Source organism: Onychostoma macrolepis, chromosome 06, assembly GCF_012432095.1.
Source record: "Onychostoma macrolepis isolate SWU-2019 chromosome 06, ASM1243209v1, whole genome shotgun sequence".
NCBI lineage: Eukaryota > Metazoa > Chordata > Actinopteri > Cypriniformes > Cyprinidae > Onychostoma > Onychostoma macrolepis.
In genome coordinates this window covers 30,551,134-30,622,275 of record NC_081160.1, presented here as the reverse complement: position 1 = coordinate 30,622,275, position 71,142 = coordinate 30,551,134, and the positions used below count along the sequence as shown (strand labels likewise).

The 71,142-nt window shown below is 35.8% G+C and overlaps 7 protein-coding genes across 9 annotated transcripts; 5 read left to right on the top strand and 2 right to left on the bottom strand.

Annotated features, from left to right (window-relative positions):
* The first annotated feature begins 674 nt into the window (after window positions 1-674).
* Window positions 675-3,089, top strand: LOC131542810 (adenosine receptor A3). Its single transcript, XM_058779822.1, has 2 exons — window positions 675-1,013; window positions 1,856-3,089. Exons 1-2 carry the CDS (start codon window positions 682-684, stop codon window positions 2,535-2,537), a joined length of 1,014 nt encoding a protein of 337 aa, XP_058635805.1. The 5' UTR covers window positions 675-681; the 3' UTR covers window positions 2,538-3,089.
* A 5,816-nt stretch (window positions 3,090-8,905) lies between these two features.
* LOC131542811 (adenosine receptor A1) lies at window positions 8,906-13,261 on the top strand. The gene is made up of 2 exons (XM_058779823.1): window positions 8,906-9,903; window positions 11,665-13,261. The coding sequence occupies exons 1-2, from the start codon at window positions 9,518-9,520 to the stop codon at window positions 12,290-12,292; spliced, it is 1,014 nt and encodes a 337-aa protein (XP_058635806.1). The 5' UTR covers window positions 8,906-9,517; the 3' UTR covers window positions 12,293-13,261.
* Window positions 13,262-18,362: 5,101 nt separating this feature from the next.
* Window positions 18,363-20,655, top strand: sys1 (SYS1 golgi trafficking protein). The gene is made up of 4 exons (XM_058779827.1): window positions 18,363-18,579; window positions 19,045-19,292; window positions 19,386-19,453; window positions 19,546-20,655. Exons 2-4 carry the CDS (start codon window positions 19,131-19,133, stop codon window positions 19,784-19,786), a joined length of 471 nt encoding a protein of 156 aa, XP_058635810.1. The 5' UTR covers window positions 18,363-18,579; window positions 19,045-19,130; the 3' UTR covers window positions 19,787-20,655.
* A 901-nt stretch (window positions 20,656-21,556) lies between these two features.
* Window positions 21,557-24,526, top strand: snrpc (small nuclear ribonucleoprotein polypeptide C). The gene is made up of 6 exons (XM_058779826.1): window positions 21,557-21,668; window positions 22,218-22,260; window positions 22,364-22,472; window positions 22,921-23,010; window positions 23,836-23,940; window positions 24,039-24,526. Exons 1-6 carry the CDS (start codon window positions 21,661-21,663, stop codon window positions 24,161-24,163), a joined length of 480 nt encoding a protein of 159 aa, XP_058635809.1. The 5' UTR covers window positions 21,557-21,660; the 3' UTR covers window positions 24,164-24,526.
* A 3,580-nt stretch (window positions 24,527-28,106) lies between these two features.
* On the bottom strand, window positions 28,107-46,320 carry LOC131542809 (ankyrin repeat and SAM domain-containing protein 1A-like). Of its 2 annotated transcripts, XM_058779820.1 has the most exons (12): window positions 44,515-46,320; window positions 43,466-43,564; window positions 42,972-43,118; window positions 42,774-42,881; window positions 40,285-40,455; window positions 38,579-38,710; window positions 36,519-36,590; window positions 36,308-36,391; window positions 35,870-36,007; window positions 34,019-34,198; window positions 30,581-30,679; window positions 28,107-29,098 (listed from the first exon to the last, which is right to left on the bottom strand). In XM_058779820.1, exons 1-12 carry the CDS (start codon window positions 44,719-44,721, stop codon window positions 28,949-28,951), a joined length of 1,587 nt encoding a protein of 528 aa, XP_058635803.1. In that variant the 5' UTR covers window positions 44,722-46,320; the 3' UTR covers window positions 28,107-28,948. The 2 variants fall into 2 exon arrangements, with proteins under 2 accessions (XP_058635803.1, XP_058635804.1); XM_058779821.1 differs by lacking the exon at window positions 30,581-30,679 and having other exon boundaries at window positions 28,107-29,068.
* Window positions 46,321-56,300: 9,980 nt separating this feature from the next.
* Window positions 56,301-60,289, bottom strand: LOC131542817 (ankyrin repeat and SAM domain-containing protein 1A-like). Of its 2 annotated transcripts, XM_058779829.1 has the most exons (4): window positions 60,092-60,289; window positions 59,422-59,633; window positions 57,653-58,002; window positions 56,301-56,468 (listed from the first exon to the last, which is right to left on the bottom strand). In XM_058779829.1, the coding sequence occupies exons 3-4, from the start codon at window positions 57,917-57,919 to the stop codon at window positions 56,406-56,408; spliced, it is 330 nt and encodes a 109-aa protein (XP_058635812.1). In that variant the 5' UTR covers window positions 57,920-58,002; window positions 59,422-59,633; window positions 60,092-60,289; the 3' UTR covers window positions 56,301-56,405. The 2 variants fall into 2 exon arrangements, with proteins under 2 accessions (XP_058635812.1, XP_058635811.1); XM_058779828.1 differs by lacking the exon at window positions 56,301-56,468 and having other exon boundaries at window positions 57,529-58,002.
* Window positions 60,290-60,427: 138 nt separating this feature from the next.
* Window positions 60,428-70,839, top strand: ilrun (inflammation and lipid regulator with UBA-like and NBR1-like domains). Its single transcript, XM_058779825.1, has 5 exons — window positions 60,428-60,724; window positions 62,067-62,221; window positions 63,367-63,564; window positions 64,780-65,084; window positions 69,647-70,839. The coding sequence occupies exons 1-5, from the start codon at window positions 60,561-60,563 to the stop codon at window positions 69,680-69,682; spliced, it is 858 nt and encodes a 285-aa protein (XP_058635808.1). The 5' UTR covers window positions 60,428-60,560; the 3' UTR covers window positions 69,683-70,839.
* The last annotated feature ends 303 nt before the right edge of the window (window positions 70,840-71,142 follow it).

Sequence of the window (71,142 nt, the reverse complement as noted above, 5' to 3'; positions counted from 1 at the left end):
TCTTATATATGGTCCCCAAGGCTGCATTTATTTGATCAAAAATATAGTAAAAAGAGTAATAACGTGAAATATTACAATTTAAAAAATAACTATATAAAAAATATAAACATTAACAATTCTAAAATATGTTTATGTCTGAAATAGAAATGAGCATTTCTTATTATCAGTGTTGAAAAGAGTTGTGCTACTTTATATTTTTGTGGAAACTGTGATTATATATATATATATATATATATATATATATATATATTCAGGATTCTTAGATGAATAGAAAGTTCAAAAGAGCAACAGTTATTTGAAATAAATCTTTCATAACATAAATGTCTTTACTGTCACTTTTGATTAATTGAATGTGTTCTTGCTGAAAAAAAGTTAAAATCTTTCTTCTGAATAAGTATACTAATACTAATTTAGTATATTTTCTTAATTTAAGTGATTAAAAAATATTTTGAATACTTATTTTTAAACTTCGAAAACATTCTCTTTATTTTTTTTTTAATTTAGAAAAAAAAACACACACACACACACACTATATTTATGCCACTCCAAAGTAATGATCTTGCAAAAAAAATTTTTCTTATGCGTGAGCATGTTTGGTTCTGCATGTATCAAGACAACTTCCTATTTAAACCACCACTACTTGAAGCAAGTTCCTGTAGAGTTCCTGTCCCTATTCTCGACATGGCTGATGGTGAGAAGGTGATCTATACTTCCCTGGAGGTGCTCATCGCTGTAGGATGCTGCCTGGGGAACATGCTGGTGATCTGGGCGGTGTGGTCATGCCGTGCCTTGAGTCAGACCACATTCTGTTTTATTGTGTCCCTGGCCGTGGCTGATCTTCTGGTGGGAGCAGTGGCCATGCCTCTTGCAGTGCTGGTTGATGGACGCTTGGAGACTAGTTTTTACTGCTGCCTCTTCATCAGCTGTGTGGTCATTGTGTTGACCCAGGCCTCTGTTCACTCCCTGCTGGCCATCGCTGTGGACCGATACCTGCGTGTTTATAACCCTCTCAGGTCTGAACATTTAATAGTCAAGCTTTTTTTGCAATGCATATTTACTTGCGTGGTTGCGAAGTTGATCAAGCTTGCTGATAAGGAAGAAAGCAAATGTTTGCAGATCTCAGAGATGATCATGATGCTGAGTAATATGCAACTTGAAACAAATAACTTCTTTAGGTCAACATGAAATCTAAATGACATTTAAAATCTTATTGTACATTAAAAATGTATTTATTTCACAGAAATGTTTTCATAATCTTCAATCAAACTATAATAACTTGCATTGCCTCTGAAAATGACACTTTACTTTTTAATATGATCTTTAAGTATTGAAATGCCCACTTTTCATGACACAATTCATTCCAAGTTAAATAATTTAAGAAATTATTCATTTTTTTCAAAGAAATTAATACTTTTATTCACGAAAGGATGCATTCAATTGATCAAAAGTGACAGTAAAAGATTTCTATTTCAAATAAATTGAGTTTCCTTCAACTTTCCATTCATCAAAGAATCCTGGAAACAAAAATGTATCAGTTTCTACAAAAATATGAAGCAGCACAACTGATTTCAGCTGAAAATTCAGCTTTGATCACAGCGATCCATTTTACAATATATTACAATAGACAACAGTTATTTAAAATTGCAATAATATTTCACAATATTACTGTTTTTACTGTATTTTTGATCAAATGAATGCAGCCTTGGCCAGCAGAAGAGACTTTTAAAGACATTAGAAAACACCTTACCAAACCCCAAACTTTTAAAATGTAATGTACAGATATAGAATAATAGTTTTATTATTAATATTATACAAATAATATTTATATTATATTAATACAATTTTTAATTTTCAGGTACAGAGGAGCAGTCAAAAAGAAGCACTTATGGGCTGCGGTCACTGTATGTTGGCTGTCTGCTTTTATACTAGGTCTCATCCCCATGTTCGGATGGCACAACAAAAACACCACAACCACTGAAAACTCCACTATTGTGTGTCGTTTCATCACGGTCATAGACATGTCCTACATGGTCAACTTCAACTTCCTCACTTGCATCCTTACACCCACCATCATCATGATGATCCTGTACTTGTTACTCTTCAATATGATATCCAAACAGCTGAGAAAAGGAGTTGGGCGCCCCGGGGAGTCCAGGTCGTTTTACCATAAGGAGCGGAGACTGGCCAATTCTCTGGCTTTGGTTCTGGTTCTGTTTGTCGTTTGTTGGCTCCCGCTGCACATAATGAACACACTGAACTACTACAAAAGTGCAGAAGTGCCCGTTGTTGCCTTTTACATCGGCATTCTCCTCTCTCACGCTAACTCCGCCGTTAACCCCATAGTGTACGCATTCAAGGTCCCTAAGATTAAGATGGCATATAAAAGCATCCTGATAAAGCTGACAAGCTCGGAGCAGAAGGGAGATCAGAACAGCCAGACTTTGGATAACAACGCCAGCAGCAACTCGAACAGCACCGCCAGGTGCAGCATGAAAATAAAACCACAGGTCTTTCTGATCGCAAATCAGGACGGTTAGCATTAGTCTGCCATCATGTACAATAAGTAGGGGAGGCCAGACTAGAAGTCAAAAGTTAAAAAAATTATCCAGCCGTGGATTTGTATATGCCTAGTTCCTAATTTAGAATATTTGTCTGACTTTTAACATCCAAAATACACTGTAATTCTAGTGTTGTCATTTTTGTACTAAACAAAAGAATGCAAAACTGCAGCGAGATACCTATAAACAAAGACCAACTGTAGAATGAAGAAAAAATTCATTTATGATATGGTGTATATGTGTACAATTTCTTACTAAAAATATCTGTAGGATATATATATATATATTTTCATATAAATATTGAGCAGCACAACTGTTTTCAACATTGATAATAATAAGAATAAGAATTCTTGAGCAGCAAATCAGCAAATTAGAATGATTTCTAAAGGATCATGTGACACTGAAGACTGGAGTAATGATGCTGAAAAATTATACATTTAAAAATATATTTAAATAGACAACATACTTCACAATATTACTGCTTTACTGTATTTTGTATCAAATAAATTCAGCCTGGGTAAGCAAAAGAGACTTCTTTCAAAAACATGCGTCTATGTTTGCGCGAATCATTCGTAATCCAGCCTCACAGAAGAAGTGAGTATAAGGGTTTTTTATGAATCTTTGCAAATAGCATTTCCTAATAATGTGCTAGTTAGCCAGTTTCGTATGGAATTACCTTTGTGCCAATTAAAATGAATGTAATTTTTCAAGAAACTTATGAAAAAACAAAAACGAAGTCAAAGATTTTGCATGCAATTTATATTTGTTTTCAGTTTCAAAGACATTTTATTCAGTTTCAATTTATATTTTCACAAGTTTCTTGAAAAATTACATTTATTTTAATTGGCGTAAAGGTAATCCCATAGTTTCGCGGCTAAAGTGAACAGTACTGCTCGTCACCCCCAGAGCCGTAGACAGAGTTGCGACAACAGAAGTTCACGTGATTCACGTCGACCTCGAATAGTTCCAGGAAGTTCATTGCGGGTAATTGGAATACATTGAGTTAGTGACTATAGTGAGACAGAACTGCGATTTTTGGTTATTAGTAGACTATAAAGTAATTTATATAGATTATTTATATAAATAATGTATACATTTATGCGTAGTATATATATATGTAGTTTTATCAGTGTTGTTTTTAAAAGATAAAAAACGCTAATATTTGAGGATTAATGTGGTCAGCTATCCTTGCCTGCCTTGTTAACATATTTTAGGTTGATGTTACCATGGTAAAAGTACATGTTTGCTATATAAACGACATTGTGGTCTTTTACCAAGGTAACTTCAGCCTCTCTATATAAATATAATTATGTGTGTGTGTGTGTAAAACTTGTATGTTAGTCAAGCGCAATCACACCTTAATGTTCATTGTAGTTTTACTCATTATAAATGTTAAGTTTGTTGTCTTAGAAAATTCATTACAAATAAGTGAAGATATTTTAAGATTAAGTGACTATTAAGACATTTAAGTATAAAATACAGTAATACAGTACAGGTTTACTGTGATTACTTCTATAATATAGTAGTGGTATATAATACATTTTTGGAAATTTACCCTAGCATGATTCTGAAATGAAAACTGCTCGCCAATTTTAAACTTTTTTTTTAATTCTCACTCAGGTCCATCAGCATCCTTTGCAATAAATCCAAGTCTATTAAATAACTCCCCACCAGCAGAAATCACGTATAAAAGTCTTAATTACACAACGACGAATGAAACTGCCTGAAGAGAATGAATAACAATCTACTAATCTAATAAATCTACTAATTAAGTGAGGAATAATCTAATAATAATCTGTTTTAATGCACAAGGTAATTTGATTTGCTGTGCTGATAATATACAATTTTGTTCTATAAATGTCTTACCTTTTAAAAGTTCATCACAGCGGTCTCTTCTGCTGCATCTCTATGGCGCTGATAGTATGAGCACTAACTTCCGGGAACTATTGAGCGGCTCCATGATCCGCAATTTCTGTAAAAATAAAATGGTCCATTGGAGTCAAAGGAGTTGTCGCAGCTCTCTCTCTCTACGGCTCTGGTCACCTCACAGAAGAGAAGGGCGGGGTCAGCAGAGCTCATTAGCATTTAAAGCAACATGGACTAAAAAATGGCTTGCTGAAAACAGAGCTGATTTTGACAGGGTAAAAAGGGTGTTTTTTACACTACCATTGAGAAATTTTAACCAAAGTATGTTATAGACTTTTAATTAAGACCCTAAATAATCATATCAACTTGTGAAAAATGGGTTTCCGATGACCCCTTTAAAATCCATCAAAACTCTGCTCTCTAGATATTGACCTCGGTCACTCAAAACAACATTGTTTGCAAGCATTTAAAAATATTTCATGCCATTGTGATGAAAGAGAAAGAGGAATTGGTAGTCATTCTGAGCATTTTTTTTTTTTTTTGAGCTATAATGTGCAGCATGTCACACCTTCTACATCCTTCCTTTATAACTTCATAAATTTCAGAGTTAAAGGAACAGCCACACAACAATGGAAATTCAGCTGTCATTTACTCACCCTCGTGTTATGCACATGTAGATAATATATATGAAATGTAATAAATAAATTATATATATATATCCTTTTTTTAAAGAAATATCCTGACCAAGAGTAGAATCACAATGATCTTAAATATTTCTTTCACGTCGTAACACTTTTTAAAATCCTTTAACTTTCTGTTTGCTCCAGGTTTAAATGAGATTATCAATATGTTTCCAGACGGTTGGATTCTGCTGTATATTAGACTGGATGTTCCTTCTATAGTCTCTTTAATTGATGTACTGGCATCGGGCCATGCGGAAGTGAACAATGCTGATCCTGAGGGAACGCTTGTGGCACTCCTCTGGGAGGAGTAATGGATTTCTGTAAGATAAGTCTCAGTTTTCACAGGCCATTTTGTTCCTGCTCTATGCAATGTAATATCGGCCTCGGTCCAAACAGCGCGAGCGGAATGAGAAGGATTTATGACGTTCATCTTCCACATTATTACTTTTCCTAACATCGCTTGAGTTCATTTTGCTGAGTGAAGTTGAAAAATATGTAATACACCTTTTGGCGCAGCGTTGAAAAGCAATATCCAAATCAATTCTCATCAGCGGCACGAAAACCTGGGGTCATGAAACCACACATCTATACGCCATATTTAATTTGATGCAAATGACAACACAGCTGCGAGGGAGAGATGTACGGCCACTCAATATGCCGTGCTCAGGCATACCTGCAAGTGGATTGTTCAGACAATGTTCAACAGATGAACCAAAACAAATCGAAAGCTCTACTGAAGGAACTACAGGTTTGACCACTAATTTCTCCACCTGTCACCACACAGAAAGAGGTTGTGGTTTATTTACAATAGCACAACTGACTACATTGCAAATTTGACATGCATTCACTTAAAAGTTTTCTGCCAAAATAACTGAGTCTAATATCTAGTCTCTGTGATATTCCAGTGTCTCTAGACATGGCTTGGGTGTAAATCTGTTGGATTTTTTTCAGTGTAAATCATTGTATGAGATCCAAATCATTTGCATCACACCCTTTATACGAGTACAATAGTTTGTATGTAATTGCAGACATTATTAGAGCACATTCCCATTTAATCTTCAAACCGTCATCATCACTGAACCTGAAGACAGACGTAAACATATCCATTACTGCTCTATGCATCATGCTTACCGCTCAACTCAAAAGTCCCATGGGGTGGCCTGAAGCCTTTGTGCTTGATACGTCGATCTCTCTTCAATTATATGACAGCATACGTCGCCATGACAACTCAGGCCTTTATGGTTCTCTTGTCACTCATCTCTAGAAAACTGCACAGACTGTTACGCACGATGAAATGTCTCTACCAGAAGTTTTGCATGAGTGTTGCATAATGCATTAAGCAATAGCTTCCTGTTTTACATACTGTAAATTGTCCTTTGCATGCAAATAAATGTCAAGATTAGATCGAGATGCAATGCAATTATAACCAGCTTTGTAGTAGTTGCTTAAAAATAAAAGCACAACCTCACTTCAACACAAACGGTGCATGATGAGTCACTAATCTCTAGTATGAGCAATAGCAATGCAAACATCACTAATAATACTAGATCTAAAGTATTGCATTTCCCTGGAAAGGCGTTTAGGTGTTTTCAACATCTTAATGGAATGAACTAATCAAAGAGATTGCCTTATTAAGACAATCTCTTTCAATCTCTTTCAGAAAAGAACAAGAACAGCATTTACTTCAAACATCACTGTGCTAGACAGTCTAAAAATGGTTGAATATCCAAACAGAACATTTTAGGAGATTTTGGCAAGGTGGAGCAGCATTTAATTTCATTATGACACAGCTGTCTGAATTACTTTGTTATGACTGACCAATCAGAATCTTCCAATTTAGGGTTATTCCTGAGTCGATGAAAAGCTGATAATTAATATATATATATATATATATATATATATTAAAAATAATAAAACACTTTCAAAAAAAAATTTTTTTTTACCTGTTTGTAATCTGACAATTAATTTGATATCAGAGAGCCGTGAAGTTACAAATGTGTTAAATTATTGAAATAAAATGAAATATGAACTACGAAGTATGAAGTAATAAAATGGCTGTAAGTTGGTGAATCCCTTTTTAAAATAAAGCGCTTCAGGGTGATTCACCAGAATTAATGTATTTACCATGTTTTGTAACTTTAAATTAATGAGCAGATAAGGATTTGAACTGAAGTATAACATAAATTCTCATAGGAAAGAAAAATCCCAAATGAGATGTCTTTAATGTTTCAGTGTCACGGTGCACACAGCGAGGAGGAACGAGGAGCACGGAGACGAGGATAAACTCAAATAAACAGTCTTTAATCAAATCCCACAGGGCAAGACAAGGCAGGTCAAAGACACACAGAAGGAACAAAATGAGTAGACCAGACCAAAACTAACTGAACAGACAGGAACTTAAATACAAGGGATAATTAATCACACACAGCTGACCGGAATCATAATCAAACTAAACAAGGACAGAAAAATGACCAAATGAGGAAACAGGAACTAAGACAGGGGTAAAACAAAACCAACACAGACCATAAATGTGACACTCAGGTGTATCTTCTATCTAGACAATAACAATATTAAATGGAGAGAAAATGAACACTTTAACTTAAGTGTCCTGTTTCTTAGATATGTTTCCCCCTGAGAAGACAAGACCCCAGTAAATCCCACATGTGTCTCCTCTAGAGTTTCAGAAGAATGCCATAATGCCATTACTTCAATATGAACTCAAACATTTCTCAACAAATTCTCCCACAAATTATCTGATCTGGATCTACATCCATTATATTTTTATTCTCCAAAGAATAGTTTGTAGAAACATCTACGACGTTTAGTTGATATCGCAATGAAGCATAAGTGAGAATTCCTCAACCTCAATTTCGCATGAGAGGACTAAAATAGACATGATAACCGCATAATGCTGAGGAGCCCAGGGAACGAGATGAAATGATTATGGATGGCAAGTGCTTCCCTCAATACTGAGACAAATCCATTACCACACTACAATGAACATTACTGAAAAATTAATTTGATGAAGATGATGTCCGATTTCCTGGGTGGAAACATTTGAATATCAAATTATGTGTCAGGAAATGAGGCAGGAAACAGGATTCTGGGACATGCATGTGCGTGATTCTGAATTTAATCAAGTTTTGGCTCCCGTTCAGTTCAAGAATGTGAATTTGAATCAAATAAGCCACGATCCACAGGATGTTGAACAGGAATTTGAACTGGAATGACAGGAAAAGGAATTTACTGAACTGAAATGAGAAACTATTTAAAAAATGGGCAAAACCAGATCACTTTCTACGTGTCTGTTTAAGGTTTCAATCTTGTAAAACTACTTCATTTGACATATCAATTGATTTTATGAATGTTTGGGGGCATTCCTTTTTTGAAAGGAATTAATACTTTTATTTAGCAAAGATCTGTTAAAAAGTAACAATACATCAACAATACAGTAATAATAACAAAACATTTATAATATAATTTCTATTTCAAATAAATGCTTTTCAAATTTTTATTGAAAAAAGTATGCATGTTTTCAACATAAACATTTTTTCTTAAGCAGGAAATCAGCATATTAGAATGATATCTGAAGGATCATGTGACACAAGACTGGAGTAAATATGCTGAAAATTCACTTTGTGTCACAGGAATAAATTAAATTTTAAAATATATTCAAATAGAAAAAAGCTATTATAAATTAGAATAATATTTCACAAAATTACAGTGATCTGAATCAAATAAATGTAGCCTGCGTGAAATAATTTTTCAAAACGTATATAAAATATAATCAAATTTATATGTTTGTATGTGGCATTAAATAAATACAGAAATAATTAGTAATCAAAATCAATATCAGTTAAAATGTGTGTATAAAAACACACTCACAGCAGCGTTTTCTTCCATTTAAAATCAACTGCTTTAAATTTAAATTCAAATTAGCATTCCGTATCCTGTTTCCCACCGATTCAAATTCAAAAATGGAACTGGAATTTAAAAGTAACACTCAGTCAAATTCTAAGTGGCAATGGTATTTGAGGTTTGCGAAGCGTGCGAACAGAGAGAAAGTGAGAGAGATACAGTGAGCGAGACGAGCAGTGGGCAAAGAAATAGTGCTGCAGAGAATGAACCACCCCTCCCTTCAGCAGAGTCTACGTAACAGGAGAAGCAGGAGCAGGAGTCCACGAAGATGAAGAGAACAAGACGGCCACTCAAATTAACAACAGATCACATGGAACTGCGTTTGAAGAAACTCTAAGTGCTTTTCTTGGCTTTTACTGACAAGTCAGGGCAGTTCAGCTACAACCTGTGCCATAAATACTAAAAAAAACTGCTTAAAATATTGAGTAATAAAATGACATCACATACCAGCATTTGAGGACATCATGAGACTCTTATAGAAGACCCAGTGCCATGGTGGAAGAGGAACCACTGCTACAGATGGTGAAGATGTCAACAGTAACTGAAAGTTTGGAGAAGGTGGACTTGATGTACATTTCCATAGAGAGCACTATCGCTCTGGTGTCGGTGCTTGGAAACGTGCTGGTGGTTCTCGTGGTTTACATGAACCAGGCTCTCAGAGACCCGACTTTCTGCTTTATCGTCTCTCTGGCACTGGCTGATATCGCGGTTGGTGTTCTTGTCATTCCGCTGGCGGTGGTCATCAGCTTGGGGCTCAACACGCTGTTTTACACATGCCTCTTCATCTCCTGCCTCCTCATCACCATCACCCAAAGCTCCATACTGTCCCTGCTGGCCATCGCCATTGACCGCTTCCTACGCGTCAAAATCCCCACCAGGTGAGTCTGAAACACTAAATAAAGATGAAATATTTTCCTTGTTTACTTGCATGTCCTTGCATTACCTGACATCAGAGAACAGTGAACATGCAAATGTGATATTAAATTATTGAAATATAAAAATTAAAATGTCAGGGTGTAAGTTTGGGGGTCCTTCTTTTAAATAAACCACATTAGGGTGATGCACCAGAATTAACACCAATGTTTTTACACTGAAAAAGAATTGGCGTAGAAGCAATTTCCACTTCTACATTTTTTAATTAATTACAAAGATTCTGCAAGTAACACATTGAAATAAACATGACATTTTGAAGTAGAAAGATTGTAATAGTGTTGTCTTGTAAAACGTGCTACAATCATCTTATTTTATTTACTCTGAAAAATCATTTTTATAGCTTATGCCTATCAGTTCAAAATGGCATATTCTACATATAAATCCTCGTAGGAAAGAAAAATAACTCATGACAAATTTTATGTTAGTTTTACTGACTTAGGACATCATGACATGTCCACCAAAAAACAACTCATTTTAGTTGCAATGAAATAACTGTTAAAATGTAATGTTTGTTCACCAAATCATCAAATTTCAAGTTTCATTTGTCATGTAGCTATTACACTTTAACTTTAATGCATGCTTTGTTTTATCATATTTCTTGGCTAGACAGCAGGACAGCAATATATCTTTTGCTTTCTTTAATGCAAATCAATGGGCTAGTGTAACGCAAGGCTTTTAACTAAATTAAACCTCCGCTGTCTGTCAAAGGGAATGATGTTCACTGGTCTGATAGTATTTTGGCAACATCCCTAACCACTCATTTGCTTGATGTTTGAAGGCATGTGACTTAAACTGCTTATGTAATACATTTGTGGCAAATGGTGAATTGAATATATTAAAATATATTAAAATACATTATTTATATCTTATAAATAAAGAGGTTTAGAAAATGTATTTGTACTGCATAAGGCACATGCAACTCATTGCCATTTTAAGTACAGAAATAAAACAACTAAAATAAAATAAATAATTTTATATAAATTTAGACTTACATTTTTGTCTGGACTGGAGGATAATAAAATGTTGGAAAAATATTCCACAGTATAGCCATATCTGGAAAGAGAATATCATACAGATCAGTGAGCCATACACTTTTGCAACCACCTAGCAACGCAGTAAAACCATTCAAAACCCCTTAGCAACTACATAGTAGCCACCAACAAAGGGGACTAAGGGGAATCAAAGACTTTGACAGGGACAGAGATGCAATGTGCAATATGGCGGAAAAAGTCCCATCTTCTAAATAAAAGTGGCAACTGCCAATTGGTAAAGTCTGTTAGGAGTTCCGGTTGTAATAGAAACAATCAGTGTTTTAAGGAATACACCATGCCATTCAGACAATGGAAAAAAAATTTAGTTGCTTAGGACTATAGCACTTAGTTCACCCAAAAATGACAATACTGCATATACTCGCCCTCAAGTTGTTCCAAACCTCTATGAGTTTCTTCCTTCTGTTGAACACAAAAGAAGCTCTTTTGAAGAATGTAGGTAACCAGTAGCCATTGAGTTCCATGGTATTTTTTCCATACTATGGAAGTCAGTGGCTACCGTCATCTGTTTGGGTGAACTAAGACTATTCGAAATGTGCTAATGCATGATATTTCTAACATTAGAAGTGTGCATTATATAGAACAATACCTGCATTATCGTTTGTAATTATGATTGGATTTAAAAAGTATGTCATTGATTTTGCATTGTTTTGACAGGTACAACATCATTGTTACGCAAAGGCGGGCATGGGTAGCCGTGGGTTTGTGCTGGCTCATCTCATTTCTGACTGGTTTAGTGCCAATGGCCGGCTGGCACCTCAGCCCACCCGAAAACATCAGCACGACGCCCATCAAATGCCAGTTCACTGAAGTCATGCGCATGGATTACATGGTCTACTTCAATTTCTTTGTTTGGGTGGTGGTGCCCCTGATCATCATGACCGGACTGTACGCCGAGATCTTCCGCGTGATCTCCCGCCAGCTCAACCGTCGAGCTGAGGCCACCTGTGACTCCAGCAAATACTACCGCAAAGAGCTGAAACTTGCGAAGTCGTTAGCGCTAGTTCTGTTTCTGTTTGCACTCTGCTGGCTACCACTGCATATTATGAACTGTATTGTGTTTTATTGCTCGACATGCAACGTGCCCAAGAGTGCTTTTTACGTGGGTATCTTTATGTCACACGTCAACTCTGCACTCAACCCGCTGGTGTACGCTTTCCGCATCCAGCGCTTCCGTGATACACTGATTCATATCATCCAGCGATTTGTGCTCTGCAAAACCCCATCAGCCATCCCAGGCCAGCACAGTCCTGGACCGATCACAGAGAAAACCCAAGTTCAGTAGCAACTGAGACTAAGAGGAATCAAAGTCTTTAAATATACAAAGATGCAGATGCAACGCGCAATATGGCAGAATAAGCCCCGCCCTCTAAATAAAAGAGCCAATCGGCAATTAGTAAAGTCATTGCATCGTTGCAGCAGCAGTTAGGAGCTCCAGATGTAATAGAAACAGTCAGTGTTTTGAGAGGCGCACTTAGGACTGCATAAGCGCATTGGCTGGTTTAGCATGAAATAAAAGCTTTTTAACAACACTATTTGAACATAAGAAACCACATTTATGGGACCGCTCATGTCAGATTTAGTTGATTTCCCCATTCAAGTTCTCTTTTCAGACTTGGTCTTGGATGACTGAAATTGCTGTTAAGGAGGTGTTACAAATATGGACCAGACTTTCACACACTGTCTAGGATCGTTGCAACTGACTGGCTGAGGGAAGTATACAAATCAGGAAACAGCACAAATATACCCAAAAATAGTGCAGAACATTCATGCAACACATTTCTCCATTTTCCATTCTGAAATGCTCTACATTGTGGAGGATGCAGCGAACTATGGCAATCTGGCATTACTGCAGTTCATGCACCTGAATCAGCTCTTTAAAATGCAGAAAGAGCACTTGTCTACACTGTGTGTCTGGAAATATGCCCGGTTATAATGCTCTTCTCCATCATTTGATGAATTACTGCTGCCACAATGTCTCGAAAATATGCACAAACATCGCTTTTCCAGCGTAATTGCGTCAAGAAAATAGCAAGTTTTGTGAACATTCAATAATAGGCCTTATTTGCATAGCAAGGAGATGTGTTTGCACTGGACAGAATGACAATGACTAGAATTAAATATCCAAAGCGCAACGCTATACCACACCTGCTTAAGTTGGAATACGGTCAATATGACATTGTTTTTTTTTTTTTGTGCTGAAATACTGAATGTAAAAGCAGTGTAACTGTATAGTGAATTTACCACTGTGAGATCAACTATGGATAGATACTATAGATACTAAAAACTCTGCAGCTTCAAAGATCTCTCTTTTGAATGTAATAAAAATATTTTGTAGCCTGATGTGGCTAAGAATGAGTACTGGATGATTTGTTACACTTTTGAAATGCATACCAAGCAACTAGTGAACAGAGTAAAATGGGACAATTTAACAGAACCAATTTCCCACCAATAAGCAGAACAAACCAATATTCATTACAGTCCTAATGCTTCAGGTTTCAATTTTCCACCAAGGAACAACACAACCAATATTTATTACAGTAAGTTTTTCAGCTCATGGCTTGGATTTGGTTGTACATAAACCTCATGAGATTCATGTTATGCATTTCTACGCCATAAGAAAACATTGGATATGCTGGAAAACACTGGATATTAAAGGTGCTGTATGCAATTTTGACTGTACCAAAGCATAAAACACTATAATACATTTGCAGATATTTAGGAAACATGCAAAGTTCACATACTTGTTTCTCCAAAAGAACAATGCTACAGCCAGTTATTCTACTTTGAAAATGTGCGTTTTGTGTCAGAATGTCTGTTTTTGTTTTGGTCTGTGTGACTACGCCCACTGCCAGTTTAACCAATAGTATTTAAAGACACAGGGTTGCCAGACAGTGGAAAACACAGCGCATTGGAGCCATGGAAGCGAACGAAACAAACTAGGTCAGAGATTGCAGATTCTACCTGACCTAAAAAGCCTCAAAATCCATCTAAAAATCTCTATGACCGGAGGATTATTAAAATGCGTAAATCAACCCATAAGCTTACATCGCAAGCCTCATCGCCTTTTCTTGTTAATTGTGCTCGTTCCTCTTGCGTGTCCTCAATCTGGCAACCCACGTCAGCATCGAGTCTGAGGAGGAGGAAGCAGGAGAAACAACATTTTGAATATGGACTGCAGTACCCATTTAAACCACTAGCAACCACAAATATTGTATCCTGCACCTTTAAAGCTGCAGTCCGTACGTTTTGCCTCTTTGTCGCCATCTCTGTTTGAATACCTGGAATTGCAGTTACTTGCAGAATTATCTTGCTTGCGTGGGATGTGCTCTGGCACGGCTCCAGTGCGGATGAATCTAATGTTTTGAGGTGAATGTGTGGCAGTCAGTCACGTACCGATGTGGATGTTTACTGTACTTCGCAATAACAGATTCTAGCCTATGTCTTGGAATATATGACCCAAATAAGAATTTTCACCATATATTGCCATCTCAATAAATAAGTAAGAAGTCTGCCACGTTTGTTCTGACCAACCTAGGAAAAAAGCATTACAATAAATCGCGCTACCAATGGTGATTAAATCTAATGATCGTTCAGCTCATATCACATCAAACCATGCAAATTATTATTATTGTTATACTTTATTCTCAAATTATTAATGTTAACAACATCAGTATTGCGTGACTATGAGTATAGTGTGTATTAACATGTAGATTTCAATTTCTGTACAGTCTAATTGTCATACCATTCGAATTTCATGTTAAGAAATTCTTCTAACCCAGAAACCTAATTATGCTCCCTTCGAACTGGTTTTCTTTAAAATACAAATCTTGTGTAATCCCAGGCTATCTGTAATCAGAATATAATTTAATTTCCTTCACATGTGTTTCATAAACACATAATCCTTTCTGGATTACAATCCGCCATCAAAATTATACATTTAATTATTTTAGCTGCTGTGAGAAAAGGCTAAACAATCTGCCACCTGCAGGATCCTCACGTGCGATAGCCTAGTAGCCGGGAAAACTTCTTTATGTTTACAGACGTGACGTAATGACGCAGCGTCATGCTCGAATTTCCCACAAAAACCTACCCGTACCACTCAAATGAAAAAAACATTATTATAAGCTAGCCGTTGTGAATCATGCTAAAGTAAGGCGATAGTTTTGAACACTGGCTGGTTATGTACTTTATCAAATATTGATTTCGGATCCTTTTTAACCAAAAAAAGTTACGGACTGCAGCTTTAATTAATAAAAATGTATAAATTCAAATACCTTTTTAAAAAGGCAGACAGTGAAGTCTTCAGGAAACCTGTTTGAAAACAATCATGACTGCAGAAATTACACACAAACAAACCAGTAAGCATCTACCTAGCAACCACCTCATAACTGCATAGAAAAACCCTAGACAACCCACAGCTGGATGTTTTACTATATTATCATTATTGTCAAAGGTGATTCTCTTGATTTCATGAGTGAGAATGATTATTTACAATATTTTAATTACTTTTTTACATCAACATAATTTAAAGGTAGTACAACATTTTTTTTCACAGTACATTAATGAGCATTTTGGGGGTAAAATGTGCTAAAACTGTCATTAAAATTACAGGCAAAAAGCTTAATAGTCCTAAACATAGGCTTACTATTCTTTGTTCAGCACACAATATTTTCTTTACCAGTAGATGTGTTAGATAGTTTGTGTATTACGATAAAAAATACCAGTAGATTTAGCTAACAAATTAAGGTAACTGTAAATTCAAATAACGCACAGCCTGACTGAACTATAAGGTTAGATACTGTATATTTATAATAGTAAAGAAACAATAAGAATATGCATTCAATATGACTTGGAATAAGAATGACTGTTCCAGTTAACCAATAACAATGTCCTAATTTTCCAATAAACTGGATGCAAACTAGGAAAGCATCAAGAAGAAAAATAATTTACATTTGTACAATGCTTTCAGTGCAGAAGGGTCAAAGGTTTTGGTTCTCAGGCTCAACATGTCTTGTTTGTCATTCAGGTGACAAACCAACTGACTAACCACGGCGAGACTGCCAATTCCAGAGATGAGCAAAACAAGAGGAAGCTCTAGTCAAATGTGAGATATGTTACAGGCACACTGACCAAATTACCATGAATACATGACAGACAGTAACTGTCAACCTTCACTATGCCAGTTAATACGCAGGTTTAAAAAAAATCTATAAAAACTAAACCACAGTGTCACTGGCAGAAAACAGCAGGCCGAATATATCTTTATTATGAAATCTTGAAGTGGTTAATTATGTTAGCTTGACAAATATCAAACTATAAACAGCCTAGCAACCACTCTCAACCCCTGAGAAACCATGAAGCTCACATTGGCAAATGTTTAGTAGCAGCCTAGTAGCAACCAACTAAAACACCTAAGCAACAACCTAGCAACCACTCATAACACCTTAGCAACCATGAAGCAACTGTTTTACATCTTGTACATTTCAGCTTTATATTAACTAACTTTAAACTTCCTGACAAGGCTTTTCAAGCCAAAAGTAAAACTTTTATTTTCTCATTTTAAATACTACACTGCAATAATGAAAGAAGGCCTTAGATTACGTTCCACAGATGATAAACGATAAAATACAGGTGCATCTCAATAAATTAGAGTGTCGTGGAAAAGTTCATTTATTTCAGTAATTCAACTCAAATTGTGAAACTCGTGTATTAAATAAATTCAATGCACACAGACTGAAGTAGTCTTTGGTTCTTTTAATTGTGATGATTTTGGCTCACATTTAACAAAAACCCACCAATTCACTATCTCAACAAATTAGAATATGGTGACATGCCAATCAGCTAATCAACTCAAAACACCTGCAAAGGTTTCCTGAGCCTTCAAAATGGTCTCTCAGTTTGGTTCACTAGGCTACACAATCATGGGGAAGACTGCTGATCTGACAGTTGCCCAGAAGACAATCATTGACACCCTTCACAAGGAGGGTAAGCCACAAACATTCATTGCCAAAGAAGCTGGCTGTTCACAGAGTGCTGTATCCAAGCATGTTAACAGAAAGTTGAGTGGAAGGAAAAAGTGTGGAAGAAAAAGATGCACAACCAACCGAGAGAACCGCAGCCTTATGAGGATTGTCAAGCAAAATCGATTCAAGAATTTGGGTGAACTTCACAAGGAATGGACTGAGGCTGGGGTCAAGGCATCAAGAGCCACCACACACAGACATGTCGAGGAATTTGGCTACAGTTGTCGTATTCCTCTTGTTAAGCCACTCCTGAACCACAGACAATGTCAGAGGCGTCTTACCTGGGCTAAGGAGAAGAAGAACTGGACTGTTGCCCAGTGGTCCAAAGTCCTCTTTTCAGATGAGAGCAAGTTTTGTATTTCATTTGGAAACCAAGGTCCTAGAGTCTGGAGGAAGGGTGGAGAAGCTCATAGCCCAAGTTGCTTGAAGTCCAGTGTTAAGTTTTCACAGTCTGTGATGATTTGGGGTGCAATGTCATCTGCTGGTGTTGGTCCATTGTGTTTTTTGAAAACCAAAGTCACTGCACCCGTTTACCAAGAAATTTTGGAGCACTTCATGCTTCCTTCTGCTGACCAGCTTTTTGAAGATGCTGATTTCATTTTCCAGCAGGATTTGGCACCTGCCCACACTGCCAAAAGCACCAAAAGTTGGTTAAATGACCATGGTGTTGGTGTGTTTGACTGGCCAGCAAACTCACCAGACCTGAACCCCATAGAGAATCTATGAGGTATTGTCAAGAGGAAAATGAGAAACAAGAGACCAAAAAATGCAGATGAGCTGAAAGCCACTGTCAAAGAAACCTGGGCTTCCATACCACCTCAACAGTGCCACAAACTGATCACCTCCATGCCACGCCGAATTGAGGCAGTAATTAAAGCAAAAGGAGCCCCTACCAAGTATTGAGTACACATACAGTAAATGAAAATACTTTCCAGAAGGCCAACAATTCACTAAAAGTTTTCTTTTTTTTATTGGTCTTATGAAGTATTCTAAATTGTTGAGATAGTGAATTGGTGGGTTTCTGTTAAATGTGAGCCAAAATCATCACAATTAAAAGAACCAAAGACTTAAACTACTTCAGTCTGTGTGCATTGAATTTATTTAATACACGAGTTTCACAATTTGAGTTGAATTACTGAAATAAATGAACTTTTCCACGACATTCTAATTTATTGAGATGCACCTGTACGTAAATCTGGTACATGAAATAAGGAGAAATCGAATAATAATATCAATTCGTGGCATATATTACGCTTAGAGGTGCTACTAACATACTTAAAATAATAATAAATTGACCAGCTATTTCAATGGAATGGTGCGAGCGGTATTATCTGTTTTGAGGTGATCGGTGAAGTTTGAAGTGTCGAATCTGCGGCGCTTGGGACACACTGGTGATGACGCCACGCTCTCAACAGCGGCTCCAAGTTTCGCATCTGGTTGAAGATAATATTATTAGCCTTAAGATAAAGCGTTACCTATCCGTAATCTCGATCTGTAAGCGGCCTCACCGACCTCAGAATCACACTACAGATGTGTCTTATTCGGGGTTCGTGTTTTCACAGCATTATAATTCTCACAGACGGATGTCAACAAAGTCGCTGGTTAGCTAGCGAATGCTAACAAACAGACTGTTCGCAGCGATATTTTACATTTATATGTTTGTTTACTTGTATAAAATGAGATCACATTGACATTGTTTTAAATTTGTTTGTGTAATTGTAAGATACTTAAGAGAGCCATTACTATTCTTGACTTTAGAATGTGTGAATGCTAACTAGAGCGTATGTTGTCTAATAAAACTGAACAGCGGTAGTTATTTAGTCCGTGTTGTGTTGGTATACTTAGCATATCTACGTTTTCGTGGTTATTAACAAATAATGGATATCTACCATGGTATTCTTAGAAGTACCATGGTACTTTGAGAGATATACCATGGTATTTACATGGCACTCCTGCTGGTGGACTGACAAACCAATTAAACCCTGCACTGTTATTATCTTGTCATTGCCAGGTTGAGACTCAAATTTTGGGGCTGCTGTTAATCTTCCCATCAAGCCGGTTTGGGGACGTGTGTTTGTCCTCCTCATCTCCTGCGAGATGGGCAGTCATTTCCGCAGCTACGTCTGGGATCCAGTCCTCATCATCTCCCAGATTATTCTCATGCAGTGCATCTACTACAGCTTCTTGGGTCTGTGGTTGGCTGGTGTTGATGGTTTGGTCCATACCAGTAGATCACTCGACCAGATGTTCAGTTACGAGGTAACTGTCCAAATACGGTTAATCAAAATGAAGATGAATAAAATTGATGTTGTCAACCCAGAACTACAAATAACTAGTTTACTTTCTGTCAAGGTTCTTGGCTTTTCAACAACACAAGGTCGCTTGTCTATGATGGCTTTCATTCTGAATTCTCTCACATGGTAAGTTTATGTTAATGCCGTTCTATTCCAAACTTTTATCTCACTTTTATCTGCCATCTGAAGTCATTCTTGTCTCCGTGTCTCTTTCTCAGTGCTCTTGGCCTGTGGTTTTTCATCCGACGGGGAAAGCAGTGTCTGGACTTCACCGTGACGGTGCATTTCTTTCACATGATCGGCTGCTGGATCTATAACGCCCATCTCCCAGCCGCCCTGTCATGGTGGTTGGTTAACGTGGCCTGCATGGCCCTCATGGCGGTCATCGGCGAGTACTTGTGCATGCGGACAGAGCTCAGAGCCATCCCTGTCAACACGGCACCCAAATCCAACCTATGAGGACTGTTTAGAGACAGATGTGCCACAGCTGGTGTGTACGAGGTTGCGCATTGGCAGGACTGGCGTGTTGACAGATGCTGCTGTGGTTTTCTGAGCAGAAGTGACTTGGATGTTTTGGTCACATCACTGTATTTAATCCAGATGACGTTGAGATGGTCCACGTGAGTTTCATGCAGCATCGCATGATGACCCTGCGACTTCCATCAGTCAGCATTATGATGGCATTTGCATCATTTCAAAATTACTATTGTAATTATTCTTATTTAGGACCAACACTTTATCATTCATGGATGGCTACTGAAAATATGAAAGTGATGGTCTGTTTTAAAAGCACAGAAAGCATCATGTGTAAATCTTAATCTAAATAAAATGCTATGTATTGGATAATGGTTCCTATTGCTTTGGAAAGAAATAAGATATTGTTAAGCGGTTTTCATGTTTTATCAAGTCATCCTTTTACAAATACCAATGGCAGAATTTCATTGACCTTAGATGTAGTTTATTAAACGCGTTTCAGTCAACATGAAATCAAAACTGACCCTATTTGCTTTCTTGATTCATGTTCTTGTTGAGCATGGTATTCCAAAAGTCTAAGGGTTTTATTGTCATTGAATATCCTATTTCTCTCAGATGTCTCACATTAGGGAAGTAAAATGGGTTGCTAATAATGTGTCATGTTTACTCTCATTTATTTTGCATTCAGTTTTGACCCAAATGCCCGTCAGATTTCGACCAGTATCTCTTCCAAGATTTATTTGCTATGAGTATTTCAGTGATATATGAACCTTAAACTTCTTGAGAAGGTATGAGGTAAATCAAATCAACTGCATTTTTCACTTATTCCGCAATAAATAAGAAGCTGCAACATCTGTATAAATGTTTGATCTCAGTTTTTAAAAACAGAAGTGTGAGTTTTGGCTTCTTAAAAAGTGTATTCTTTCTGTTAACCTTGCTACATCCTGTTTCTCAAACACTTTCAGACCACATAATACTGACTACTTAAAATATATAGTCATGCTTCCTTCTCAATATATAAGATAGTAAAACTGCAAAAGGTGTTTGACATTGTGCTGTGTTGCAGGCCCTTTTTCAAGGGTTTTGCTTTTGGTGGGACTTTGTAGCTTTGAATGACAGAACAACATGAAACAATAAAGCTGAGCTGCTTAAAGCTGCACAGTTAAACATCTCTTTGCAGCTGCATGGTTTCTCACACGTTGTGGCATAAAGCATTGCTTGAAGATGCAATTTTCCCAAATGATTTGCCAGAATAAAACTTTATTCTGCAAAGTGACTTGTTTGAATTGTTTTTTAAATAAGTATTAGCTATTCTCAAAAGGTAGACAATAAATTTCACAAAGACTGTCAAAAAATGTCTGCGTCATATTTCCCTGAAAAAAAGTTTTTTTGGTACTGAAATTTAAGGCTTTTAGGACCAAAGTGAATTAATGTAATTTTCATTATTGTTGATGAGTGATTCTTTGTTATAAACAAATATGAATACAGTAAGCAAATACTATCATGGTGTATAAATATTTTAGAATTTTCTTTTTTTTTTTTCTCCTTACATTAATGAGAATTAGTTAAGGTCAGTGCTCTTTATTGTCATTGTACAGGTATGAGAATATTTCATACTTCAGGAGGTATTCAATTTAAATATGTTATAGGAAATGTCACCATAAATGAAAACACAAATGTATTTTGATTTTGCGGTCAAATGTGACCACATGCATACAGTGGTAAACGGAGACAGGTTCCCTCCCAAACACGGGGTGGCGCCAGTGCGCGTGCGCTCGCTCCAAACCCAAACAAAGACGTAAAAGGATTCCCATATACTACTTCCGGTGGTTTTCGCCCCGCGCTGTTCCGCTGTGAAGATGCCGAAGTGAGTCTCTCTTTATGTTTATTTTATACAATTATACCATATATACAAAACAGATCAGCATGTTTTAGTCGCGAAAGGTTCATTAATATATCTGTTATACCTTTAGGCATTTTAGAAAACCACATTGCAAATACAACCGCGTTTCTCAGACAAGAGCTAGTAGCTCTTCAAGCTAATCCAGCATTTGAATGGGTTACAATTTTTTTTAGTTATTATATTTATATGCAGCTTACTGCTTTAAATGCCTTGTTTTTTTTTGCTGTAGGAATCAGTTTTTAACAGTAAAAATTGTGTGAGAACAACACGAACAAAAGAGTATTATGTACGTTAAATACAGTTGAACATGAATTCAATGCTATGGTCATACTATGCTATTTATTATATGCTCCTTATTACTTCAAGAAGACTATAGTACAAAATCATGGTATTTTGTTAGGTTTTTTTGTAAGTGACAGTACTTCACTATGGTATTATCATCAGTACCTTCATTGTTATATAGCACCTCTACAGCTTTTTTAATCAAGGGTGGGTTGTTTTTGTCTCTTTCAGGTTTTATTGTGATTATTGTGACACGTACCTGACACACGATTCGGTAAGATTACCACGTTTTCTAGAATCTTATAGTAATCTGACCTGTTTAACATGACATTATTATCTGTGGAAATGTTCATTATTTGTATGTTTAATCTCTGTAGCCATCAGTCAGAAAGACACACTGCAGCGGACGAAAACATAAAGAAAATGTGAAAGATTATTATCAGAAATGGATGGAGGAGCAGGCTCAGAATCTCATCGACAAAACAAGTGAGTGAACAACATGCTCTTCCATGTTAAGACCTTATGTCTGATCTATATGAATATCTGTTTCTGCCACAAAAAGGTAATTGATTAAAAAAAAAAATTGACATTTTCTTCACAATTCTGACTTTTCCCCTTGCAATTCAGAATTGCAGGATATACTAAGAGTTCTGATTTTCTCGCAATTCTGAGAACAAGTCAAAATTGAGAGATGTGAACTTCACAAGTTTGAATTCTGAGTATTTCTTGCAGTTCTGACCTTTATATTAGAATTGCATGGGGGGGAAAGTCAGAATTATGAAGAAAGTCACAATTACCATTTTATTTTGTGGCAGAAACGAGCTTCCATTGATGTATGCATAAAATACATATTGGATACAAACTGTTTTGACTCATTTCCTGATCTTTTAAAAGATGAGTGTTCCAGTCTAAAAGTCATTTTTGTCTGTTTCAGCGGCTGCTTTCCAGCAGGGTAAAATTCCACCCACCCCGTTCCCAGGAGCCCCTCCACCTGGCGGATCTCTGCTACCGCATCCAAATATCAGTACGTTTCAAAGTTCTGAAATGTTCACTTCCTTTCATGGCATCTACAAAGCATATAAACAATTTCTGAGTGAACTTGATGCTTATTTATGGCCAGACTACAGGCAAAAGCATTGTTTTTTCATGCAGTGGTCTTTTGAGATTGAGCTATTTTGCTTCCATAACATGTCGTCATTGAGACTAGTGGAAAGAAAACTTCCAAAATGCACATTTAAGTCTGTAGACTTTCTCAAAATGCGTTTATATCTCCACTTCAGCAGCACTTGCATAAACTTTACAGATTTATTTGTATCTATATTTAGTTTTTTAACCGAGGGGTTTGTTCATGTATCGTTCATCTGATTTATATAACATTTATTCCTGAAAACAACAGACAGTATTTGCTGATTTTTGTGGTAATAAAATATATCATTAATCTGAACAAAATGAAACAAGAATTTTGAACTTCATGTGGTGTTCAGATTTCTGGTCTTGAAATGAATGAAAATTCATAAATAATTATGTAATGCTTTATTTGCATATTTCGACATTACAATTTTCAAAAGTTTCTAAATGTACTGACAGTTTAGGAAGTGTGGTGAAATCAATTCCTTTTTTTGACCTGTTCTCCTGCAGTGTCATGCCTTAAAATAATAAGTCAACTCATTTAAATTCTGAAATTTTGTAAATGCCACATAAAATTGTATTTAAGTATTGCTATTATATCGGTCACCCTGCGCTCTGTCAGTCACTGAGAAACCAATAAATTGAGATTTTGTTTTAATGATTTGATTAAATTATATTATTAACATATAATTTACAAGGAATAACATGTTTTTTCTTGCAGGTGGACCTCCGAGACCGGGCATGTTACCAGCTCCACCCATGGGTGGTCCTCCTATGATCCCCATGATGGGTCCCCCTCCTCATGGCATGATGCCTGGAGGACCAGGTAAGGCTGTTTATCTGTAAATATAACTAAGTTAATGTGAGGGATTTTTATTAATGGCAATCTGAATTGACCATAACATTCATCTGGCTCTCTTGCAGGTCCTGGTATGCGGCCACCAATGGGTGGACCTATGCAAATGATGCCCGGGCCACACATGATGCGACCTCCCGCTCGGCCAATGATGCCAGCCGTTAGACCTGGTATGGTGCGACCTGATCGATAAAGCTATGGTGCCACGTTTACTATCCCGATATCCACAGAAGACTCGGCCAAATATCTACACTGGTTTTACAGTCGATCTAAGAGTTTTATTGCCCATTTGCGTTTTATGATGACTAACGTCTGCAGTTCAGAAAACGTTGGTTCGCTGTGACTCGGATCAACACAAATTCTTGTAAAATCTAATGAACCTTCCATTGGCTTTCATTTCATATTTATGACAGACCCAGAGGGTGTTGCGCAACGGGTTTGTGTATGATGTGCATTTATTACGTTGACGGATGTTTTGGTTATTTACTCTTAGGATGATTTTCAGCTTTTTGTTTTTCATGTATTTTGAGAAAATAAAGTTAAAAACTTAAAAATCTGTTATGTTTTGATTTGGTCTGCTTGTGTAACATTTTAAATAGAAACACAGTAAAATGCATCTTGATTACTCAGAGTAATCTAATCAAAGCAATAACAAAGCCAGCTGCGGGTGTAATTCATAGAGTATGCTAAAATAGAATCAAATCAAATGCAATTCAAACACAAGACAAAAACATAGAGCAAAAAGTCTATTGAATTTATTAGTTCAATGGCATTGAAATAGTATAATGATTGTTCCTTAAGTAAATGGAATGAACATACAGAATAGTATGAACATTCAGGACAAAAAGTACATTTATTAGACATCTTTTAATCGTAGTTACTTTACCTTCTACATAGGCCAACAGTGGTATTTTATCTTGTGTTGTCAAGTGCAAGCATTCTGCCCTGATCCTGGTATGTTTCTGACATCCTCATACTCTTCCCAACCAGGAAAAAAAGAGGATGCTCACATAATTGGTGTTAAATCGTTTGTCAGTATTTTCTCAAATTATGTGAAGTTCAAAAGAAATTCAAGTGAATTCAAAGAGGAAGAGAGGGACAAGTGTTGCCTGAGGGGTTTGCATTTTTCTCCTTTTTTCTCATTTTCTGTAAATCACTCTGTTCCACTGCAGCATATGTGCCCATTTTCTTTTCCATTAAATCAAAGAACCTGCTAACTATAAAAAATAAAACACTCATTGTGATGCTAGACAGCTACGCTTTGTGATAGGTGGCCATAAAGTGACATTTAATTCAGCTCTTTGTTTTAAGATGGCAAATCAATAGCCTAAATATGCTACATCTTTGCTATTTCACAGTAAGATCATTGCATCAACCACTGATTTGATTTCAATTTAGCTGGATTCTTCACATACAGGTAAAAATATTTTTGCTGATTTACATGAAAGTACTTCATCTCAACCGTAACATTTCCATCTCAGGTCCACATCTGAACCCATTTTGTTTTAAATGCCACAAATCTTCAACAAGCAGTTCTACAATGTACACAGAGTCCAAAAAGATCAAAACTCTTGTTCTGCATTATTTTTTTTTAGGTATAATCTGCTATTGTCGCTCACAAAGTCCTTCTCCATATGAAAATAAACCACAGTTTAAGAGGAAACATTGAACACTAAAATGCACAATGTTCACACAGTGCTCAGGAAAGAGAAGTCCAGTTTTCCAGAGATTACTCAAAGTTTTGCTTGCTTTTTAAAGATAGAAATGAGTAAATCTCATGAAAAACTTCAGAAATGTTCACCTTTCACCCCAAAACAAAATAAGAAGCAAATAAAACCTATTTTTAGGACCATGCATTGACATATTTGTCATGACAATTAAGGATATTACTCATCAAAACTGTTATTACCATATCGGGAAAATGATAACAGAGTACAACTGTAAGTATACATCTTAGTTGTACTGCATTTAATTTTAATACAATAATTATTGTGCAAAAATGTGTCTAGATAGTAATAGTCCTGAAAAAAAGGCTTAATTGGCTTTATGCAAATTTTTTTTCTTTTGATTTTGGGGTGAAACATGACATTGCTTTGTGAGATTCAGTCAAATTGAATATCATGCTGATTCATATTTTAATATTTGATGTGTTATGTCCGTATCCACATCACCAGCAAATCAGTTTATCGGCTGAGTAATGTCCATATTCAAGTTTATTTTTGCAGTAGGAGCAACTTTGGACAGTCCGTTTGGTACGGCAGTTAAGTGCTAATTTTGTATTTCTCTTTCTCTCTCGCATACTCACTCAATTTCTTCCTCATTTGGACTCACACATAAAGTTTCACCTGAGTCCCCTTCAATTCACACCTTGGTGTCCGGAAACTTGAAAGGTGGAGTCAGCTACACAAGGAAAAATATAGTGGAATTCAGAAATGGGAATGCTCTAAAATCCCAATCAAGTTGTCAGAGCCCAGACAGGACTGCTAATTAAATCTGAAATATTAAAAATGTGACAGCATTTCAAAAAAGTGTCAAAAGTACACAAAGCTCAAATTACAGGATGTGACTGCATGAGTGAAATGGATCTTGAGTTAGCCTCTTTGGCAATTTTGTATTAGGAAATGAGACAAAACAATGGCAAACGATGGTTGTTAATGAGTGAGGATGATTGTAATGTCTGGAAGTTGAGGATGTGCAACACAGTCACAAAGGAATTACCACAACTTTAACAGATTACTCCATAAACCGGACATGAGAGACAAACAGTGCAGTTCAAAAGTGAGTAACAGCCAGTTTCAAACTAAAGCGAACAGTCTTTTCCACACAACTAAAAACAGCCACGTTCACACTGCAATGTTTTGGAAACACAACAGCATATAAATAAGTAATTAATCACCTGAATTATCATTCTGTATGTGTACGAGTTTTTCGTAAACCCAAGATGGCTGACAGTTACCGACCGTTGCGAAAGTTTCACGCGACAGCGGTTATAAACCACAAACATTTTCAGGTTTGATACGAGAAACTATCGAAATTTGCGAACAAATCAAGACACATACCTCAATTTCTTTGATTTTCCAGCTCCTTGCCAAACTGTCAGTGTCCGTGAGAATGACGTCACTGCGTTAACAACGGTTCCTGTGCATGTGCACGCTACCAAATTTACTAAAAAGCGGCTATCGCTACTTAAAGGGACAGCTCACCCCAAAAATGAATTGTGTCATAATTTTCTATGAGTTTCTGTTGATCATAATACATATTTTGAAGAACGTTGGAAACCAAACCATTGGTAACCAACAGTTGACGGTAGCCATTGACTTGCATAGTATTTTTTCATACTATGGAAGTCGCTGGCTTCTAGCAACTTGTCTGGTTCCCAACATTCTTCATAATATCTTCTTATATGTCCGACAAAAGAAAGAAACTCACACTGGTTTGGAACAACTTAAGGGTGAGAAAATGATGAAAGAATTTTCATTTTCACTGTACTTTTAAATGTTCCGTGCATTAATTTGATTTCAAAATGCGTTTATTACTTCTTTAAATAAAAAGGAACTGTGAGTGGGGATATATATTTAACCGCAGTGTGAACATGGCACATGAAACAAGTCAAAACATAAACCGTTAAGAATGTAAAATAGCAGATTTCTTGCATCTAATACACTAAAATAACTTCTTTTTTTTTGCGTGAATAATCAAAGTGGTGCAAACTTACAATGGTTTTCCAAACTTTCAGTACATGTCACAATATGCATAAGGCTGTTTGGAGCTTTTTTTTTTTTCTCTAGCCTTAGTGTTTTTTTCTTTTCTTGGCTTCATTATCTCCTCTCTAAAGATAATTGTCACCGTGGGAATTATTTTGCAATTCAAAATAGTAACATTTACTATTATTATGTCTACGAAAATATTCTGTCTCATTTTTCTGCAAATGACTTTGTAGTGGAAATCTCAGAGGGAACTAATTTTACAGAACAAATCATCAATCACAAAATGAACATAGAGGTTATACACACACTTATTATGTGATGTTAACAATGTAAAGTTACAAATATAGAACTTTACGAAACAAAATGGATTCCCTTATTAGATAAAAAGTCAATTAAATTCCAACAAGAAAACAGAATAGGAATGTTGTCTTGGTTATTCCACTTTCTTGGGGCTGTATTCTACTCTTCCCAGTAAAACTGTATTGCATTTCAAATCCCAACCTCTAAACGCTCTAAACAGGCATAGTCTTTCTTCCGAGGGCCTCAGAGCTGCAGATGCCTGGTAAGACAAAAGGAAGCACTGGATGTGAATCGAGATTACAGACCCAACTCTTTTGAAAAACTGAAGAACTGCTGGGGGGGAAACGTGGGTCCAACTACGGGGGGGGAAAGTGATCTAGTGCTACAGGGTTCAAGGAGCGCCGATGGGAAACTGCGTTATGTTGCATTCATGACCGTGAATGTACGTAAACTTGAAAAACAGTACTAGTATTGCTGTTGCAGTCAGAGAGTTCGTGGATCTACTAATTTCTAATAAAGTTCCGCCAATGTGTCCGTCCGGATGAGGGGATGTAGAAATGCTACAAGTGTCCGAGTGCTACTCGGCGCATCAAGTTTGGAGGTTTTGTGATAGAGAACCCTCTGATACGAGGGACCGAACCGTAAACATTCAGCATAATGTATAAAATAGGGAAGCTTTCAAGAGGCGATTTCGGACCATGACGGAAGAGTTTGAGGAGGCTGGTTATACGGCAAATCCAAGGATTCCAGAAAGCGCTCATCGGTCAAGACGACAAAAAAAGGAAGGTGGAGGCGTACGGCACTCCGAGAGGGCAATGCAGGCAAGGGCCGGGGTCGGGACTGGAGTGGGAAGTAGTCTTGCCCTGAGGAAGGCTACAAATCACAGTGAGAAGGCACGGGGCACTCGAGTTTATGGGGCGTGGGGTTGAAATGGGGCAGCAGGCGGGATTGGACAAGGGCCGTGCCCTGCTTCAAAATATGGTGGTCTCATACTTGGTGCTACTCGAAGGCCTGGAGGATTCCCGCGGTTCGAAGAGCCAACTGGTGCTGCCCAGGGACTGCAGGTCCGTTTCCGGCTCCAGAGGGTCGATCTGCCGGAGAAGTAGGAGCGAGGAGTGAGACTGCAGGAGAGAATGGCAGCCAACGGAAACCCACATTTCACAAAAGTGAGGAGATGGCCGTTGAGGATGAACACCATGTAGGAGAAATCACCGTAGATATGGACAACAACACTGATATCTGGACCTGATGCTGGTTTGAGTGTTTATACGCAAGCAGATGCTCATTCTAGCTGCTACTTAACAGACAAATGTTCTTGCAAATGGATTCTTAAATTCAATTTGCACACAATCTTCATCTTAAAATCGTTTAGTCGCCTGATACTGTCATTTCAAGTTGTTTTCAAAAAAGTGACGATTTTGAGTTTGATAATAAAAAGTGTAAATGTAAGATAGCAATCTCCAATGTTGCTGACGCAACATTTTAAGTATTGCTTAAAACGCAATACTCTGTTTTTGAAAAGTCCTCTCAATGACATTGTTAGGCGACGCAAACTTTACTTTCTAATAATTTTAAAGACATTGCTCCAGGCATGGTAAACCCAATTGAAAAATTGTGTAGCGATCTGTGAAGTACATCTATAACTGAATAAATCTTGTGAAAACATATCTGGGTCACATTTCACCCCAAAATCCCTTCAGAAATTACATTTTGCATACATTAACATGAGCCTATGTTTAGAACCATTAGAGTTTTGCACTGTGACATTATTTCCAAGACAATTATGCACAAAATTTTAATTACCATAATAATGCATATGGATGTTTTATTTTTTACTGTGTTATTGTAAGGATTAAGCAATATTAAATTCACTACAATGAAGTATAAATACTAAAATAAGTTTAAAAATTAAAAACAAATACAAAATTTTATTTAAATAATATAACAATTTAAATAATATATTGCCTACCTGTATTTATCATTATGTGTGTGTGTGTGTGTGTGTGTGTGTGTGTGTGTGATTGTATGTGCATACACACATATATTTGATTTATTTGTGTGTAAACACACACATTGTAATAGGCCAAATATATTGCCCTTTATTCAGTTCTTAATAAATGCAAAACAACTGAATACAATCATTTAATAATTATTTTGTTTATGCAAAATATAATATCTTATTTCCTTTTGATTCTCGAGTGAAATATCACCTGGACAGGTATGTTCTTGACAGGTTTCCTGAGATTCTCTTAAACAAACCTTACTCTGTTGACATATTGAGAACATCCTCAGGCTAAAACAAGAATTTGCCAATGACACAACATATCCTCATCCTTGAATTCTGTACATGATTGCAACCTTTAAATCCTCTTGAATTTAAACGATTTTACTTATACCACATTTTAAAGTTGTGACCTGTTGCTAGTGTCAACCAAAAATGTACATGGGGGGGGAAAAAATAGGTGGATAACAGTGAAAACTGGAAACATAACAGGAAAATTAGTAAAGTGAATAAGTGGCAGGGAAGAGAAAGCCAGAGACGTAGCAGGAAGAAGAGTGCTGGAGAATGTGAGGAAGAGAGAGAAAGAAAGAGAGAGCAGAACCTGAACTCCAGGGCTGATAGAGGGCAGCGGGAGGTAGGAGGGGCGGTGGGCAGAGCACGTGTGACAGTAACAGCAGCGGCATTCAAGCACAGGTGCACCCTGGGAAGGAGGACCGGGCAGAAGCACAGAGACACAGATTACAGGCTTACGGCAACAAAATAAAGTAATATAAGACATGAAAAATATAACGGAATTGGAGGTGACACCTCTCGACACAATTAAACCTGTTCCATGTGGATCATTTCTATAACGCAGTACATTTTACCACCCCATCATATACAGGTGCATCTCAAAAAATTAGAATATCGTGAAAAAGTTATTTTTTTGTAACTTATTTCAAAAAGTTTAACTTTCATTTATTCTAAATTCATTACATGTAAAGTAAAACATTTCAAAAGTTTTTTTGTTGTAATTTTGATGATTAGAGCTCACAGCTCATGAAAGTCAAAAATCCAGTATTTCAAAGTATTTGAATATTTCCTAAGATCAATCAAAAAAAAAAAAAAAAAGGATTTGCAAAACAGAAAAGTCCAAGTTCTTTAAAGTATGTTCATTTATGCACTCAATACTTGGTCGGGGCTCCTTTAGCACAAACTGCAGCATCAGTGAGGAGTGGCATGGAAGCGATCAGCCTGTGGCTCTGCTGAGGCACTATTGAGCCTTCAGCTCGTCTGTATTGTTGGATCGACTGTTTCTCATCTTTCTCTTGAAAATATCCCATAGATTTCATATGGGGTTCAGGTCAGGCATGCTGGCTGGCCAATCAAACACAGTAATATCACGGTCAGCAAAGCACTTGGAAGTGGTTTTGGCACTGTGGGCAAGTGCTAAAGTCCTGCCGGTAAAGGAAATCAGCATCTCCATAAAGCTTGTCAGCAGATGGAAGCATAAAGTGCTCCAAAATCTCCTGGTAGACGGCTGTATTGACTTTGGACTTGGATTCTGTGCATCTCCACTCTTCCTCCAGGCTCCAGACCTTGATTTCCAAATGAAATGCAAATTTTACTTTTATCTGAAAAGAGGACTTTGGACCATTGAGCAACAGTCCAGTTCTTTTTCTCCACAGCCCAGGTAAGATGCTTCTGACGTTGTCTTGGTAGCCCTTTTCCTGAAGATGTCTGAGTGTGGTGACTCTTGATGCACTGACTCCAGCTTCAGTTCTCTCCTTGTGAAGCTCTCCCAAGTGTTTGAATTAGCTTTGCTTGATGGTGTTCTCAAGCTTCTGGTCATCCCTGTTGATTGCACACCTTTTCCTACCATTAAATATGCTTTGATACAGCACTGTGAACAGCCACCTCTTTCAGGAATGACCTTCTGTGACTTACCCTCTTTGAGGAGGGTGTCAATGATTGTCTTCTGGATCATTGCCAAGTCAGCAGACTTCCCCATTGTTGTGGTTTTAAAGAACAAGAGATACCCAGAATATTTACTGTAGGGATGGTCATTTAATGAAACTCAAATGTAAATATTCTAATATTTTGAGATACTGGATTTTTGACTTTCATGAGCTGTAAGCTCTAATCATCAAAATTAAAACATTTTACACAAATATTTTACTTTACATGTAATCAATCTAGAATACATCAAAGTTTCACCTTTTGAAATAAGTTACAAAAAAAAAAGATAACTTTTTCACAAAAGTTATGCACCTGCATGTCTAAATAAAATACTACAAAATTTTAAAGATGGAAATCACATGATCTTTTATCACAGTTCAACAAGGTGAATTTTAAATGGTTTCACTACCTTGGTTTAAGCTGATGTTTTTCATCCTGCACTTATAACATTAAAAAAAAAAAAACATTCTTCATTTCTTTTCCCTTTTCTAATCAATGTGTTTTCTTGGGAATAAAATTTGTTTTTGGTGATTTTTTTTATATTTGTCTCACTCTAAAACATTCAATCTAGTTTGAAGGTATCGTGCTAATCCAGATATCATACTAATTTCTCAATTACAGAAATTAGTGTGATATCAACATTTCAAAATGTTTAAACAATATCAGAACTTTTTAATCTCACAATTAACTTAACTAGCCCTTGATCAACAACGCATAACTTTAGCTCTTAATTTACTTCATTTTTATTGTCTTGCAATTCTGCAAATAATCTAATCATATTTAAGAAAGCCTGTGCTTGACCAAACATATCTTTGAACATCTGCTATATCCTTTTATACAAGCCTTAAAGTTCAGAAGGTACTGCAGAATAGAAATGACCCAAGGATGCAGCTTGTTGAAACAAATTAACACAAAAATTCATCTACTCAGAATCAATTCCACATTAAACCGGGCACAAATAAGAAGGCGTGTGCTGTGATTATATTGTGTCACTAATGACTCAAAATACCCAAATGTAATATAGACATTTGTTAGAGTAGATGTCATATTTAAACTGACATAAATGCAAATGAAGCTGCAAAGGAAGCAGTGTAACTGAGAGCATAAACTCCAGAAAATAATGCTTATGAAAATAATCTGCGACCAAGGACTTTAAGACATTTAGGAAAAACCCTAAGAAACTGTGAATCAGTTGTACCTCTATACTTCACAGCCATTAAATATGACATTTACTCTGACTAAAGTCTATCGATTCTGTCTGTTTTTTTTTTCAATATCCATTTTTTAAATATTTTAGTTTAGGTTAGGTTTTATGGACATCATCTCTGACAAGCTGTCGATTAACACACATAATCATTTTGACTCATCTCACAGTTTGTATAAGCAAGCAAAAATCATGTTTATAGTGATGCACTCAAAATGGAGGAAGATATATTGCAATAAAACTTTAAAATATAGAAAATACACAAGGTTTCTAAAGTAAAAAAAAAAAAACTTTAACATTAGTTACAAGAGACTTACAAGCCTTTAATATTCCAGTAACTTTCATACAATATGCAGAAGGATACCAAGATGGGAGTTTTACATAAATCAAACTACTAATCGCGATTAATCGCATCCAAAATAAAAGTTTTTGTTTACATAATATATGTTTGTGTACTGTGTATATTTATTAAATATATATAAATACACACACTTGCACATATATATTTAAGAAAAAAAATATGTTTATATATATAATATAAATATATAATATAAATTATATGAATATAAATATATACACGCAAATACATGTAAATATTTTCAAAATATATACTGTATGTGTGTGTATTTGTATATACACAGTACACACACATATATTATATGAACAAAAACTTTTATTTTGCATGCGATTAATCTTGATAAAACAGTAAAATAAAACAGTTTTGTACAGAATCAGAAGAATTTTGATTTAAAAAAATATACAAGCTGCAAATTTCTGCTGTTAAAGCCTATAGACATCCATTGTAAGTGCAATACTGTAAATACTGTTTTCTGAGGCAATCGATCAAATATATGTGAACACAATATATTCATGATGCTATGATGAAGTCATACTCACGGTGGAGCGCCGCATGCTGTTGCGGGACTGCGAGGTGGGCCTGTTGGTCTTGGGTTCTATGTTTTCGGAGGCTGGACCAGCATATGAACTGTGACGACGGGACTTCTGTGCCTGGAGAGCCATCTGATATGCCACCTCAAACGCCTGTCCCAGCGTCAGGATGATCTCATAGGTCTGTGTCTGTACGGGGAACAGCCATTAGTTGAGTCATAAAATAATTACACAATGCGTGTTTTCACTCTTAGTAAGGCTATAAAAAGTGGCAGAGAAAACTATATTGGACCTTACAGTCAAACCGCAACCTGTAAGTGTTACTCATTTTCACATGTGAAGAGGACAACCAATCACAACAGAGCTCATTTACATAAAGCAGTACATTGTTTCATTTTAAGGGTAAGAGAGACTGAGAAAAAATGTAAATAAAATTGTTATATTTATCAAAATTAAAATCTCATGTAGATTCAATTCAGTGTCAGAAAAAATTTAATTAATGAAAAAATACATTTTAAATGACATATTAAATATCCTGTGTAGATTAAATTCAGAAAAACATTTAGTTCAATATTAAATAAAATATTAAATTAAATTAATCTATCTATATCTAAAATAACAAAATGCATATAAGACAACAAAAATACATTTAATTAAATAATCAATGAAAATTAAATTACATTTTGGTGAAAAACACCTTGACACAAGCCCTTAGCCTATAACAGGGAACTTAAATGTAGTTGAAAAAAAAAAATCTTCTCAATCACATGCAAACAGAACACTACTTAGCCCAAGGGCCGCAGCCATTCAAGTAAGTGTTGATATTACGTGGGTAAATATATTTGATGTATGGTATTAAAGTTTCAATAGCAAATACCAAAATGTGTTTACACAGTAGCTAGCTAGCCAGTAAATCAGATATGCTACATGTAAGCTAGTTAGCACTATTTCATTAACAATTTATAAGGGCTAGGTATGCTAGCTAGCTCAAGCTGTGATGCTCTAGCCAGATTTCTGTTATCATACAGAAGCACAGTACTGGTCAAAAGTTTGGACATATTTGGACAAGTTTTTGAAAGAAGTCTCTTATGCTAATCAAACCTGTGTTAATTTGACCCAAAATACAAAACAGTAATGTTGTGAAATATTATTACAATTTAAAAGAATAGTTTTCTATTTTAATATATAATATTTATTTAATATATGTATTTCTATGACGCTTCAGCATCATTACCCCAGTCTTCAGTATCACATGATCCTTCAGAAATCATTCTAATAGGCTGATTTATTATCAATTTTGGAAACGGTTGTGCTGCTTAATATTTTTTTTTATAACCTGTAAAAAAAATTCAGGATTCTTTGATGAATAAAACATTAAAAAAAGAACAGCATTTATTTAAAACAGCGATATTTTTTAACAACTTTTTAAACTACCGTTCAAAAAGTTGGGGTCAGTAGTTTTTTCTTTCTTTTTTTAAAAAGAAATTAATACTTTTATTCAGCAAGGATGTGTTAAACTGATGAAAAGTGATTGTATAGACTTATATAGTTAGAAAAGATTTCTGTTTTGAATAAATGCTGTTCTTTTTAAGTTTTTATTCATCAATGAACACATGCTTTTATGTTGCTCAAGTTCAAGTTCTACTTACAATTAAATCAAAGTCAGAAATGTCATTTTTAAAATTTCATGTCAACTTATGACCAAATAAATTGTTTATATTTATGTTTGTATATGATACAGTTTATTTAAATTTTCAATGAATTCCCATAAATTTCCAAAATTCCCCAGATGAAGTTCCCATGGAAAGTTTCCGGAAATGTTCCAGCACATTTGCAACCCTAGATAAAAATAACACCCACCACTTCTACTGTAGTGAAGACGTGGCAGAAGTGATAACCAGACTTCAGATCTTTTGTGATGTATGCAAATGTGCAAAGGTCATCCGGATCCTGGGCTGCACAAGAGATATTCTGGATCTCATGCTCTGCAACCATCGCCTGCAAAAGTATAAAAATACTGAGCGAGTCCATCACAATTCTCAAACATCCGCAAAAAACATGAGCACTTCACTAATTCATAACCATACAGGGCTATGTAACCATATATAACCATAATCTATCATTCATGTCTGTGCCACAAATAGTGCAGGATGGGTCACATGTCGTACAAATCTCTAACTCTGATAGTGATGCTTAGGAAACACCATTAATAATAAGAATCAGTTTAACTCTCCTGGTTTACACTAAGGTGAAGCGCTATTAACTTTAGTTACAGTATGAATTGGTAGCTGCTCATACCTTGGTGGCTGCGTCAACAAACTTGACTCCTCTGTAGGTGATATTCAGTATTATGACAGGACCTTTCCGGTGATCCTTTGATTTCTGGTAAACATTAAAAGGCAAGAATTTATTTAAAAAATGATTAATGGACTCACAAAACTGTCTTAAATATTTGTTACATTTTGTGCACATTGTATAATAGCATATTGACTAATATATGTTTTTGTACCCTTATTCTAGCGCAGGCCTCCTGTGTAGATTCAATTCCTCGTAGGTCTCGGATGATCACAGACCCTAAATACTGGAAAAGGAAGAATGGAAAAATATATTTTGTCAGAAATGTACATTTATTCACCTAGTAGATGTTTTTTTAGCATGTTACATGTGAGGAATAGTAAAATAAAAATAGAAACAATATAAAATTCAAACTAAATAAATTGCAATTTTATGAAATATTACTACCATTTATATTTATTATTATAAATATTGTAAAATGTAATTCATGCAAAGTTGAATTTTCAGCATCATTACTCCAGTCTTCTAATATGCTGATTTGCTGCTCAAGAAACATTTCAGATTATTATCAATGTTGAAAACAGTTGTCCTGGGGTGTCAGAAACTAACCCAATATTGGCAAGAGATTAAAAGGAATTTAGAAGCTGTTTTTGAAGTAGAGATTGTATTTAATTATGAATCTCTATATCTGGGTAAGATAAACTTAGATGGGTGGAACAATAAGGATAAGAAATTGTTGTTAATTTTCCTGGCGGCTAGTAAAAAAGGCATCACTAAAAAATGGCTAAAGCCAGAGTCACCCACAATACACATTATTTATGTGATGCAAAAACTATCTTTTTCATTAAGAACTCAAGATAGAATTTTTTCTAATTTGGAATAAATGGATAGATTATATTAAACCGGTACGTTGAATTGTAACAGATCTTTTAAGGTATCTTTTGGTACGAGTTGTAAGCAATATCTCCCCATGTTCTTTTGTATATAGTTGTTGTTATGAGGAAGAAAATATAATGTCTATGTAACTTTTGAGAAATTAGTTTTCAAGATTGAGGGCATACATACTCTGTATATGCATACTCTCCATAGTAACATTAATATGAATGTGTTTCCATTTATTTTTTTCTTTCTGAGAAATTATGTATGTCCTGATCTCTATGCATTTTCCTCTGAAAAAAATATATATATATATATATAAAAAAAAAAAAAAAACAGTTGTCCTGCTTTATATTTTTGTGGAAAACAAAATGAATAGAAAGTTCAAAAGAACAGCATTTAATTGAAACAGAAATATTTTGTAATATTATTAATCTATAAATCTATCATTATTAATATATCTATCGCTATTATGCTGCATAATACTTCCTCTCTCAGTTTCATCCCAGGATTCACATTTTAAAAATAACAATGACGTTCAAAAGAGCACTTTAATTTTTAATGTGGTGCTCATTAATGGATCTTTTATTATTTAAATCTAGACTCTGTCTTACTCTGGTTTTGCTCTTGATGACCTGAGTCACAATCCTTTTGAAAATCCTTTCGGGGTTTGAGCCGTACTGGTTAGTGCACACACTCTGACACATAGAAGTGTGGTGCTTGCGCAGGCACTGTGAGTCTGAAGCCAGCTCGAGTCATTTCCTGATCCACTATCATTTCCTGACCTCTCTCTATATCCTTTGGCAAATTCAATTTTGCTGAAACAGACCATCCAAGATGTAGATAAGTTTGTTTCTTAATGGAAACAGATTTAGAGAAATGTAGAATTACATCACTGACTCACCAACGGAGCCTCTGCAGTGAATGTTTCTTACAAACAAGACATTAAATGATAGACTGGAGTGGTGTGGATTACTTGTGATGTTTTTATCAGCTGTTTGGACTCTCATTCTGACGGCACCCATTCACTGCAGAGGATCCATTGCTGAGCAAGTGATGGAATGCTAAATTCTCAAAATCTGTTCCCATGAAGAAACAAACCTGTCTACACCTTGGATGGCCAGAGTGTGTGTGAATTTTCAGCAAATTATCATTTATGGGGGAACTATTCCTTTTAAAATGCTTTTTTTTTGTTAAATCAGATTTGAACTTTTTTGATAAAAACACAAACATGAAAATAATATTTTACTCTGATAGTTTTAGGGTGTATGAGAGCAACTGAAGACAGTTCCCTTTGTTAAAAGCTTGGAATCCATTCCTATTAGAAAAAGTGGCATACGTCTAGGTAAATCTATTGTGAAGTGTATAAACTGACAAATCCTCATAGAAAAGACTTACTCTGGCCTCATAAACGCAGGACTCGGTGATAAGTTTCTCAGGGTGATGGTGCCAGGTGGAGACTGTGGTATATGTGGCAGAGTGGCTGGAAGGGCGAATACTTAGACGTGAATGTCGATCTGCATGACGGTCCTAATGGAAAACAACAAGTGCAGTCACATCAAATAACAAAAATTTTAAAAAGATTCACCGTATATGTGACCCTGGACCACAAAACCAGTCTTAAGTCGCTGGGGTATATTTGTAGCAATAGCCAAAAATATACTGTATGGGTCAAAATTATAGATTTTTCTTTTATGCCAAAAATCATTAGTATATTAAGTAAAGATCATGTTCCATGAAGATATTTTGTAAATTTCCTACTGTAAATATATCAAAACGTCGTTTTTGATTAGTAATATGCATTGCTAAGAATTCATTTGGACAACTTTAAAGGCGATTTTCTCAATATTTTGATTTTTTTGCACCCTCAGATTCCAGATTTTCAAATAGTTGTATCTCAGCCAAATGTTGTCCGATCCTAACAAACCATACATCAATGGAAAGCTTATTTATTCATTATTTCATTTATTGTATAAATCTAAAAAAATTGATACTTAAGACTGGTTTTGTGGTCCAGGGTCACATATTTATATTTAAAGTGGAGTTATATTTAATGGTATTTTTGCAGCATTTTACTATTGTTCCTCCGTAAATTTAGAAGCATAATGAGTTTAAATTATTGAAAAATTGCCTTATTTAAAAGCGGTATGAATTATTCATGTTCTGTGGTGTTCAGACGTGTTACCGTGCCCCGTGGTAACAGACATCAGCATTCAAACATGTACAAGAATGAATTCTTCACAAAGACCTCATAACCATTTTAACTCATTTGTTAGAGAGCATGTGGAAACATAAATAGTAAATATTACTAAATGTGTTTCATGAAAAATTCACTTTTAGTATTCAAAATAGCACTACAAACACCACAAAATCTAAACTGAAATCTTCATTTCATTTAACAGAAATAAGCTTCTTCAAAGAAAAACGAACAATAAAAAATATATATTAAATAATAAGCAAACAATATTTTTTGTTTTCTGTTATTTAGGTCTGAACAAATGTAAATTAATTTGTCTAAAATGTCAATTTCAGACAAATGTCATTTTTAGACAGATTTTAGACAAATTTGACATTTTTCTCCCACCTGCAAAAAATTATTTTTCACTATTATTTTTTTAATAATTACTTTAATATTAAATTTTTTTTATTACCTTAATTTGTAAGAATTACAGTTGCATCAGTGTTTGTTAAGAATCAGGGTTATTAAAATAAAACCATAAAAAATGGTGTTTGTTAATTTAAATTAAATAAAAGTTAACTGAATTTTTTTTATTTCATGTAAATTTCTCATTTTAATTTAGTTTATCTTGATGTACTAAAATAACTAAAACTAAAACTAAAAAAAAACCATTGACATAAAAAAGCCCCAAAAACTACTAAAAATAACAAAAACACAACAAAATTACTAAATTTGATCTAAAATTAAAATGGAAATGGACAATCTAAAAAACTGATACAAAATGTTAATAAAAACTATGCATTTTTATTTATTATGTAATTTAGAACTACACAGTTTGCAGCATTTCTCATATAATGACTCCAATGTGATTCATTGCTTGAGAGGAGTCATTATAATCACAGTGATCAGTCACAGAGGCGCTTACATGTGAGCGTGATCTTTCGCCGAAGGAGCGAAGGGAAATACTGCCATCCTGATCCAACGCTCGGCTCTTTCTGCCTGATTCTCCCAATGGAAGCAACATGTCCATGGAGCGACTGGTGTAGGGGTCCATGTAACTGAGCGGTGACGTATTTTGAGACAACAGGTCCTGAATCTGATACAAGGTAAAACATATTTACTGTTATATCTGAATATCATGTATTGAAACCCATTTTGGGCCTTAATGATGCTAAATTGTGTCCAGTACTGCCGCTCCCTATACGCAGAGTACGCAGTTTGCGTAGGGCACCAACTCAGTTGCTCAGAGAAAAAAAAAAAATTAAAAATGTAACTCTGTATGTAGCGGGCGCGGGCACTATTTCAGAAATATATCAGAAAACCGGCGCCAAGAAAAGAAGGGGAAAAAATATGAAAACGAAGCCCGTGCTTCACTTTCAGGTAGGCTACATTCATAATCCTGTGAAACTTTTTTGGGTGTTGAGGTTAATAATGTGTTTTAATGTCGGTAATGATTTCACCACCACCAACACACCTAATATTCTCTGCGAGGTTTCATGTTCCCTAATGAAAGTTAGCCATGGTTTTAACACGAATAAAACAACAACAACAAAACATGGTTCTTGTAGCCCGGGCCATACGCAGGTTTTTATAAATCCCGAGGTCCCAAAATGGAGATTGGTATGGGGGTTCGGGGGCATGCTCCCCCGAGAAAATGTAGATTTTCCTGACCTATATGTGCGCATTTTAAGATGTTTTAAAGCTCATAAATTGGATAATAATATAGGTTTAAAACCAAGTCAGTGGGCATAAAGTAGCATAAATTATTTTTCAAGATTTATCAACAGATTCTTAAGCATGAAAATCAGATTAAATGTTGCAATGAATGATAGTTTGTTTATTTATGAATTTAATAAACTTAGTTATAATTATCCTGGTAGGCTTCAGTAAAATCAGGTGTCTAAAATGATTAAACATTAATATTTTATTTTTTTTAAATTATTCACACTGATAAAAATGAGTCTTTTCCAATAAATTTAAACTGATTTTTACATTTTATGGGCATTTTTACCTTTATATAAAGCCTTTTTTTTTTTTTTCTAAAATTGTCCATTATCTTTTGAGTCAAATTCTTACATTTAATCAGTTTAGAATAAGAATAAGACATTTGGGCTGATACCAAGCAAATGAAATCAACACAAGAGTCATCTGAAGTGGCATTTAGATGTATTTACACACTGTTTAATGCAGGACATAAATGCATTTAACCTGCAATTACAAATGCATAAATAATGTTTTGATATATTGATATTTGAAATGATTTAAAACCTTCGAGAAAGTCGAAATGTGAAATTAAAACCGCCAGTAGGTGGCAGCAAGTCATGTTAATAAGTGAGTCATTGCGATTGAACCGAATCATTTAAACGGTTGATTAATCCAGGAACTAAACACCGTCATGTTGCTCAGAGACGTAAAAGTGCTGTGGCTGTGTTTGGAATGAATTTTTCATCCTTGCAGCACCAGAGCATAATTAATATAAGGTAATTTTACAACTTCTGTTATTGGAAAAATACCGAGGTACGGACCTCGGGGACCTCATTGGTGGGTACGCCCTGTAGCCATGGTAACCGCAAATTAACCATGGTTTTGTTACTTCAAATAATAATATACAAAAAAGTATTAAGATAATATTTTTGTGGTTATAAAACAAACCTAAGCCAACAACAGCATTTAAAATGACTTAAAAGGCATTATATAAAAACAATGAGCTGAAAAAAACAATAGAACCAACACAGAAAATTCTAATACCATCACAAATACCATTACAAACATTACAAACCATCAATTTTTAACCATTAAAACCATTAAAAAATGGTTTTCTGTAGTGTGTTTTGGGACATATTCCATCAGGATTTATTGGTTTTAACAAGCCACCAATAGAAGGTGACCAATTACCAGTAGTCCATTATGTTTCCATTAAAACCAATACCAAGTCCCATTATAACCAGTAAAACCATTACAATTTTGTGATGGTGTCTATTGTTTTTTTTTCAACATTACATGTTATAAATGCCTGTAAAGGGCGCCAAAGGCCTGGTAATTGCTGATGTTTTTCTTCAACAAAAAACATGGACATCACAACCCTTACAAAAATGAACCATGGTTTTATCGTAGTAAAACTGCTTAATTTTCTTTTGTATGATTTCTGAATGCTTGAGACCATAAAATCAATCAGACAACTGTATTAATAAAATAATAGCCAAAGGTAACTGTCTAGAGCTACAATTGTAATTTGTAAATAATATAATTACAATTTATCTATTTATTTACTTTTATATTTGATTAAAGTTCTATTTTGACCCCTATAGTTGGTGTTGTTTACTTCCATAATATTTGAGGGAGGAGGCACAACAATACAATCCTGCTTAGGGCACCCATTTGGCCAGCAGCAGCAGCCCTGATTGTGTCTATTACCTTGAGTTGGGAAAAGCGGTTGGATTTTGAAGGTGCTTCCTCATACGGTCGCTCTGCTATTGAGGCTATGATTCTTTTTCTGTGACCAAGAAGGCCAATTTTCAACACCTGCATAGAGAAAAAAGAACTGTCAGTGTATCAGATCACAGTACACACACCATACAAAAACTTACACACCAGCATGAAAAGCACATTTACATTAACGATTTCGAGCTCCCACAGGTTCTTAACGCAGTCCAGGGTGCGGTAGCCGCTAGACAGGAAGTTGTGCAGATACTCTCCAAGACCCAGAGTTTCCAGCCATGAGGACAGAGAGGTACTGCCGTCACACCCCAGAGCTTTCACCTAAAGGAGGAGAAAAACGCTGTCTCAAAATAAATTGCATAGCATAGAATACATAACTCACTCTGAGAAGCCAGGAGAGACATTTGGACACTTAAGTAACACTTTAAACGTCAGAATGTGATTGCATTAGATGATAAAATATCAAACCAAGTGCAAACAAAATCTTTTTTTCAGAACTAACTTCACTTTCTGAGATATATTTGCAATGATTTTTAACCAACCAGTCCCAAGGTAATTTTAAGTGGAAGTGGATGAAATGCGTGCTTGAAAATTGTCTTTTTAAAAATAAATGCCACTCGGTTTCACACTTTGTGTCCAAATACTATTTAGGGACTGAAACGCGCTACCTTTGGGAGGCTTTTTGCTGCATGAAGGATTTTCTTTCTGTGGCCTGGGTCGGTGATGCCAATTTCATGAAGGTCCTCATCTTCCATCACGTTACTCCCCTGAACGTATGCACATTCACATCAGTTTCTGCTTTACTTCAGTTCACAAGAACAATCAAGCGTTGCATAAAAGTGACAGCAGAGGTAGTTTGCTGCAACACTTTCAGGTACATCTAGTACTTTTGAACATCAAACACTTAGTCAGCGCATTGCAAGAATATTCAAACCTGTAACCAGTTACTTCTTATGAATGCATACATGCATACACGCATATACTTATATGTATGTATGTATGTATCTATGCATCCATCTAGCTATCTATATGCAATCATATATACATATATATTTGCTGTCAAATCGATTAATCACAATTAATCTCATCCAAAACAAAAGTTCGTTTACATAATATTTGTGTGTAATGTGTATATTTGTATGCATTTGTAAATACACACACATACATGTATATATTTAAGAAATATTTACATATATTTAATATTTTAGCTGTTTTGCTTTGTAGTTTACTTAGATAGTCCTGCAATGTGATAAACTGAATGTTTTAAATGAACAAATATTCCATGTAGTCTAAGACCATAAAAATGCATAATTTGTTGAAAAATACTGTTTAAAATATTTTTATATGGCTTATAGCATGTCAAAATGCAAGTCAATGCTTGAAATGTCATGTACCCTTTTATTCTGAAGCACTGAAATTCAACTTTTATTTTGAAAATAAACTTTTAATATGGAATTATTTAGTTTAAATTATAAAACTATTTCTGTATTATAGCAATTAAATATTACAGAATTAATCAACACAATATAAAATAAAAAATACATAAATACTGAACACTCATTCAAGTATTTTTTTGAAGAAGAAGAAGAAGAAGAAGAAGGAAAAAAAAGTAACTTTTTATCATATTTTCAGCCTTTAAAAATTAGAAATATAGAAACTCACCACATCCCCTGACCAACCTGCTGTCAATCAATCTCCACACACAAGAGCCACTCACCATGTAGCGCAGGTCATCGAAGCCATTGAGCACCAGTTTGCTCTCATACTGAGGAAAGCCCACGTGTTCCAGCCACTCCCCCACCGACTGCTCCAGCACACGGCTCCCAGCTGCATCTGCCGACAAAGGATGGCGTTTGAGCAGCGAAAAACCATTTAGCCTGTAGCAGCGGCACTCGGAGGCCGAGATGTGGCACTGCCACATCATCTTTGGCCAGCAGAGCTGAGGGCAGCAGCAGCAACAGCAAGGCAGTGTCCAGGCTTGAGCGACGGGCCTCCGCTAAACGCAGGGCCCCAGATATACAGACTAAACTAGTAATGGAGATTCCTCCACAAGCCCTCACTGCAATGGAGATGAGGGCCAAGGCTGATGGGGTATGGAGGTAGACCTTGGCAGGTAGTCCTTTAAAGAAGAGCGTCAAGTCAATTAATTGGGACAATTTGGCGTCGCTTCTCAAGAAGAGGACAAACAAATGAAACAATGTCTACTCAGCTTTTCTGTATCTGATTCAAACAATCGCGTCAAGGGATGTCAGCACGTTGCCCAGACAGGAAGATCATAAAAGTTCAAGGAGAGCTTTTGGCTTGCAGCAAAATATCGAGATCTATGAGAAGCTACTAGGAAGTTGCAGGAAAGTGCGCCCTGCTTTGCCCCTGCTCTGCACCTATGAAACAAACATTCCTTTACAACGCAAGGCTCAATAAAACAGACTTGTCCTTGAAATTGGAAGCAAAATCCTTTAGTAAAGCCCTAAGAACAGCTGGAGAGTAAGAACACCAATGTCAGTGAGTTTACAGAGTCTCTGCTACTACAGAGTCATGGATCCTGAAGCCGAACCGTCCAACTCATTGATCATCAGTCCACCAAAATGCCACCAGAAGCCTTGTGTGATGCCAGCTCGTCCTTCGAAAGATCTTCATGGCACATTTTCCCATTCCTCTCTCGAGTTGTTGATGAGGAACCCCTCCCACCATTAGATAGCAGCCGGTTTGACCACTTCCCCAAGCAGTCCAAGTAGCGTTCTGGTCACGGTTATCCAAGTGCTCCTGGTCCTTCCAAGTTTAGACGCACCTCGCCGGACTAACATACCAGAGTGGAATGCACCATCGAAAGAGGTAAAACCAAGCCTTGATCCAGTGGAAACAATTGATAAGAAACCCCGTTGATGGATCGGTCCCTCTTCTTGCAGCCCTGCCCCCTTGCACAGGTTGCTCCGTTCTTCTAGAAAACGCTCCTGAGGGTCCTTCGGCCCCGATCGGGCAGCGTTCCGGTCACGGTAATCCAAGGACTGCTGGTCCCTCCGAGCTTAGACGCACCTCGTTGGGCTAACATGCCAGAACGGAGAACGCCATCAAAGCGAGGTACATCCAACTGAAATGAGGTGAGCTCCAACAATGGATGGATAACCCCATAAGAAAGCCCGGCTGACGGCACGGTCCCTCTTGTTGCAGCCCAGCCCCCTGCTCTGGTCGCTCCGTTCCTCTTGCAGACGTTCCTAAGGGTCTTGCGCTTGGGGGCAAGGATTGCTGCATCCCTGATCTGGGAACGCTCAGTCACAGCAGCAGCTGCATTCAGCGCTCACAAAGCAAAACATCCAAATGACATAGTGCTCCTCCAGAAAGCCATCGGTAGCGCATCAGTCGCAGCTGGTAATCACCTTAAAGACATCTCAGTTCAGCTGTGCATCATGTCCACTCACTGTTTCCGGCTTTCTTTCCTCTTTGACTTGCTTTTTACTCCAGTTCTCATTGACAGAGTCCTTTCTGAGAGCTCTGCAGGGCTGCCATATGCCGTCTGATGCTGAGACCCGCTGCACGGCATATACGCTCTGCTCGTTCCCAAACCCCCCTCCCTCCCGTCTCTATGCCTCTCTTTCTCTATCTGTCTCACATACACACACTCTCTCTCTCTCCGTGGCGATCAATCCCCCCCACCCCCTTTTCTCTGTCTCACTCTCTCTCTCTGCCCCTCTATCTATTCCCCGCTCCCCGTACTGATTAAAATTGCACGCAGGCTCTCTGATCTTGCTGGTGCAGAAAGGACACCATCAAAAAAAGGAACAAGAGACAAACCCAAACCACACACTACAGTGCCAGGATCAGCCAGGAGGGGAAAAATCCCGTACAGGTTCCTCTAACCCCGCACCCTGCAACCCCATCCCTATCCACTCCGCACTTAAGTGCTCCCAGAGCCTCTGCACTCTCTCTATGAAAAATTAAATCGCAGCCAAGCCACATACCACGGTAAATCATCAGAGGAATTAAATTCATGAATGTGTCACTGTACCGGTGGGGAGAGGGGGGATGCTTGTGGGGTTGCGCGTTAAACGTTAAGTCAGCGAAACGCACCGTGCACATGCTGCACTTAACGTAATCCCACCCGTGCCCACCTTCATATTGGACACATCTGAGTCCAATCTGCAGAATTCAGGTTTGCCAGACGTGATCAAACTGTAGCGCTCACGTCTCGTGCGCAGACGACGCCGACCGTGTTTTCCGTAGCGTGATGTGGTCTAATTCAGTGTCACACATGAGTGCTGCTTCATGCATGCATGTAGAGCATTATCTGCATGCAGCTGAGAGCAGGGGAATCATACGAACTGTCAGCCTGCCAGGGCGTTATTCACATACAGACATTGAATCAGGCTTGATATGTAAAGTGCATCCAAACATCTGCGGACTCAAAAGGAGGTATAAGTATTGGGGTGCATTTGATTTATTTAGCAGAAGCTTTTATCCAAAGCAACTAGCAAAACAAGGAAGAACACTAAGAATTTAGTCAACAATATCAGCAATGCCATTATACTGAATTGGTATCACCATGTTTTTTTGTTTTTTTTAACATGTAACAGTGTAGTACATATTACATACATCGAGATTAATTCATTCAGCAGACACTTTTAACAGACATGAGCAAAATTTCGCAAAAAGGAGCCAATAATTTTAGCAATGCCAGTATTTTTGTTTACTTGTACCATGGTGCTACCAATAATGTGGTCTTACATGTATAAACCATGCTTTTGATGTACTATGGTAGTATTAACTTGCAGTACGTTGGAGTAACATGTAAATGCCACGGTACAAGAAATAAGAAAGTACTCTGGCAGTACCATGGTAAGGTCTGAACATTCATTTGCAAAGACAATGGACGTTTGTGTATATAGTAATAATATAAATAAAAATTATTTAAAATAGAATAATAAATAAATGAAATAAATATATTTCATAATACATTTTATATTTTTTAATATATATATAAAAAATATAAAAAATATATAAATATATAAAAAAGTCAAAATTGTGATATATACAGTATATATGAAAATTATATAAATTAATAAAATAATATTTAATGATAAACGTATATTTATCATTCTTAATATTTTTAAAATATTTTTTACAAAAATAAATATTTTTCCCCCTTTCCTCCAATATCACAGTCTTCCTCTTAAGAGCTCTTCAGCTTTTTCCAATAAACAGTAGACTTTAAAAATGGCCTATGGTGACACAGTAAGAATTTGAGGCGTGATAAAAATCACATATTTCAGAAAACACTGGCATTTTCATCACCAACAACAGCAAACAACTCAACAAGCGTCTCATTACGCACAGACTCCCGTGAGAATTTTAAGGACAATGTCTCACAGAACAATAGCACTGTCTGTTCCTTTGAAGTGATCCTCTGCTGTACAATTTCTAAATAATTGTATCTCTCCTAGAAAAGTCCATTAAAATATAGTGCTCTCTCGCCATATATAGCAACTACCTTGGGAGGCTCCACTCAAGAAGAAAGAATATCAAGTCCTAATTACTGAGTATCGTTGCGATGGCCACAGTAAATGGATCGTGATCTCATCTTTTTAAAGTAGGCCCTCGGAGCCCGTTGTGTACCGGAGGGTGTCTGTGTCAAAATATCAGGTACAAAAATATCAGACAGACCAAATTGGGGTGAAAAGTGTGAGCCTGTTCTTGAGAAAGAAAACCGCTGGTTGTTAAAGACCCTATAGTGAAACCGACCCGAGGGATGATTCAGCCAAAGCAAAGATTTGTGGGCTGTCACAGAGGCTAGACTACTGTTAACACACTAGATTAGTTGTTTAGACATATTAATATGATTGTTTATAACCAGGCTGTCAATGTATAAACATCAGAATTAATCTCATAATGGTTTGCCTTTAATGTGCCAAATGCTTTCATTTGCCTCTAAATATCTATATTTTTCTTTCAAAGACGTATTTGTTTCCTCTCTTAAGAAAAAGTAAAAAATAAATGCAACACAAAATAATGAATTCCTTCTCATTTTTTCTCCTTTACCAAATAGGAGCCAATCATTTTAGCTTTTTTTTTAACTTATACCATGGTGCAATAACAACATCACTGTTTGTTTTGTATTCTTTGAAGTACCTTGGAGTATTATGCAAATGCCATGGTACAAAATACAAGAAAGTACTTTGGCAGTACCATGGTACAGTAATGGTATCACAACTAATCAGAATAGTATCAGAATATTTTCAATAACGTAATATATATTATAATACTAATACAAATACAAAACTATATAACAATATAACTATAAAACAATATAAAACTAACCCTAAACTAAAAGAATATTTATTAATAAATGTATTAATATTTATTTTATATTTCTTGCAAAGAGACACATTTGTTTCCTTTCTTAAGGAAAAAAATTGCACACAACACAAAAACTGTTTTCTCAGCAAATTTTGTAACATTGTTTTGTTAGTTTATAGGTTATATAGCTTTGATAACAACATACAAAACAATCTCCAAAACCCTGGAGAATTTAAGGTACATTTCATTCCTTTATCTCAAATAGTTAGAGATAAGTTTGATGTATGAAGTTAGTTTGAACACCCAAAAATTAAAATTCTGTCATAATTTACTAAAACTATCAAAAATATTCAGTATTTGAAATATAGCTGAAATAAAATGTAATCTAAAAATTAACCTTAAACAAAAATGTTGACCTAAATGAAAAAAAAAAAAACTAAAGCACATAACATTAATAAATCTTGAAACAAAAAGTGAAAATATAAAAATAAAATCATAAAAACCTGATGTCCAATGTATGGACAAAGACATTTTCAAAACATCTTTTATGCTCCACAGAAGAAAGATCATCATACAGGTTTGGCATGACATGAAGTAATTATTTTTTTTAATCCATACATTACACACACACTTTGCAAAGTCATTCTATTGACATTGCTTGTGTGTGTGTGTGTGTGTGTGTGTATATCATCATTCATATGTAGCTTATTTACCTTCCGATGCAGGTTGATGCTCCTTGGAGATCTCAATGCCAGCAATTAGACTCATGATCTTTTCAATCTACGATACAACATCAAAAAAAGAGAAGGGTTATAAAATGCAGTTAAATATTTAATTTCACTGTAATCTGCCATGACAGGTTAGTCTTCATTGGACTTCGTTAGAACTGAATTCATAATTCATATGTGTTGTTTGCCAAGACAACAACACAGAAAATCTTACTGTAGAAGAAGGAGTTTCTCCTAGAGAGTAAAAAAGAATATTATCAGAGACACCTCGGTTTGGTTACAGCCAGAACTGTAAATGTTTACGAAAAGGAATCAGCAAAAACCAATTAATAACCCAGTCACCCTGAACGATATACAAAAAACACACCGACTAGACAGGCAAACCCGAAATCACATTCATAGGAACACTTTTCCATCCGTGTAAGAGCTTGAAGATTACTCTCCAATCAATAGACTTGTAGGAGAGGCCTGAAATAGAAAAACGCTGGTTTTTGATGTAATATTTAAAGTCTGGCAAACTCTTCTGCTGTGTGCTTGTGGCATCAACATGCTGGCAAGCCCCTAGATTCATTTAGCAGTCAGATGCCACGGTCCACGTGCTAGATCCCCTCAAGCCATACAGGCCTTTGCATTTCCCACTCTCAAGTAACCTACATACTGTACTTACTTCTGTACACTTTTCATGTCTGTCCATTATAGAATGCACAATGCATCATCACGCCGTTATACGATACACTTCCCAGAATCCCTCAGCTGTCTGTGTTCATTCCAGGCTTCATCTGCTCATACGTGTTCAGAAGTGCAGACATGTTACAGCTCACATTAAGAGAAGATTCTATATTAAGGTTAACGTTGAACGCAGGACATTTATACCAAAACTAGGCTCAATCTCAACTTGAAATCAAAATGAACTCTATTTACTTTTTCTGCACTATTCATGCTATTCCAAGAGAAAACGAATCAATTCCTATCAAATAAAATGAAGTCCCATACCACATACTGTTTTATTTGGAAAGGCATAGCATTTGCAAACCCATTTTACTTTTGAAATATTTTTCATATTGACTTCAAGATGGATTTATAACAATACTGTTGGTTTCATGTCAGAAGCCCTTTATTGTGGTGGACGACGAGTACTTTGAAAAATGTAATATTGTAAAATTTACTTTCTATGTTTATCTTGACACAAAAATGCATCAGTATAAACTCCTTTATACCAAATTTGAAATATTATACAGTGACCATCCTTTGTTTTGATTTTATACTAGGTATTTTTTAATTAGATGCCATATAAAAAATTCAAGCAAGTATAATTTAATATCATTAATCATTATTATTAATAACATTTATATACTATTATATTTTTGTTAATATTTCGAATTAGATTTTATTTTTATATTTTACATTTTCTCTTTAATTTAAAGTTTTAGTAATTATTTTGTGCGTTTTTAAATTTTTTAAATATTTTTAAATTAATTTTGATTTATTAGTTTTAGTCTATTTAGTTTTAGTTATTAAATGAAAATGATAAATGTTTTGGCAACTCGCTGAAATATAATATGCTTTTTTAATATTTTATTTTATTTCAAGTAATGATAATTAAAATAAATTGGCAAAATTTTCTGTTTTTAGTTAAAAAAGCCCTAAAACAACACATTTAACAGAGATGGACTACAATAATTGAAACTTTGACTTCAGTTTCTGTCAATGCATTTATTTTTTGCTTTTTAAACAGTGGGACCAAAACTTTTAGTCTGTTATAAGCATTTTTAACCCAGAATATTCCTGAAGGGTAACGGATTCTCATTTACAAACATACAGTGTGTAAGAAGGACTTCATATGTCGACTGCAGATTTCTTCAAAAATGTGTAGAATTTAGTTTTTGAGGAACGAACTGAAGTGTAGACTCATGTAGAGAGAGACAGAGACGTAGTGGGAAAGTTATTGCGGTCGTAGCCTCCAGCCATGGAGTTCCAAAAACAGTTCATGAAAGGCGAGCATTTTCATTCTGCAGAGACAGCAATAAGGAACATCACACAATGTCCAACCTAATGAGTGAACACGTAGAAGCCAGCAGCTTGAGAAAATGTGAAGTCGGGGGTAATAAAGATTTCATACAGCTCTGCCTCCTCCCATGTGCCAGAGTAGTAACAAGATTACAGGCTTCAGAGACTGGAGTGATGGCCAGTGGCTTGCTGACACCACAGAGCCACTCTGATTAAAGCAGAGACACCAGGACACTGGGATGTGATCTCGTTCTGAACATTACACAGTTTGCCATTTTACAGTTCATAAGAGTGAAGATACCAATCTATAAATGCGACCGTCAGTAGATACCTCCAAACTATTTGTATTAACAATCTGAAATACCACGCATATCAGAAAATAAAACGTTCTTCAAATTTAACATTATTGTAGCCAAGTTTTGCATCAACAAATTGCTTTTGTATACCATATTAAAACTAGGGTTGTTAGTCAGTTTTTGTATTAAAATAATTATAAACATATTAAATTATGCAAATTACTTCATTTATTAAATTATTTATTCATTAATTAAATTAATCACTAAGTCAAATAAAGAAATAAAACAATTCAAAATAAAGAAAGAAATTAAATAAAAAAGCATTTACATAAATTTTAAGGTTTTAGTTTAGAAATGCTTTCTCATTTTGAGCCTGTAAAATCGGGCTAAAATAATTAATTAAAAAAATTCTAATAAGCATAAGACATCAAACTATGAAAAGACATTTCATACTTCTAAATGTATTGTTTTATCTAAAGAAATAAGAGTTTAAGTGTTTACTGGGTAGTACACATTCAATCTGCAATATATTTTTCTTTGGTAATAAGCAACAAGTCATGGCGCATAATGGCATTTTAATGCATTATTTTGGTTATAATTACCTGCATGTTAAATCGGCAGCTTTAGTGTTAACCATTTGCTCCCTGTACTGTCCTACCTGCATTCTTGTATTCACGCAAATGCAAATCAATTTCGATTTCGATGAAAAAAATGAATGGAGATTGCAGCTAATTTGCAAAAAAAGCTCAGTGAACATGCAGGCCATGTGTGTGGAACAGGCTGTAAAGTCTCAGAAGCTCTCTGACAGGTGAAAGCATTTGCCGCCCACTTCTTTTCCCCCCGTGCACATCTTTCACTTGCCGTCTGAAGATACGTTCCCCCTGACATCTTCCGTTTGCATATGAATTATGAAGAGACTTATATTGCCATCTGTGGAAAGCATGTTTGACCGCTCACTCAAACACAAAATTATTTTTAAACAGGTCTTCTGCGGAAGTTCTGAAACATTAACACACTGCTATAGTCACACTGACAGAGTTAAAACTATGCATGGAGGAGGGATTCCTTCACATACATTTAAGCATGACCAATACTGTCAAGAAATTATTTCAGTATCAATGTTTGAGTTATTTTATTGTGTAAATCTCAATGATATCTGATTCTGAAATAAAAAATTTTTTTAAAAACTGTATTAATGTTTCAGTCATTATATCAAGTAAAACTGATGAAGGTGTGGGAGTTATCCTTTTTTGTTTTGAAGTTGGAACTGTTTTTTGGTCGTTTTTCCCACACACCTATTGATTATCTACAGGTGTGCGAGGGTGATTAAAATAAAATGAAATAAAATAAACATTTATTCATGTCAATCTTTATGGCAACTGATTTTAAAATAAAATAAAACAATAAAAATACTATAATAAAATAAAATTATTAATGTTTGAGTCATTTTATTGCATAAACCGGTTTTGTAATTGAAAGTAAAATAAAATATAAAATATTTTGATGTGTAAACCTCTATGCCAATTGGTTTATTTTATTATAAACTTATTTTAAAATAACATTAAATTACATTTTAGTATAAACTTTTGAGTCATTTTAACTTGTAAACCTCTATGGCAACTGATTTAAATTTAAAAATTAAAATTAAATAAAACAAAAAAATAAAATAGTATTTGAGTATTAACATTTGAATAGTTTTATCATGAAAACCTCTACAGCAACTAATTGGATCATCATGAGCTGAACGCCTTGAATATTGTGCGTCAAAAGTCAAATTTATAAATGCATCAAAACTTTTAGTTTGTCAATCTCTTGCAAAAAAAAAAACTATTGTACCATGGTACAGTAATACAAAAAAAAAAGTACATTTTCATTCATATACTGTACCATGCTAGTTACACTGCATTTCAATCACATCAAAAAATAGCAAGGTAATACTGGATGCTGCCACAGTACAGGCATATAGGAGAACATTTTTTATATCAAAAAGATCACACGGTTCAGAAGTTGTGTCCGAGGAAGGTTCATTACCGTGACTAACGCGCAAACGCTGATGCAGCTGTTTTGCGGCGGGATACGGCGTGAGCGTGTGCCAGCATGTTGGCTCTGTCTGGCTGTATTTTAGCACTCAGCTCAGAGTTGGTTTGAATCGGTGTGTTAACAGCAGGACCACCTCGTTCTCGCAGTCATTTCTCCAAACCCACCAGCTCTCATTTTCTGCCTCCAGCTCTCTGACTTATAGATGTCATCTATATATAATGTGAGACAGGACGTTCTGAGAACAGGACACTCCTGAGCGCTGTATAGATGATCTGACAGCAGCTCTATTAAACTGGTTAAATCTACAGTTTGAATAATGCTCCTAAATCTGATAATATAATCCTTCCCAGCAGCACCAGAGAATAATATTTCATAAAGCTTTGCGTATAAATGTGATCAAAGTTAAGAAGCGATACGTGTTTTTATTGCAAAACGGATAGTTCTGATTCTGAATTCCGATTGGATGAGCTGCGCAAGTCAAGCATTTGTAAAATACTCGAAATATGCACTCATGTGACTGCACAACTGAATTTAATATTAATGTGCCAAGTTACTGCATTATCTTCTTCTGTTTAGCAATGACCTAGAAACCCTAGCAAGAAGCTAGAAAAACAAAGCATCCGCATAGCAACACCTTGGATACCAGTCAGATCACTTATTGTTTTAGTATTTTTTCTATTATAGTTCTTATTAATTAACTTTTATTTTTATATTTTCATTTTAGGGTTTATTTTGTTATGTATTTTAGGGTTAATTCATTTTGTTATATGTTCTTGTCATTGTTATGTATTTTTTAATATAACTATTTAGGTTTAATTTATTTTTTTATTTCAATTTTAGTTTTAGTTCAGTTTTAGTTTTATTTATTTCCAGATAGATAGTAATTTTAGTGTTTCAACTTAAACTAAACAAAAATGAGAATTGTTGTCTTGACAGCTAATTGTTTGAGTTTAAAAATGGTTTTCATTAGTTTTAGATACTCTTAAAAAAAATCAATAAATTGAAATAAGGCTGAAATAAAATAAAATAATAATTTCACAAGAAAAATATTTTAAAATTAACAGAAATGTTACATAACTTTAATAAATAAGTTTCAGCTGAAGTACTAAAATTTCTATCATTAGAAATAAAATAAAAATAAATAAATACTATTCAAAAAATATATATATATATACAATATACAAATAATCGTAAATAAAGACAAACAAAAGATAACCAAAACTCAAAATTAAAATGAAATTTGAAAATATAAAAATAAAAGCACAAAATATTAATAATGTAATAGTATATAAATATACCTTATGGGCAACCACCTAACAACATCCAAGCAATCAAGTAAACCTATACAAATACATTAGCAATTCTATAGCAATAACCCATCAAATATTAGCAATCTGCTGCTGTTTGATTTAAACCACTCAAAGCAGTGCAATATATGAGATGTTATGATGAGACGTTAAACCGAGGTCCTGACTCTCTGTGGTCATTAAAAATCCCATGGCACTTCTCGTAAAGAGTAGGGGTGTAACCCCGGTGTCCTGGCCAGATTCCCTCCACTGGCTCTTATCAATCATGGCCTCCTAATAATCCCATCCACTTGATTGGCTCTATCTCTCTCTCCTCTCCACCTGTAGCTGGTGTGTGGTGAGCGCACTGGCGCCGTTGTCCTGTGGCTGCCGTCCCATCATCCACGTGGACGCTGCACACTGGTGGTGGTTGAGGAGAGACCCCCCCACATGATTGTAAAGCGCTTTGGGTGTACAGCAATACACAATAAAGCGCTATATAAATGCATTAATTCATTCATTCAATATAGGGTTTGTACCAAGTTTAAAGAATTTTAGCCCCAAAAAAAAACAAAACACTGTAACGTCCAAGTTTGGGTGGCTTAAGGCTTTGTCTTATTTACATTTGTCTAGGCAAGACATTGTTACAACAGTCTCAGCTGATGGCCCCAATAATGGTGATCAGTGACTGAATCAACATGCGTGTTTGTCACTGTGATTAGCACGAGGTGTGAAGGCAGCGCTGCACTGGTTGGGGTGATGATGACTAAAGCTTTGGCGCGAGGAGAGGGGAGAGGAGCATTTGAGTGTGCGGCGTGGGCCGACCCCTGGGAAGCTTCCTGAGAAGATGCGGAGTGACAGTTAAGGCCCAATTAGCCCCGTGCGCTGCGGCCAGCATAGAGCAGCAGAAGGACTGATGGGCCCAGCCAAGCGTTCAGCATTCAGCCACTGGCGCTGATACTGTCAAGACTCCCTCTCTTCTCTCTCAACCGTACGCACTGCCAGAGTTCCTTTCCCACCCACGACCTGTGCTTTTAAAAGTAACACATTACACTGTTGCGCTGCCCATAATAAAGTTCTAAAAATGAAACAAAAAGTGTACTTTTTATGCAAAGTTATTACTGTTATTTCGGCTCGCTCTCTTAAAGCAACAATTCAACCAAAAATGTAAATTCTGTCATCCTTTACTCACATCTTGTTCTGATCCAGTGTTATTTTAGTATTATTTACATACTTTTATAGTATTTATTAATATTTTAAGTTAACTTTTCATTTTAAATCTAGTTTAATTGTATTAATATTTTATGTGCTTTTATCATTTTTAATAGTTTTTTTTATATTACTACTTAGGATAATAATTTTAATGTTAGTTTTAGTTCTAGTACATTTATTTCTTCAGCTTATTTTATTTACTTATTAATATTTCTTTCTTTAGATGTTCATCTAATATTTGTATTTTATTTTATTTACGTTATTTAAGCTTTATTTGAATTAACAAAACAATTTTTGTTAATCTTTAGTTAACAATCTTTAGTTAACATGACTATATAGGCATCTGTCTGAAAATAAATTACAAGAAAAGCAATGTAGGTACAGTATAAATAAAAAAAAAAAGTAACATATTATATTATTGCTTTACTCTTAAAAACGGTCTAATTACATGAAACTGTTACACTCCCATGCTATAGTAAAGTGAGGTTTGAAACTGTAATTTTCAGTATATAAATAAAAAACACTCTTTTCCAAAATGCTATCACTATGCTTGGTTAGCAGTTTTTTTTTTTTAAGCTCTGTATTTTTTGGACAAGGTTGACTTACTGTAGCTTGCACGTGAACTTTCTTATTATTATCAATGCTGAAAACAGCTGTGCTGCTTCATGTTTTTGTTGAAACAGCAATGCAATTTTTTCAGGATTCTTTGATGAATAGAAAGTTGAAAAGAACGGCATTTTTAAAAAATCTTTTGTAACATAAATGTCTTTACTGTCACTTTTGATCAATTTCATGCATCCTCGCTGAATAAAAGCATTAATTTCTCTCAAAAAAAGAAAAAATATTGAGCCCAAGCTTTTGAATGGTAGTGTTTATTAAAAGTAACTTTCAGTGTAAATTCAAAAGTTTTAACGTGTCTGCTCTGGTTTGTCCCTCACGAGAGGAAGTCTCATGTTCTCCCTCCTCTGCTCTTTAATCTGTAGCTCGTCAGCTCTTACCTCGTCCCATTCGGAGGCAAACGAGGGCATCTGCTCCATTTCCTTCCTCTCAGCAACACAGTTGGACAAGGATTCGCTCCGGCCACCAAGAGGCCCGTCGTCCTCACAATGAGGGGAAGCCAGCAGGTCGGAGTCTGATTTAGAAAGGCTGTGTGCCAACTTTAGATGCCCAGGTGGCTTCCTCAAAGCCTGGGGTGACGGTTCAGACGACCCATCGCTCTCAGTCTGGTCCGGACGGGCCTGAGCGTCTGGTGCGGGATTGGACATTCCTGGCTTGGCGTTGTGGGTCTTTCTGTCTGGAACAGCAAAGCAGGGGTCTGTCTGGGGGTCTGGACACGAATCCTCTTTACCTGTGATAAGCAGACTATTAGTCTTTATCCACCTGGTATTATTCAGCGTAAGCCTGTATTATCCATGGAATTAAACTTAGACTAGCAGCCTCCCGGATCTACAGCAGTACTAACCACTGTAGGCATTCGTGGTACTAGTGTTTTTCAACCAGGGAGGGTTTAGGTGCCTGATCTACATTGTCACAGGGGTCCACCCACAGTTTGTGTTCCTCTGCCCTCCCCTTGCCAAGAAACTCCATGGGTTTTTTGAAAAGACTCTTTCCTTCCCCTCCCTTCCTCCCTCCCTCCCTCCCTCCCTTCCTCCCTGTCTGTCTGTCTGTCTGTCTGTCTGACTCACTATACCGTGCTCACTACAGACGCCCAGATTCTCTGCAGTGCATAACTCAGAAGCTTGCAGCCTAAAACAATTGAACACAAATCAATCAACAGTGTACATTAAAATGTGCATAGTACAGCTCGAAATAACATCAACTGAAACAATGGGGTTAGACTCGTGAAGGAGGGTTGTTTAAATAATTAAATACAATAATTATTAAAATAATAATTGTAACAATAAAATGATAAAATAATTATAAAGATTATTAAAGTTCAGTTTAGAAAAATATGTTGAAATGGTTCTTTGTGTCAGGGTTTAAGGTCTTTACTCTTATAAAATAAAAATAAAACAAAACTTTAATAATGTAATTCAAATAATAAAATACAATTTTAATGTAAATTATTAAAGTTTAACGTAAAAGTATTAAAGTTTAATTGAAATAAGATTTTATAAGTTTATTTTATTATTTAGAATATTAAAGTTAAATTTAGAACAATATCTTGAAATAGTTCTTTGCATTAGGGTTTATGGTCTTTACTATATACTAAATTATTTAAATAAAAACTGAAACATGAAAATATTAATTAATTTAAATAATAAAATAAACATTTATTACATTTTAGAACAGTATACTGAAAAAAGTCATTTATATTAGGGTTTAAGGTCTTTACGCTTTATTAAATAATTTAATTTTATAATAGAATGAAATTCTAAAGTAATAATTTAATTTGAATAATAAAATAAACTTTAAATTTAATTAAATTATTAAAACGGAATTTACAATAATAATAGTTTAAGGTCTTTATTCCAGCACTAAAATTTCTGTTCTTTATTTAATCTACAAAATACAGTTGCAGTGAACACTAAAAAAGATTCTGAATCGGTTCTGATACTATTTGAAACCATGTTTCCTTATTTAAATTTACATCATTAAAAATATACTAACAGCACATGCTTTTGTACGCAAGTATATTACAATGTAAGTGCTCCAGAATAATATCTGCTCATCCCACATCTCCATCTCTAAAGTGAAACACACACATACAAGCACAAAACATTTGAAACACAATCACACACATTCTGTTTGATCTTAAGTTACTCACTCCTTTGTCTCCCGTTGTGGTTATAGTTCTCCCAGTCTTTCTTGTCATCTCACACTAGCTGACACAGCGACGGGTCCTAGATCCAAGACCTGGCCTTATTATTACTGACAGGCTGGCTAATCAGGTTACTGAGACTCTCACACGGGATGGTGGGCCTGGTTTCTCATTTTATGTGATGCAAGTAGTGGGGTCATCTTCTGAGAAATTTTGATCTGAAATAACAGCACCGTGTTACAATTATGCAGCTAGGAAATCCAATGCACATTATACATATTAAGAAACAATAGGGTTTGATTCTTAAAGCAGGGTCACTTAAATAACTACATACAATAAATAATTAAATAAATGAAAATGATTTTAATTATAAAATAATTGAAGCATTTAAATAATTTTATTAATATAACAAAAACAACATAATTTACTATAAAAATAAATAAAACATAATGCTATTTAAAATAATAAAATTATGTGCACTGGATATTTACTGGATAGTACTTATTTAGAAACAATGGGTTAAAGGGGGATTCCTTAAATTAATGTAATAATTGGTTAATTAAATCATTTATTTTAATAATAACAATGTAAAATATTATTTGATTTAAAATACTATTTTACATCATTTTATTTACAATAACTGAAATAAAAATCCAATGTGCATTGGATTTTTTACCTGCGTAACTGGAAAACGGTACTGTTATTTTAGTTTATACATAAATATACAAGAATAAGGGTGCGCAAATCATTACTATGGTACTGCCACAGCACTTTAGTAAGAGTACACAACTTTATTATTAGTTATTCATTAGTAATTTAGTGTTTACTGCTGGACAGATTCTGGACATACCATGTGAATACAAAAGTAAATTAAATGCCTATATGTCAAAGTACCATGGTGTTGCCTTGCATGCCACTATTGCACTACAGTAACATAAGGCCTAGGGTTTGTATGAATGCTCCGGATTACGAAACGCCGCAGACACAGTCGAATAGCAACAGCTGACGTTCCCCCGCACCATAGTTACGTTGCGCGTGACGTCACGCCCCGCCCGCAGCCATGCGTACTGAGCTTGTTATCGGGTCGCTTGTTATGACTGGAGAAGGCCTCGGACTCAATTAAAACTTATCCCCGGGACAGCCGCATGCTCATGGAGGGCATGGACATAGACCTGGATCCGGAGCTCATGCAAAAATTCAGCTGCATGGGCACCACGGATAAAGATGTCCTCATCTCGGAGTTCCAGAGGCTGCTGGGCTTTCAGCTCAACCCGGCGGGCTGCGCCTTCTTCCTGGACATGACCAACTGGTGAGTCCGGGGACTCGGCCGCGGCCTACTGCTAAACTAAACATAAAGAGTTCTGCACTGCGATTTCTTGCTTTAAAATATCTTGCATGCCAAAAATAGCATCGCTAGGACAGCTGTCATGAGCCCAGTGGAGTTTAAATGGATCCCAATCGAAAAACACAACAAGCTAATTGCTAATTGACTGTTTACAAAGACAACAAATGGAACGTTTCGGCTCACATGAACTATAGAAGGAACGTTAATATGTTAGACATTTAGCTACTTAAAAATACATTTTCTCAAACGTTCTTAAATAATTTGGGTTGTTTTATTTATGTCAGTTATAAAACATGTAACGTTAGCTTGTTTGTGCTAGTGGCTCGCTACAGTAGTGGTTGTGTTTCAGAACCTTTTAAGTTCCCTATCTATGCAGCATATTGGGGCTTTTCTGACCTGAAATGGTGCTGACTAGAATAGTTCATTCAAAATGCTGTCTAGGTAGGGGCTCGCTATGTTTTGAGACAGACATTGTCCAGTGTTGTTCAGTCACGACTCTTCAAAAAATAAAATGTTGCTTGACGACAGTAATACATTAGTTTTTATTGTTAATAAGCAGCATACTTTAGTGTTTATACGTTGTTGTCGTGTGTAAATTTGGTGTTTGTTGACATGGGAGGACTGTTATAAAGTTTTCTTCAGAGTTACGTAATACACGAGTGTACTTTCATCTGAGGTCTTACACACAGGCCAACACAAGTTTGTCCCTCCCTTTTTTGTTTTGAACATGACTTTACCAATAGTTTACTACTTTACTTTACCAGTCAGTTTATTTGCTAAATGTATTTCAATCTGTTTTTTTACATATTAACTTAATTAATTAATCTATTGTATGTGTGTGTGTTTATATGGTTTATTTATGGACTTATTAATATTGTTTATTTATGGACTTGATACCAGGCATTTATAGGTTATATATGTCAATAAAGGGGGTATATTAGTGGCGTCATGATGCATTGTAGTGCATTTAAGTTAGTGAATATTAGTCTGTAGTTTTGGGATTGACACAAGCTGTATGCCATGCTTTTGCCAAGTTTCTAGTTCAGCTTTATGATAAACCTTCATTATGAATCTTGTTGGCTTTGTGACGAATTGCTTATGCTCCTCTTTTGTAAGTCACTGGATAAAGTTTGCTAAATGCATAAATGTAAGTTGCATGTTTGTTGGCGTCAGCCTCATAATGTCCATCTGTTGGCTGATTATATCTCCTTTTCATACATTTTATTTGTACATGTTGTTTTTCTCTCCGCAGCTACAATGTCATTGAATCTCCAATTTTGATCTGTCTGTATTCGTGTCTTATCAGGAACCTACAAGCAGCTATTGGTGCGTATTATGACTTTGAGAGTCCAAATATCAACACGCCGTCAATGTCTTTTGTGGAAGATGTGACGATTGGAGAGGGGGAGTCCGTTCCTCCTGACACACAGTTCACAAAGACATGGAGGATACAGAACACAGGTGAGTGTTTTCTTGCTCTGGTTGTAGATATGAAGAAGCTGAACACCTGTGTTTTATGCTCTTAACAGATTGTATTTCAAAACAGCACATTTTACAATAAAGACCTTTTGGGATGACTTAAATGACTGTCTTATTCATTTTAAATAGTAATAATTCATGTTCATGTTTGCTAATTTAATAGTTTTTCTTCCACTTTCTGCATTATGGACTATTATTTCCTAAAATGATCTGATATCAGAATATCAATAATAGTTTTGCTTCTTTTTAGGATTGATGATGTAGCCTCCTTACGTTAAAGGGTTAGTTCACCCCAAAATGAAAATTTTGTCATTAATTACTCAGCGTCATGTCGTTCCAGACCCTTAAGAACTTCGTTCATCTTCGGAACGCAAATTAAGATATTTTTGATGAAATCGGAGAGCTATCGGACCCTCCATAGACAGCAACACAACTGAAATGTTCCCAGGTCCAGAAACGTAGTACATACATCGGTAAAACAGTCCATGTGACATCAGTGGTTCAACTTCAGTTTTGCGACGCTACGAGAATCCTTTTTTTTTTTCCCGCAAAGAAAACAAAAATAAAATAATTTACTCAACCATTCTTCTCCCCCGAGTTACGTCTTCCTCCATTTCGGAGAGTACCTAAGAATGTATTTGACACAATCAGCGTTGTTTACGTTCGGGGGGAAAGCTTGCGCATGAACGCAATCTGCGTAATAAGCGTTGTTTACGCTTAGGGGAAAGCGTGTGTATGCGTTGTGATACTTTCTAAAACGTAACTCGGGGGAGAAGAATGGTTGAGTAAATTATGTTATTTTTGTTTTCTTTGTGCAAAAAAAGGATTCTCGTAGCGTCGCAAAACTGAAGTTGAACCACTGATGTCACATGGACTGTTTTACCGATGTATTTACTACGTTTCTGGACCTGGGAACATTTCAGTTGTGTTGCTGTCTATGGAGGTTCAGATAGCTCTCCGATTTCATCAAAAATATCTTAATTTGTGTTCCGAAGATGAACGAAGTTCTTAAGGGTCTGGAACGACATGACGCGGAGTAATTAATGGCAGAATTTTCATTTCGGGTGAACTAACCCTTTAAATCCTCTGTTTTGTCAAACTTTAATGTTTTCCTGTCTTCGCTGCAGGTACAGAGTCGTGGCCCCCAGGTGTGTGTCTGAAGTATGTTGGTGGGGATCAGTTTGGTCATGTGAACATGGTGATGGTGCGTTCTCTGGACCCGCAGGAGATCTCAGACGTGAGTGTGCAGATGCGCAGTCCGGCCGTTCCTGGCATGTACCAGGGCCAGTGGAGAATGTGCACTGCCACCGGACTCTTCTACGGAGGTGAGACGCAAACAGTGGACCTTTTTCTCATTTCCGTGTTTCTCAGCAGTGGAAGTCATCATAGTTGGGTTAACTTGAAGAGCAGTGAATGGGAGAGTACCACAAATATATTTTTTGCATTCCCATTTGTGCAAATAACAAAAGAAAAACTCCACGATAGTGTTTTCATGACTTGCAATAAAAGAAAAAAATGGTGAGAGACTGATATCGGCAGTCAGAAGAGAGAACGATGTAAAATTTACCATCCCTCCCATAGACGCTGCATTAGAAACACCCTCGCATTAGCGTTAACTAGTTTTTTTTGTAATTTGATGCAAAGGTAATATTATACAAAGAATAGTGTTATAAATGTACATGTGTTTTTATGAAAAACTTTTGAGAATTTACGATGCTGATGACCGTTAAATGTGTCATCACAGTCTTGAGAAAAGGGTCCATAAATCAACAGTCAAAGTTTTCAAGATAGGCTAAGAATCAAACATTTAAAAGGAATAAAATTATTAGGAAAATTAGCTGAATATTTACTCATCTTCAGGCCGTCCAAGATAAAATCATTAAACCAGTGAGACTAAGCAATAGTCACTTGCAGTAGTTTTTGATGTTATTGCTTATTTTAGTGAATATTAACTCAGGAATGTTCATTATGCATATATTTTCATGCATCAAAATTGTTAAAGGAATAGTTCGTCCAAAAATGAAAATTTGCTGAATATTTACTCACCCTCAGGCCATCAAAGATGTAGATGAGTTTGTTTCTTCATCAAAACAAATTCCGATGGCACCTATTTACTGCAGAGGATCCATTGGTAAGCAACTGATGGAATGCTAAATTTCTCCAAATCTGTTCTGATGAACAAACAAACTCATCTACATATTGAATGGCTTGAGGGTGAGTAAATATATACGGCAAATACTTTTAGGTGAACTATTCTTTCAAAAAAAAAGAATAATATGCAAACATTATGCAAGAACAAATGTTTTAAAGTGATAGTTTGCCCAAAAATGAGAACACTGTGGTCATTAACCTTTTCTGTGGAGATATGCTCAAGTTGATTTAACCATGTATAATTTTCTTTCTGCATACTGAATTCTAAAAATAGTACAGTTAGTATGATAGTATGCCATTCAGAGTATTAGAGCACAAGTTCTGAGTACTACAACCAACTTTGGTGACTTGAAGGACATGTGGCTCACCTCATTCCCCTTGTTGTGCAGATGTGATCTGGGTGATCTTGAGTGTGGAAGAAGGAGGCCTGCTGGGCGTCACACAGCAGTTATCCTCCTTCGAGACAGAGTTCAACACGCAGCCACACCGCAGTCTCGAGGGAGACTTCAACCCTTTCGCCTCACCACAGAAGAACAAGCAGGACACCAATGAGGATAATCTAAAAGACCCCGGGGGCCACTGGGAGGCCCCTCTGGACTCCATTCAGCAAGATCAAAATGGACTCAATCACAGCTCTGTAAATATTACACCAAATGGTCTCCAAAACAACTTATCAGTAGTGACTTACAGCCAGGTATGTATGCCGTTTGGAGTATTTCATTAATTTGAATGAAAATTAGCATGATAATGCAGTGTGAGTACAGCCGGGTGATAGAGAGCAAATAGTTTTTCAACTAATTCATTGAAACAGATTGTTATGAGGTTTTAATGGCAATTTTTCTACTATTGCTTAATCAGGGGCGCTATTAAAGGGGTGGTTGATTGCGATTTCACTTTTTTTAATGTTAGTTAGTGTGTAATGTTGCTGTTTGAGCATAAGCAATATCTGCAAAGTTGCAGCGCTGAAAGTTCAATGCAAACGGAGATATCGTCTTTTAAAATTCTGGCAGTTTAATGCCTACAAAAACGGCTCATAGGGAATACAACAAGCTACTTCCCGGGTCCGATACGTCACGGACCCAGATAAACCCTGCCCCCGGGAACATGCCACAAAGGGGGCGAGGCCATGCTGCACTGCTTTAGAGAAGAGGAAGAGAAAACTAGGGGTGCACGTAAAAATCTATTCATATATGAATCGCGATTCTGTCTTATAACGATTCTAATGGATTCACAAGTTTCTAAATTAATGTTCTAAAACAGCGGTTCTCAATCCTGTTCCTCGCGTCCCCCTGCTCTCTCTCTCTCTATCTCTCTCTCTTTCTCTCATTCAGACCTTCAGCAAAGCTCCCACAATGAAATCTTCCATTTATACACTTATTCTCACACAGCTATGAGAAGCGTTATACATGGACGCGCGTGCGGTTGCCGTGCTGTATTAAAGCTTTAATCAGGATAAAACCGTATATTAAAAGCTAACATAAGCAGTAGCATAATAACAGCGTATCTAAAAGTATGAGACAACAAAAAACATACCGTTAATAGCCATGCTTGCACAGGTTCTGCGCTATCCTCTTCACTAATATCCTCTGCCTCTCAATCGGGCTCAAACTGATAAGCAATATAGACGACACCATTGTTTACAATACAACCGGAGCACATGCTGCTGAGCTGAGGGGTGGGGCGTTTAGACACGCACTAGAGGCGGTATTGTCAAAAATACATTAAATTAAAATCTCTCTAAATGCTCTCAAAAGTTTGGGGTCAGTACTTTTTTTTTTTTTTTTTTTTTAAGAAATTAATAATTTAATCCAGTGAGGCATTAAATTGACCAAAATTGACAGTAAAGACATTTCAAATGTTGGAAAAGATTTCTATATCAAATTTAATGCTGTACTGAACTTTCTATTCACAAATAAATCCTGAAGAAAAGTATCACAGTTTCAACCAAAATTTTAAGCAGCACAATTGCTTTTGACATTGATTATAAGAAATGTTTCTTGAGCAGCAAATCAGCATATTAGAATGATTTCTGAAGGATCATGTGATGCTGAAGACTGGAGTAATGATGCTGAAAATTTTGCTTTGCCTCACAGGAATAAATTACATTTTACAATATATTCAAATAGAAAATGCTTGTTTTAAATTGTAATAATTTTTCACAAAAACACTGTTTTTATCAAATAATAGTCTTGGTTAGTATAAAATACTTCTTTAAAAAAAAAAAAAAAAAAAAATCTTACTGACCCCTAAGGTTTTAATGGCAATATATATCTGTAACAAAATCGTCACAGATATATTTTTAATATTCAGTATCGCATAAGTTGTTTGTTAGAATAATGAACGATTATAACTAGTTCAATAACTTGACGAGTCCAGTTTTGTGATTCTAATACAAATGTTCATGATTGAGGGGCTTTTTCCAAAGGTAAGCGAAAAGGTCAAGCCAAGATGGGTTCAGAAAACCAACATAAAACACTCAGCAGGTCTTTTCAGCACCCTCTCAAAATTTTCCTTTCATGCCAAAAGTCTACACTGGAAACTTCTCAATGTGCTGACCGCTGTATGATCTGTTAGCACAGAAGGTCATGTAATAACAATGCATCACCTTTTTGTTCCCTGCCCTGTTTTGTGACATCTCACCAAAGAAAAGCACATTGTGATGATTCACCGTGTTTGGTTACACCTTTCCTCATTCCGCACATGTGTGATACAGCTGGGGATGGGAGATACAGCTAAAACGGTTTCAGCCTTTTGATGATTCAATAAATTTATATATATAGATTCTGAATGTATCTGCTCTAAAAGTCTTATAATGAGTGATTTGAATTTATTTTTTGACATTTTTGATTCAACAGCAATTTTTTAAGCATACGCAACATGTTTAATGTAATAACTTGATTTTTAACTTGATGTTTTCTTTTATATGCTCCAATATAACAGTACATGGTAATAAATAGCAATATTAATTTTATTATATGATTAAGTGGTGAATTCCACATTTTTTAATGATTTTTAATGAATTCTTAAGAATTGATTGAAATAGTTCCCAACCTAACCAACAGCATTTTCTCGTACGTTTTCACTGGAATACTGGAAAAACCTGTACTGAATTTCCATACAGATAGCCAAAAAGGGCTGATTGGCTCTCTGCTGACATTATTGCTGACTCGAGTCTATAATGTGAGGAGCACCGGCAGGTGTGGGCTTTAGCCATATCAGAGTCTCCATACCAAAGATATTGTTTTCAGACACACCTAAAGGTCTTCAAACAACAAAATGACTTTTTCAACCCATTTGTGCAGCTTACCTTGTGGAATAAAATCATTAAAGCAGTGAGATTAAGCAGTAGTCACATACAATATTTTGTGATGTTATTGCTTATTTCAATGAATATTATAACTCAGAAATGTCATTACATATTATATTTTTCATGTATCTAAATAGTTAGTTTCATCAAAAAATTTAAATTTGTTGAAGATGTATTCACCCTCAGGCCATCCAAGATGTAGATGAGTTTTTTTCAACAGAACGGGTTTGAAGAAATGTAGCATTACTTCACTTGCTTACCAATGGATCCTCTGCAGTGAATGGGTGCCGTCAGAATGAGAGTCCAAACAGCTGATAAAAACATCACAATAATCCACACCACTCCAGTACATCAATTAATGTCTTGTGAAGCAAAAAGCTGTTTATAAGAAACAAAACCATCAAGTTTTGATCATCTGCAGTGATCCGTTCACTGCAGATGATCCACTGGTGAGCAAGTGATTTAATGCTAAATTTCTCTGAATCCTTTCCAATAAATGAAAAAAGATGATATTGAGATGTATATCTAGGCTGAAAAATTAGAGGCATTTTATCTCCCAGCCCTATGTAGAAATTTGTCATTCTGAATTTGGCCTTGATGTATTCATGTTAACGTCAGGGTTTACATCTGTGAATGTCAATCTTGAGGCTGTTTTATAGGCCCTTAAGGGGCTTAAACTTTGCCTCTTGGCCACAAGATGGAGTTCCATACAAGCATGTGAGCTGATGAAGAAATGTTATTAACCAGTTAAATAAGTCACTGTTGAAATCCCTGACTACTAACAGTAAACCTGTTGTACACATACACAGTTTTGCCAAAAGTATAGGGACACCCCCTTCTAATGAACAGGTTTGACTACTTTAGTAATTTCCATGAGTACAAATCTTAATGTTTAAGCATATAATGATAGCCTAGGGAATTGTGTGCTTCTAATTTTATAGCAACAGTTTGAACAGGACCCTTTTCTATTCTAACATGACAATGCCTCTGTGTATAAGGCAAGGTTCAAAAAGAAATGATTGATTCAGTCAGTGTGGAAGAACTTGACTGGTCCACAGAAAGCCAGCTGAACATCTCTGGTGTGACTTGCAGAAATGCAGACCTTGAGCCAAATCACCAAACACCAATGACTTGTACATATGGATACAGTCATTTTATAGATGCCTCCAAAACTGTTGCAACAGAGATGAAAATACCATTTTTAAATACATGGATTATGTTTCCATCTTTGTTGCCACAATTTTGGAAGTGCATTTTTCTGTTCGAAAGGAGGTGCCCCAATATATTTGTCCATATAGTGTATGTACAAGTCATTGGTGTTTGGTGATGAGTTTCTGGTCCAAAGTCTGTATTTAAAGTCACAGCAGAGGTGTTCAGCTTGGATTAGGACTTGGCTTTCTGCAGACCAGTCAAGTTCTTCCACACTGACTGAATCAATCATTTCTTTTTGAACCTTGCCTTATACACAGAGGCATTGTCATGTTAGAGTAGAAAAGGTCCTGTCCAAACTGTTGCTTTAAAATTAGAAGCACACAATTCCCTAGAATATCATTATATGCTTAAACATTAAGATTTGTTCTCATGGAAATTACTGAAGTAGTCAAACCTGTTCATTAGAAGGGGGTGTCCCTATACTTTTGGTAAAATAGTGAAACAAAGTTAGAGACTGTTTGCTTTAAGAACCACCTGCAGGTCGAATATCTGTGTAAAACTGGGTGTTGATACTGTTGTTGCTTACTAACTCTCGGTATTAATCTATGTGGCAATGATAATAGTAATCACATAGACTTGCACTGAAGGAGAGACTTAAGCCAGAGATTTGGGTTTTTTTTTTTAATTTAAGAATGTAAGCAATCGCACAAATGTTTTGAACGTTTTTTCAGAAAATGTATTTACAAATGATCTTTAACATGAGTGTTTTATATCTTATTGTTTCTGTTTCTTTCCAGGGCATTAACGGACCCTTCCCGTTCGGACAGTCTTAAGATACAGAAACCACCCGGTAGCTCATCAGAGCTGCTGCTTTTGCCCTTTTCCAGGGTTCAGTGAGAGGAGGAACAGATTTACTCTAAAGACTTGGTGACCCTTCCTCTCCCCCGACGCACCACAACATCACATAAATGTGTGGACAAATCTGTTTGGCTCCAAATCAATATTGAACCAACACCTGAGTTACGCATGTGTGAATGCTAGATTTAGATGAGTGCTAGAAATTCTAAAGAGATATAATGAAAAATACACCGTTTTTTGATCTGTATTGTCACATTACAGCAGTAAATTCAGATGCGTGAGTGAGTGCACGAATGCACAAGAGAAAGAGAGGCAGGACGGGTGGATGAATGAATGATGAGTGAATCTTACGAGAATGTGTCCGAGTCGTGTTTCACAGTAAAATCAATAGAAAATGTTATATTTTGCATACAGGAAATAAAACGTGTTTTTAGGACTTTTAAGATATATTTTTGCTTCGTGACAATTAAGTACATTATCCCCCCCAGATTTTCATTACTCTAATAAAACATGGCATTTTATTTTTCAATTATTTTTTGTTGTTATTCCAATTGTTCTCACATTTAATTGAATTTTTTTTTTATAAGCCTAATTTAAATGCAACCAATTAACACATGGCAAAAATATTTTAAAATTTAAATATATATTTTTGCAGTACATCAAATGATTCATTACCATGAAAATAATGTCACAATGAAGGAAATCTTAATGGTCATAAAAACAGGCTTTATTTTCTTTAAGCAAAGTACAATTTTTCATTTCTTCCTTTTGATTTTGCGGTGAAATATGACCAGGGTTTGTTCTTGACAGGTTTTGTGGTAGGCACCTCAATATGTGTGCAACTGAGTGTTTCAGCCACGCACAAAAGCCATCAACAAAGAATTAATGCCTGTCAAGTAGTTTTATAATTTTTCATCAATGTTCTCTGACTTTTTCTTTACAAACTGAAGAGTTTTGAGAAAAAAGGTCAATGTGCCTACTTGGAGGTTAAATTGTGTAATTGCTTTCATACGGTCCTTTGCCAGCCACTTGTAATTGTTTATTACAAAACTGTTCTCTGGATCCAGTAAAAAAAAAAAAAAAGAAGAAAAAAAAGCCCAGCAACCTGTACAGCGTACATGAGCACATTACGTCTCATTATATTGAAGTATACATACTGCCACCACAGGTCAAGTCATAGCTGTCGTCAGAGATCTTGTTGCTGTTATCATATTTGTTTACATTGATGTTGTTCTGGAGTTCCAGAGTGCTGATGTTGGTTTTCCACTTGTAATGACTCAGTCCATCAGAGATGATAGCAAGCAGATGTGGCTTTGGTTCCCTTGTTTACTGACCCAAGAGTTCACAAGCACGTCATTGATTTTCCCAATCATACATTTCTGTCGTTCACCTAGACCTACGATGGTATTAAGATGTTTTAAATGAGCTGAGGGTG

Excerpts from the sequence above, each read along its gene's own strand:
- LOC131542810 (XM_058779822.1), top strand. The coding sequence starts at position 682 with ATGGCTGATGGTGAGAAGGTGATCTATACTTCCCTGGAGGTGCTCATC. Across the intron at positions 1,014-1,855 it reads CGTGTTTATAACCCTCTCAG|GTACAGAGGAGCAGTCAAAA; the intron begins GTCTGAACATTT and ends TTTAATTTTCAG.
- LOC131542811 (XM_058779823.1), top strand. The coding sequence starts at position 9,518 with ATGGTGGAAGAGGAACCACTGCTACAGATGGTGAAGATGTCAACAGTA. Across the intron at positions 9,904-11,664 it reads CGCGTCAAAATCCCCACCAG|GTACAACATCATTGTTACGC; the intron begins GTGAGTCTGAAA and ends TTGTTTTGACAG.
- sys1 (XM_058779827.1), top strand. The coding sequence starts at position 19,131 with ATGGGCAGTCATTTCCGCAGCTACGTCTGGGATCCAGTCCTCATCATC. Across the intron at positions 19,293-19,385 it reads ACCAGATGTTCAGTTACGAG|GTTCTTGGCTTTTCAACAAC; the intron begins GTAACTGTCCAA and ends CTTTCTGTCAAG. Across the intron at positions 19,454-19,545 it reads ATTCTGAATTCTCTCACATG|TGCTCTTGGCCTGTGGTTTT; the intron begins GTAAGTTTATGT and ends TCTCTTTCTCAG.
- snrpc (XM_058779826.1), top strand. Across the intron at positions 23,011-23,835 it reads GCTACCGCATCCAAATATCA|GTGGACCTCCGAGACCGGGC; the intron begins GTACGTTTCAAA and ends TTTTTCTTGCAG. Across the intron at positions 23,941-24,038 it reads CATGATGCCTGGAGGACCAG|GTCCTGGTATGCGGCCACCA; the intron begins GTAAGGCTGTTT and ends GCTCTCTTGCAG.
- LOC131542809 (XM_058779820.1), bottom strand. The coding sequence starts at position 44,721 with ATGATGTGGCAGTGCCACATCTCGGCCTCCGAGTGCCGCTGCTACAGG. Across the intron at positions 36,591-38,578 it reads CCTGCGTTTATGAGGCCAGA|TATTTAGGGTCTGTGATCAT; the intron begins GTAAGTCTTTTC and ends TTCCTTTTCCAG. Across the intron at positions 36,008-36,307 it reads TTGTTGACGCAGCCACCAAG|GCGATGGTTGCAGAGCATGA; the intron begins GTATGAGCAGCT and ends ATACTTTTGCAG.
- LOC131542817 (XM_058779828.1), bottom strand. The coding sequence starts at position 57,919 with ATGTCCAATCCCGCACCAGACGCTCAGGCCCGTCCGGACCAGACTGAG.
- ilrun (XM_058779825.1), top strand. The coding sequence starts at position 60,561 with ATGCTCATGGAGGGCATGGACATAGACCTGGATCCGGAGCTCATGCAA. Across the intron at positions 62,222-63,366 it reads ATGGAGGATACAGAACACAG|GTACAGAGTCGTGGCCCCCA; the intron begins GTGAGTGTTTTC and ends TCTTCGCTGCAG. Across the intron at positions 65,085-69,646 it reads CAGTAGTGACTTACAGCCAG|GGCATTAACGGACCCTTCCC; the intron begins GTATGTATGCCG and ends GTTTCTTTCCAG.